This window comes from Oncorhynchus gorbuscha, linkage group LG09 (assembly GCF_021184085.1).
Source record: "Oncorhynchus gorbuscha isolate QuinsamMale2020 ecotype Even-year linkage group LG09, OgorEven_v1.0, whole genome shotgun sequence".
Lineage (NCBI taxonomy): Eukaryota > Metazoa > Chordata > Actinopteri > Salmoniformes > Salmonidae > Oncorhynchus > Oncorhynchus gorbuscha.
The window spans coordinates 77,217,094-77,289,182 of NC_060181.1; the positions used below are offsets into that span (position 1 = coordinate 77,217,094).

The 72,089-nt window shown below is 43.0% G+C and overlaps 2 protein-coding genes and 1 pseudogene across 3 annotated transcripts; 1 reads left to right on the forward strand and 2 right to left on the reverse strand.

Moving 5' to 3' along the window:
- Positions 1-5,090: 5,090 nt before the first annotated feature.
- Positions 5,091-16,198, reverse strand: LOC124044446 (annotated as a pseudogene).
- Positions 14,713-47,770, forward strand: LOC124044107 (ganglioside-induced differentiation-associated protein 2-like). Its single transcript, XM_046363561.1, has 14 exons — positions 14,713-14,949; positions 17,883-18,101; positions 19,940-20,079; positions 20,527-20,680; positions 21,032-21,120; positions 23,629-23,705; positions 24,125-24,284; positions 30,759-30,909; positions 31,638-31,714; positions 32,800-32,876; positions 33,005-33,144; positions 37,646-37,700; positions 40,111-40,254; positions 46,655-47,770. Exons 2-14 carry the CDS (start codon positions 17,920-17,922, stop codon positions 46,694-46,696), a joined length of 1,488 nt encoding a protein of 495 aa, XP_046219517.1. The 5' UTR covers positions 14,713-14,949; positions 17,883-17,919; the 3' UTR covers positions 46,697-47,770.
- A 7,556-nt stretch (positions 47,771-55,326) lies between these two features.
- On the reverse strand, positions 55,327-61,236 carry LOC124044108 (terminal nucleotidyltransferase 5C). 2 transcript variants are annotated; one of them, XM_046363563.1, is made up of 2 exons: positions 61,122-61,236; positions 55,327-59,861 (listed from the first exon to the last, which is right to left on the reverse strand). In XM_046363563.1, the coding sequence occupies exon 2, from the start codon at positions 59,837-59,839 to the stop codon at positions 58,664-58,666; it is 1,176 nt and encodes a 391-aa protein (XP_046219519.1). In that variant the 5' UTR covers positions 59,840-59,861; positions 61,122-61,236; the 3' UTR covers positions 55,327-58,663. The 2 variants fall into 2 exon arrangements, with proteins under 2 accessions (XP_046219519.1, XP_046219518.1); XM_046363562.1 differs by lacking the exon at positions 61,122-61,236 and adding an exon at positions 60,850-60,984.
- Between the last annotated feature and the right edge of the window lie 10,853 nt (positions 61,237-72,089).

Below are 72,089 nucleotides of genomic sequence, written 5' to 3' on the forward strand. Positions count from 1 at the left end.
CTAGCCGTCTCTTGCCCCATTCTCATAGCAGCCAGGTTACGACTCAGGGTCTTCTCAAACCGATCCGCCATATCTTACTCAGGTAGTTACAGGCTTATTTACTCCGAGTGGTGCAGTGGTCTAAGACACTGCATCTCAGTGCAAAGGCGTCATTGCAGTACCTGGTTTGAATCCAGGCTGCATCCTATCTGGCTGTGATTGGGAGTCCCATAGGAAGGTGCATAATTGGCCCAGCGTTGTCTAGGTTTGGCCGGGGTAGGCCATCATTGTAAATAAGAATTTGTTCTTAACTGATTTGCCTAGTCAAATAAAGGTTACATTTAAACATTTAAAAAAAATAGAGTGCTGAAGGCAGATTTAACCTAACACATGGCCCACTGAAAGAATGACTGGTGGACTGACTCACTGACCAATTGTTAACTTCCTGTTTATTTGTTCACGTTCTCAAGTTTCAATCCATTCGGAAAGTTGAACATAATTTGTTTGGAAAGTCCTCTAGTTCAGCAAGAATGACTTGTGGACCGGTTCACTCACTGACTAACTAACTGACTCACTGACTAATTGTTAATTTACTGTTAACTGTCTACTTTTAGCAGGTGTTGCTCATCCCTCATCTGAACAACTTCTCAGACTTCTTTGCAATTGTTTGTGGTTGCTAGGCAAAAGCCTCCCAAAAGAGCCAAAGAAATACCACAATGACACTGTAATACAAGAAGTAATATTAATCTATGTGAAAGATATAGGTCATGAACTGTTTGAACTTGGAAATTATAGACAATGGATTATTTGCAGTGTCACCTCCATGCTGTGGTATGCCACTAATGTGATGGTGATTCTGTATTGATGGGCAGTTGGGATCAGTGGTCTGTCAGTGTCGGACGGTTTCCATTTGCTTCCACAGCCACAAAGTCAGATTCCACAGCCACAAAGTCAAAAATGGCACAAATAAATCCCCTTTTCATCTTAATTTAATGTTAGGGTTAGGCATAAGGTTAGCAGTGTGGTTAAGGTGAGGGTTAAAAAAGAATGTAAGAAGATAAATTGTAGAAATGGTTGGGTTTATGACTTTGAGGGTATGGAAGCTAGTGACAACCATGTTGGACCCAGTCCTAACCTTAACCATTATGAGCTAAACAACAGAACAGGTGCTAGGGCTGTAATCTACTGACACAGGCTTGGATAGGGGGCTTTGGATTCACATGGTCTCCGCAGGTGGCTACTGCCAAGAGTTTTGGGAAAGGTAAGACTGCAACCCAGTGGTCATGTTCAGTAGTGTACTGTCTAAGCCCCTTCTTTTTCTCTCTCTCTCTTCAATCCTTCAGTGGGTCACAGCTGACTGTTTTGGAAAACACTCATATTCTCTATACAGATTCTTAAGACATGTGTAGATATAGGAGAGGTCCTCTGCATGAATGCAGAAAATTACAATGGATACATATCTGCTTTCTAGCTGACCTGTGTGGTTGACCTACTTATTGATAGTCATTCCATACTCTCGTGCTGCTGATTCAGTTTCTGCTGGTCTGCCTGTGCCTACGGAAACCTGACCTTTTCACCAGACATGTACTTCCTTGTCGTGGTTCTGCTCCAGTTTCAACTGTTCTGCCTGCGGCTATGGAACCCTGACCTGTTCACCAAACGTGCTACCTTGTCCCAGACCTGCCGTTTTCAACCCTCTCTCTCCCTCTCCACCACACCTGCTGTCTTGACCTCTGAATGCTCGGCTTTGAAAAGCCAACTGACATTTACTCCTGAGGTGCTGACAAGTTGCACCCTCTACAACCACTGTGATTATTATTTGACCCTGCTGGTCATCTATTAACGTTTGAACATATCTTTCAGAACAATCTGGCCTTAATGGTCATGTACTCTTATAATCTCCATCCGGCACAGCCAGATGAGGACTGGCCACCCCTCAGAGCCTGGTTCCTCTCTAGGTTTCTCCCTAGGTTCCTGCCTTTTCTAGAGAGGTTTTCCTAGCCACCATGCTTCTGCATCAACATTGCTTGCTGTTTGGGGTTTTAGTCTGGGTTTCTGTATAAGCACTTTGTGACATCTGCTAATGTAAAAATGGATTTATAAATACATTTGATTGATTTGATTATAACACTGTCTGTATAGTCTTGAAACAGGGCACATGAGATTCATGTCAATCCATTGAAATCTATCCAGTTACACCCACATATAACTGCTACGGATAAGCGCTTATTCTTCAGTTCTCTCTGTTTATTCATCTGAAGAGCCAAGAGTCAGTATGAGAAAGTAGTGGGTCATTTTTCTGGATCAGTCACAGCTATGGAACCAACCATTGAGCCCAATTTTTCCTCCCAGGTACACTGGCCTGTTGTATGTGAAAAGCCATAAAGCTGAAATGAATAATAAACTTGGGGTCCTTGTGTAGCTGTAGCCACAATACATATGAGTGAGATGGAGGGAGGAAACCTCAAACATTTTACTCACTCTGTGTGCCATGGCTGTTATGAGTGTTCTGTAACAGTGCAGAATATAACAGGTTGACAAAAGCATCAGGAAAAAAATCTCTCACTTTTAGATATTGCTTGAGGCAGAGAACGAGATTACACATGTAAAACTGGAAAAGTGTGCTATATTGAATAAGACAAGGTTAAAGGGCAACCGCACTTCCTGATTTGGACTTGTTTTAGATTTGGTTCTTTAAGAAATGCTAGCGACCATGGCTGAATTCAAACGCAAGTTGATTTCAGTGCCATGGTTTGATGTGGGTGTCTTGTGTGTGTTCGCAGGTGGGAAGAGTTAGCCAAATTGTTTCACCAATTAGCTTCACTGGCTGGTCTGCAAATGTGGCAAAATGTATTTAACTTTGGATATCCTAGCTCAGGGGCTAGTTAGGGGCCGTCAATAAATTACACCATTTAAATGAGATAGTATTTACATATGGCACACCTTTCAAATTTCTCATTAAATTCCCCAAAATGTATTTCTACAATTTATAGTTGGCTTGCCATTTTTAAGTCATTGAAATTTTGAGTTATAGGAATTTGAACATATTGTCCCATTTACATTGTGTAATTTACCAATGGTCCCTAACTAACCCCATAGGGATAACCAAAGTTAACAAAAATGTACCACAGGCATTACGATTGGGTCCCATGAAGTTGTGTTCCACACTGATGATTACTTGTGTGTTGCCAGCTGTGGGCAGGATTGAAACAAACTCAACGTTCATTTATGTTGTGATACAGTCACGAACCCAAGCCTCACAGTTTTCTAAATGAGAAGTTTGTTTTTAGGGGCAGCTGCTTTTTAAATTGAGTTCATAGTTTTAGTGAAAGGTAACTTAAATGTTGGGGGTAATATTCAGGTCAAACTTTGTTTGCTACATAGGCTATCTGAAAATGTTTCATACTGTTTGGAAAATAAATGATGCATTCGAATACCATTTTGAGTTGAGATTAGTCTGTAATCCATTGCTGGTGTGTTGTAACATTGTGTGTGTGTTTCAGTTTTTTTCTGAAGAATTTTTAATTTAGGTAGATGTGACATTTATAGCTTAAAGAGCCAAATTCAGCCTCATAAAGAGTTTCTGGCCCTTTTCACAGCCTTCTAAATACAGAGTTAATTTGATTTTTATCTGCTACAAGATTAAAAAGCGAACAGGGGGAAAAGGTCATTTAAGGTGTCCGTTTCATTAATTCACAGTGCCCTGCGGTCAGGATATAAACACACTTGTGAAACATTACGTGTTTGATGTGGGTGAAACATTGCCAATGTTAAGTGATTAAAGTTCAAGGTTGTGGAAAAAATGAAAGCAGCCCATATTTCAGCAAAATATGGTACTGAAAACTGCGATGGGTCCTATACTCTACTCTTGGGTGAATTATGTTGTCAACATACACAAGGTATAGTCACCATAAATTCAGCCTGGGTTACAAGAGCAGTAAAGTCAAGCTGAATCTGCCTCCCACTGATGGCAGTATGGAATAACTGTGGTGAGAGGAGAGGGCAACCTGGTCTCAGAGCATTTCATATGATTCTGTACGTAAATCTGAGTCGCTCCATTTAGTATATGTTATGTTTCGTATGGTATGTATTCATTTGTGAATGTCCATCACCCATTCATATGACATGTTAGGAATTTGCAAAACATAAGATATGTTACGAATTCTAGCTTGGTGTCTAACGTTAGATAGCTAGTTGAAGGGTTAGCTAAAAGGGTTAAGGTTTGGGGAAGGCATATAGCTAACATGCTAAGTAGTTTCATAGTAGCTAAAAAGTAGTAAGTAGTTGAAAAGCCGGTAATTAGCAAAAATTCTGAAGTTGTCTGTGGTGGTCCTTCTGTAGCTCAGTTCGTAGAGCATGGCGCTTGTAACGCCAGGGTAGTGGGTTCGATCCCCGGGACCACCCATACGTAGAATGTATGCACACATGACTGTAAGTCGCTTTGGATAAAAGCGTCTGCTAAATGGCATATATTAAACTCACAACCTTTGGGTTACAAGATGTTTGCATTAGACGCCCCCCATCCACTCCAACCAACTACTCTACTTTTGTTTTTGCATTAAGTAATCATCGGTCTTATCTAACTGTACCAAACATATCATTGTAATTTGAGTGTGCTGGATTTATACTATGTTACATATAGTCTATGAGACCAGGCTGGAGAGGTAGGAGGAGCTCCCCTGTAGCTGACTGAATCTGGTTCTGTATTGTGAGCTCTTTGGGAGTGGCAGTCTTGGTGGTCTGAGATACTGGTGGTCTGTGACAAATCGGACACTGCTCTTTATCCCCCTGAAGCCCACTTCGGTTTGGCCCTGATCCAGCCCTGAATCACTCCCCTAAGCTGTGATACAGGAAAACCCAGAGAAACAGGCCTAAATCATACCTGTCAAACCCCCATGTGACGGGAAACTAAGACCGGCCAGGGAGGGAAAAGTCCAACATGAATTGTATCCATTTAAGATGGAGTTTTATGTGTTTTATACGAGACTGTGGTTGCATAGGGATCTGCTGTGTATACATACACTACTTCCTTTTGACTCGAGTTAGGGCACAGTGGATTTATTAATTCACAGGCGTTCTGTAAAACCTGAGGAAGCGAGGCTTGACATGAGTGACTCAGACACAGTTTATTTAGGAAATGAAGCATGTCATTGAACAACAGTGTTATGTCCTATCAGGATCCTATAACAGTTGAAATATAAAACTAACAGTGTAAATCTCTGCTAAAGGCCTTGCCTGCAGTAGCCTACTAGTCATGATGTGGGGTAGATATCAGAAGAAGCTGGTGTGAGGAGCTATAGAAGGACGGGCTCATTGTCATGGCTGGAATGGAATAAACGGAACAGTATCAACCAAACATATGGAAATGACATGTTTGACTCCGTTCCATTAATTCCATTCCAGCAGTTACAATGAACCCGTCCTCCTATAGGTCATCCTACCAGCCTCTAGAGAGAGAGTGATTCAGGCAATGATGAGTAGAGCTCTCTTCTCTCTCTCGCTTCTCATTAAGGTGGCGTCGGCAAAGAACATGATGTCCTCTTTGCTCTCGACCTCAACCTGGAGAAACTGGAGACCAGCACTGTTGAACCCCAGACCATCCAGGAGCAGAAGGCGAGAAACAGTTTGAAAAGACTTGTGGATCATCGGCCTTTAGAGTAAATGTTTCTATATTCTTTGATTGGACTTACCCTGAACTCTCAGACTTTAAAGAGGGTGTTGCTTCTTAGCTCATCTATGACGGTTGGCAGCATCTGGTTACTGGAGATTTGGCCAAAGTGGACCCTGGAGAGATAAGGACCAACCAGTACAGTGAGGACAGACACAGACAGACATGAGGCTCATCTACTCGCAAGTACCACAGAGACACCAGACACACACACCTGTGTGAGGTTATTTGCATATTGTTGTGTCTGATGTAAACCTCTTATCTCCACAACAAAAACTTTTCAGGAAATTTAACAAATTACCATATTCTCCCCATTAACAAACATACAATTATGAAACTTCATAATTATGAAATTTCAATAGAAGCTATTGTGAATACATTTTCTTGGTCTTAGTCATGAAATGTTCAGAGTACATAGCTTTATATATATAAATATAAAAGAAAAATAGGAAAATGAGCAAAAATCGAGTTACAAGGTTTTCATCAGAAATGATGTGAGAGCAATGCACAAACAACTGACTGACAAACACTTATGATTAGTGTAATGTTGTTTGTTAGCATGTTCACCGTCTCGAGACGCCATCCTTTCAAATATAGTGTCGTTGACTCGACTAGTGGAAGTCTGGAAAACTATAGTATTGGATTGTGCGTTTCAATGGAAGCGCCGGATGTTAACGTTCGCATTTTATTGGCCGTAAGTAGAAATGTAATTTTCCTTCAGGAGAAGCATTTCCTTGTTTTTCTCATTTTGTTTTTCCTTGTTTTGTCCATGCCTCTTTTCCTACTGTGTGTCGGACAATGTTTTAGTAGCTTATGCAGCATTATCCTATGATACCTAACTTGTTTGAAGTCAGAATTCTTTTTCGGAAACACCACCTCTGTTTGGAGCTCCACCCATGCAAATTAGCAACACATAACTAGTTTGAATCTAGACTCTATAATTATATAATCATCCTAAAGGGAGAACTTCCCCAGGTTATCGCACTACTTGAGAAGCCTGTGTTGGAGGCTAGCATACCTGAGCAGAAAGAAGCGGCACACTAGCTCGACCTCCAGGCCATCCTGGACATAACTGTTGAAGAGAGACAGCAGGTTTGGGACGTAGGGGAACGGCAGGACCAGCAGAGACACCTCCGGCTCACTGGAATGGGCCTTCTTCATGACATAGTGAGACGGCTGCAAGGGAGGCAGAAGAGGATGTAGTTACAATGGTTACATGATCGATTAGTGAGGAACGGAGCTAGTACCCTGGGCTATGCACGTATCATAATTTCAGGTGGGATTAAAAACTTACAGAAACGTTTCCAAAGGCCACAAGGATAAGATTGACTTTAGTTGGAGGCAACTGTTTGCCGGCTGACTGGCAGGCTGATGCTCCTACATTTTCCTCATCTCTGATCTGTACAGCTCCAGAGCCTCCATGACAAGCTCAGCCTGAAGAGAGACACATATACTGTATACACACACACACATACACACACAACATTACAGATTACACACATACAACCTGTCCATCTCTGCAGTCTAGTTACTTGACGTGGAGACTTACAGCTATCATGACTGTCCTGTGAGGATCACAATCGGACAGATCAGCTTGGAAATGGCTGACAATAACAGACCTTCTCTCACCTGCAGAGTGGAGGAGGGATCTGGTGTGGGGGTTTTGACACCTCCACACCCTGTCGTAAATTTAAGGAGAAGACTTTCTTTATTCCCCTCCAGTATGAACAAAGGAATCTCTGTTTCACAGACTTTTCCCGACAAAACTCGGTCAAACATGAATACTGGAACAATATTTGTAACATAATGTGGCGTGGGAAGTGGTCAGTGGGGAGCTATGGAAAACTAATGTGATATTGTTTTTCGTTTTGTGATGTCATTAAAAACTGTATGGACAAAATACTGTAACTTGGAAAGTATATCCCCTTTATATGTCAAGTTTTCATCCAATATGTTGTGCATGTAGTATGAAAAATGTTTAAAGTATTGTTGTTAAGATAGGAATGTGATTTTAGGAGGTATAAGAGAATCTATCTCCTATAAACTGTGCATATGTAGGTAGCCATGCCCCGAGTGAGGTCGGAGAGCGTGTCAGACAGACGGAGCTGTCCCCTTCGAGCCTTGTTAACGAAATTAACATTAGACCAGGGAACGTGAGGCGGGTAGCTACACATTTGAAATGGTTGGTACTTTGAACCTCAACACGAGGTGAAGAAATAAACTTACCTTCCTTTGGACCAGAGAAACAGCAAGCTGCAGCTCATGTTCATCGTGGGTCAAATCTTGACTATAAACACGAGGAGGAAGAGGAAAACAAACCCTCTCAGACAATCACTGGTACAGCTGATTAGCTGTCCTGAGTAAAATATCTTGAACTCTTCAAACCATCCTACTACCCTTGACAAAACATTGTAGTACGCTACTCTCATCACCTGACTGGAACCATCGGCACAGCTGGCTTATCTTCAAATAAGCAGCTTCAGGATCGAATGGAACAGAGTGAACTCTGTAGTTCTGTTCAGGACTACAAGCCGGACAAAGACATCCACACGTAAATACATTGACGATTTCTTATTCCAAACGGTGGCGGTTCGTGTGCAAACTATATGATTCATGTGAGAAAAGTCCTGAAATGTATCGACGATAAGTGTCTTTTTCTCTCTTTCTCCATGGTGTTGGATAAAAAGCCATATTGTGAATGTCCGCAAGGGACCTTTGCCTCATGTAGTAAGTGTGTATATTTCTTCTGTGTTATTTTTTAGTTAGCTAGTAAATAAATAATTAAACCAATTTGTGTAGCACTGAATCATTAGCAAGGCTGGGCTTTTTGCAGATGCTTGAGTTTACGACTGTTCAGAATGATGATATGAGGTAATGATTAATAAGAGCTCCAGCTCCAGCTGTTTATTGATGTAATAGATATATACCTTATAGAGTTTAATTCCAGAGATGGTAACTCATAAAACAAACTCTTCCGTGGTGCCCCAAATCCTAATTAGGTCATTGTTACACGACTAAATTAAATTGTAACAATTAAACATAGTTAGATGATTAAATGAATAACAATAATCAGATTCATGAAAGTAAAGTCATGACACAGCTTTGACTGTCTCTATGTTCTTCTTCACCACTTGTGCTGCTTTTGGTCTCTCCAGGAACCTGTGAGACACGCGAGACGTCAGTGAGAGAGAAACGACACAGAGAAAACACACCTTTATACATCCACTGTTTGAAATAAATAATAATAAATGAAGTCACTCCGATGGGAAAGGGCGCATTTAGGTCACATAATTGCTTGCCAATCATCAATATTCAACACATTTTTAATAATGGAACTCGAGGCCTCATCACCATATGGGAAATGTAACAGCATGGGAGTGAATGTCACCTCTAGAGTCTGGATGTGCTCAAACTTGACTGTATCCCATTGTTGTATCTTCTTTTCCTTCCCCCGCTTTGAAGAACATATGGTTTTGGGAACAAACTGAAGGTACATGATGCTGAGAAAAGAAAGGAGAAGGAAAAGGAAAGCAGATGAGAAATGACAAAACGGCGACATGAAAGAGCAGGTGGGGTGATGTCATCGGTCAGAGGTGGTTAACTAGAACAGTGTTTCTGAAACTGGAGATTAAATTAAATATTTTACTGGAAATTACATTTACATTACATTTACATTTAAGTCATTTAGCAGACGCTCTTATCCAGAGCGACTTACAAATTGGTGCATTCACCTTATGACATCCAGTGGGACAGTCACTTAACAATAGTGCATCTAAAACTTAGGGGGGGTGGGGTGAGAGGGATTACTTATCCTATCCTAGGTATTCCTTAAAGAGGTGGGGTTTCAGGTGTCTCCGGAAGGTGGTGATTGACTCCGCTGTCCTGGCGTCGTGAGGGAGTGACGTGAGAGAACTTGGGAAGGTTGAACACCAGACGGGCTGCGGCGTTCTGGATGAGTTGAAGGGGTTTAATGGCACAGGCAGGGAAGCCCAGCCAACAGCGAGTTGCAGTAATCCAGACGGGAGATGACAAGTGCCTGGATTAGGACCTGCGCCGCTTCCTGTGTGAGGCAGGGTCGTACTCTGCGGATGTTGTAGAGCATGAACCTACAGGAACGGGCCACCGCCTTGATGTTGGTTGAGAACGACAGGGTGTTGTCCAGGATCACGCCAAGGTTCTTGGCGCTCTGGGAGGAGGACACAATGGAGTTGTCAACCGTGATGGCGAGATCATGGAAAGTCCTTCCCTGGGAGGAAGAGCAGCTCCATCTTGCCGAGGTTCAGCTTGAGGTGGTGATCCGTCATCCACACTGATATGTCGGCCAGAGCACCTGGTCATCAGAAGGGGGAAAGGAGAAGATTAGTTGTGTGTCGTCTCATCAATGATAAGGATGACAGTCATGTGAGGTTATGACAGAGCCAGAGTGGTAGCGAGAATAGGAGAGGGCCAGTGGAGAGGAGGATCTGATGGTTCACAGTATCGAAGGCAGCCGATAGATCTAGAAGGATGAGAGCAGAGGAGAGAGAGTTAGCTTTAGCAGTGCGGAGCGCCTCCGTGATACAGAGGAGAGCAGTCTCAGTTGAATGACTAGTCTTGAAACCTGACTGATTTGGATCAAGAAGGTCATTCAGAGAGATAGCGGGAGAGCTGGCCAAGGACGGCACGTTCAAGAGTTTTGGAGAGAAAAGAAAGAAGGGATACTGGTCTGTAATTGTTGACATGACGTAGCCAGCGGTCAGGGATGAGTTGATGAGCGAGGTGAGGTAAGGGAGAAGGTCTCCGGAAATGGTCTGGAGAAGAGAGGAGGGGATAGGGTCGAGCGGGCAGGTTGTTGGGCGGCCGGCCGTCACAAGACGCGAGATTTCATCTGGAGAGAGATACAGTACTGCTGAAGTAGGCCAGCTGGCAGTGGGTGCGTTTGGCTAGCTAGCAGTGTTGTTTACGTTACGTTGCGTTAAAAGAACGACAATAGCTGGCTAGCGAACCTAGAAAATCGCTCTAGACTACACAATTATCTTTGATACAAAGACGGCTATGTAGCTAGCTAAATAGCTACGATCAAACAAATCAAACCGTTGTACTGAAAATGTGATACTACCTGTGAATGCGACCGGGTAGTTGAAATGGCTAGCAGAGACCTACGTTGAAGCTGGCTAATGTAAATTAAGATAATATCAAGATACACACTCTTAAACAACAATGAGAGTCAATGTATATTAAATTATATCATTTATATCAAGATCACATAAAGCCATTTACACTGACCATATGTCTGACGGCTTAGGACGATGTGTTCTGGCAGTATATTATATATTCATATTAACATTAGGTTATACATTTTCTGTACCTGTCATCGTGGGCAAACATAGATCGGTGACAGTCCCCAAAATGAAGACCCCAGATCTTGACGTTTCTGTCTGCAGAACCGGTTGCTATCATGGCACTGTCCTGACAGGCGGAGAAGAAGTAACATTCAGAGTCAAGACAGATTAGACACACATAACACACAGCAACTTTAACCATGCACATTCTATATTCATCTACCGTCACACATTACATTAGTTTTTAGTTTAGATTGGTTTGCCAGATTGAGTACTGGTACTCACATGAGAGATGTCTAGGCAGAACACAGGGAGCTTGTGTCCATACAGAGAGAAGAAGATCTTGAGTGTGTCAGAGTAGAAGACCTTGATGGTACAGTGCAGCAGGGAGACAGCCAACAATCTCTGGTCAGGAGAATATTTCACACATGCAACACATCCTCATCCAGCTGCAGTGTACACATGCGTTTCATCGTCAGCCTCCTGCAACACACACACACAAACTCCAGTCAAGGGCTCACTCCATAGAAGCTCACCTGAGTAACACCATGCAGCCTGGGATCACTAGTACCTGCCTGGACAACAGAACTTCTTTGCCTCTAGTATAAAACAGCATTATTGTGTTATGGACAGTATGTGAAACAGAAGGAATACATATTGGCTTACTTCTGTGCAGCCTCTCCATCCTTAATCAGCTGAAACTCTGACGTCACTATCCCCCTCTGAGGATATAACATAATCACAGTCAAATGAACAGTCAGAGGAAATGAGAATGATTGTATTGTATGGGGGCAATCCCACGATAAAGGAGTGAGGCTGAGACTTTAAAATGTATGTCAAACAAAGTGCAGATGCAAAGTTTGGTAATGTCATTTTGTTACCAAACGTTGCATCTGCATACTGTTCTTCAAGTAAATGTGCTTTTGTAAAAAAAATATGTGGAAATTGTTCAAAGTAATCATTGTGCATAGAGTTGTATGGTTTGCTTAACTTTTAAAAAATTGGTTTTTGTTTGACATACTGTAGATTTTAAAGTGAGTCTCAGCATCACTCTGTAAATGTGGACTTGTCCATGGGCTTTTATCAACAGATAAGGGAAACTTTGGAGTTGTAATGGAGATTGGCACTTTAGAAGATAAGATCCATGAACGCTCTACATGTATTGTGGATGATGTTGAACATGGACAGGTAGATCCTGACAGACAGACAGTACCTGATCAGGAGACGGACAGATGGACCACAGAGCTCCGTTATGGGCATCGACAGTCTCCAGGAGGGTTCCTGATGCCAAGTCAAAGATCTGAATCTTACCACTCTGACAGGAGAGGAGAGAGACAGACTTGGTTAGCCCATAGACATTACATCATTGTATCTGTCCCACTATGGCGTCTGTGAGAGCATGGGCAGCGCCAACATGGCAAAAGTCCTCAATGGCACTGCTCATAATAAAACAGGCGCGGGGACTAGAGTCCTCTCTCGGTAAGCCTGAGTTCCACACAATAGTCCAATACTGGATAATACACATATGCAGAAGTTTGGTGTATGTTAGTGTGTGCATGCATGTGTGTTACCTTGGTTCCTAGGATGATCTGCATTTCTCCAGGGACGAACAGGGAGCAGAGGGCATACTCACACGCCATGGTGCGAATCACCTGCAGGGTAGACCTGTGACAGAGAGGAACTTCCTGTTACGACACCCATTCAGAATGAAGAAAACTTATTATAATATGTGTCTAGCTGTCATAATATATGTAAACTTTTAAAGATGCTGGAAAGCCTAAAGCTTTAATTAACTAGATTTAACTTATACAGTGAAACCCCATGGTCAGGTCAAACCTAGCGCTGTGTGACCTAATGTTTCCACCTGTTCCAGACTTTGACAGTGTCCCCAGAGAGGCGGAAGGGACAGCAATGTTGTCTGAGCTGAAGGCCAATGTGCGGGCACCCTGGTCCCCCAGGGCGAGCCTGGAGGTCTTAGTGCCCGTAGGGTTCTTATCAGACGTCTTGAGGCTGTAAGTCTCCACTGTGTTGTTCTGGAGCAGCATGGCTACCTTCAACTCCCCACCCGCAAACAGCAGGCAGTCCACCCATCTAGGATATAAAGTGACACAAAATGTTGGTTGATTGAGTATGTGAGAGTATGCATGTGTGTGTGTGTGTGTGTGTGTGTGTGTGTGTGTGTGTGTGTGTGTGTGTGTGTGTGTGTGTGTGTGTGTGTGTGTGTGTGTGTGTGTGTGTGTGTGTGTGTGTGTGTGTGTGTGTGTGTGTGTGTGTGTGTGTACCTAATCTTGGCAGAGGCCTTGATGTTGGTCAGTCTCATAATCTCATAAGCCAGTTTCCTCTCCACCACAGGCTCTGGGGCGTCCTCCTCCTCTGCACCCTGCACATCCCTACACGAGGGGGCAGCAGCACCTCATCTTTATATTTCACAAATGTAATCATCATAACTGTATATATAAACATTTGAACATTTGAAGTATTTAGTTTGACTGGAATTAGATTCCACACATGTTTGACGAATGTCCGAACTTGAACTACATCTGCAGACTGGTTTTTGCCATGGCTGGAGTGACAGCGTGATCTCTACTCTGTCTGCGACTTACCTGGCCTTCTTCTTGGCTCTCTTCAGCTTCTTGGCCATCACCCTCCAGCACCTCCAGCACCATGTCAGAGCCCTAAAGATCAGAGAAGGGAAAAATAAACCAAACACCGACCTCTATTGGACACTGTACTTACAAAGATTTTGTAAATATCATTTCACCTAATTGGTAGTTTAGCAGGTAGAATAGGGAACAATGAAACATTCAGGGACGTGAGGGTAATGAGGTCGAATACTGTTGAAGGCACTATTTAAAATAAATGTATGTGAAACCACACTTTCTGCACTGTTGTTCAAATAAATCGTTTATGTAGTATAATATCGCTTATGTCTTAAGCATCCGAAATAATGCCATAGATTCGGTTTTAGAAAAATAGTAATCCTGAAAGCAAAACATGGAAGCATTATGTAAACCTGCTGGTGTTCCAACTGGCCCTACTAAAGTCAACGATTTACCCCTGAGCCACTGAGTTTTGATGAAAACAGTAAAGAGAAAGCATGTATATTTGATAATCATACGCTGCTGTTTATTGTTGACCAGCATATGTCCCTAATGTGCACTGTGAACCGATAATGAAGCTCCAAGGAATTCACCGTTTTTTAGCAGAATTTTGTGAAAGCTCTGAAGCCAACAGGAAATTTAACCCTAACCTATATAACCATATATATTTTTGGGGGGGCTATGGTAACTAGTGGAAACAAACCCGTTTTCTGTCTACTGGGCACACGAGGAAGACCCTACTAATCAAACACATATGTAGTCGAACACAAACTATAATAGTTTTTTTTTTTTATACAGAAACACAGAGAGGCAGAAAATACGTATATTTTAAATATGTTGTTATGATTATTGTACTTATAATCTTGTTCAATTGCAATTGAATTATCGATCAGTCACAGTAACTAGTTTTCGTATTTATTACATTAGTCTGTTTTATGGGGTTGCTTCTTGTGTTGTTGTTTATTTTATTACAAAATATCTCTGCTCTATGCCATATATTTGACCGTATATCTAAATGCATACATTTACCTGCAATATAGAAAATGCTCTCGATGATTTACTTACCGGTAGCTGCAATTCTAATAGGTCCTCTGAATGCTGTACTATGCGTTTTACACAAATGTTGGGATTTATTGTACATCCCTGGGCATTATTCCGGAAGGGATTGTTATGCGTGTTTGGGTTCTTTGTAGTGAATCAGCTGATCAGGTACTCACCTAACTATAGTAAACGTGACTGTGCGATGGGAATTGGCTTGATCAAATCAAGTTTTGCCATGTTTGTGATCATAACAAAATCATGAAGACTCCCTGCATTCGATGCTTTTTGTAATTCAGTTCTGCTCGGAGTAGACAACATATTCGTGGACGAAGGAAAACTGGTAGGTGTAAATGTTTCTTCTGGTAACCTAACGTTAGCTAGATAAATACATATTTGATTTCCTTCCCCTTTTCGACATGTTACTATTTGCTGCCGTGCTAGCAGGTTATTTGCGAATTGAAGTAAAACGAAAGCAAACGCTGCACTGGTAATGTATGTGATGGTCAGCTGAGCTCGAACTCCATGGTTGGTGATGACGACACATTGTAGGTTCTCATTTGATGTTTTCCCCATAAATAGGGCCTATTTAACCGATCAAATGGTAATAACATAATATGAGTAATGGCACAAGCTAAAACACTTTTTTTTTCAAGTTATGAAAATTAGCTAGTATATATTTTATCTTCATTCTGCATTTCATCGAGTCCTTATGGTCCATTCAAATTCCCTGTCTGTTTAGGTGCACTAATGTAACAATAATGAGTCGGACCTAGTCAGACCTTGCTTGCCATATTCACCCAATTTGATCTAACTGCCACCTAATAAAATGTCTACTGGCAAATTTGGCTTCTGCTATCTAGGTGATAGGCTTTATTTGTCAGGTTGTAGACTAGAAGTTACAGATGTCCTGAAACCGGTTAATTTATTACTGTCTAGAACTACACTAAACAAAAATGTAAATGAGCTGAAATAAGATCCAGCAACTTAGCACAGCCATTAAAGAGGAGTGGGACAACATTCCACATGCCACAAACAACAGCCTGATAAAGCACCGCATGAGGCAAATGGTGATCACATCAGGTACTGACTGGTTTCCTGATACACGCCTAGGGTTGCAAAGGGTCAGAATCTTTCCAGTAAATTAAGTTACGCCCTGGAATTTGGGGAATTTAGCTTAAATTCATTAAAAAAAGTTAGCTTATAACAGTTAACCTTATTTTTTGTGGGATACATGTAAGGCAATTCTAGGGCTTGTGGCATATTTTGGTTAACTATCCCCAATTCAATAGAATTGCAACCCTCTGCATGCACAGTGCATTCTTCCATCACATGTGCAGTGCACTCTTTCATCACATGTACAGCTGATTCTGAAGATCTTGCACTCTAATGAGATGCTATTGAGCCCACACTACAAGAGCACAGTCACAAGGGACAACAGACACACCGGTCTCTACATTTTCAGAAGAGCTGAAGGCAGTCATCAATGACCTTGGACCACAGAAGGTATTTGCACTGGTGACAGACAATGCTGTGAACGTGAAGTCTGCTTAGTCTAAAGTGGAGGGGTCCTACACTCACATCACACCCATTTGCTGTGCTGCTCATGCATTGAATCTGCTCCTCAAGGCCATCATGGCACTGAACAATTGGTTGGATACACTCTACAAAAGAGCCAAGGAAATTGTTAGGTATGTGAAGGGTCATCAAGTTATAGCAGCAATCTAGATCACCAAGCAAAGTGAGAAGAATAAGAGCACCACATTGAAGCTGCCCAGCAACACCTGTTGGAGTGGTGATGTCATAATGTTTGACAGTCTCCTGGAGGGGAAGGAGTCTCTCCAAGAAATGGCCATATCACAGTCTGTCGATATGGACAGCCCCATCAAGAGGATCTTCCTGGATGATGTATTTTGGGAGAGAGTGGTAAGCAGCCTGAAACCTATAGCAGTAGCCATTGCAGGGATTGAGGGAGACAATACCATCCTGTCTGATGTTCAGACTCTGCTTGCACATGTAAGAGAAGAAATTCGTACTGCCCTGCCCACTTCACTGTTGCTCCAAGCAGTTCTGAAATGCATCAAAAAGCGTGAAGACTTCTGCCTGAAGCCCATACACGCCGCAGCGTACATGTTGGACCCCAAGTATGCTGGCAAGAGCATCCTGTCTGGTGCAGAGATCAACAAGGCCTATGGTGTCATAACTACCGTGTCTCGCCACCTTGGCCTGGATGAGAGCGAGGTTCTTGGCAGTCTGGCGAAGTACACTTCCAAGCAAGGACTTTGGGATGGAGATACAATATGACAGTCGTGCCAACATATCTCATCAGCCACCTGGTGGAAGGGACTTTGTGGATCTGAGAATCTTTCCCCTGTTTCCTACATCATCCTCGAAATCCCACCAACATCAGCTGCCTCAGAGCGCAACTGGTCCTTGTTTGGGAACACACACACCAAAGCACACAACAGGCTGACCAATACAAGGGTTGACAACTTGGTGGCCATCCGGGCAAATTTGAGGCTTTTAGAGCCTGACAACAAGCCATCCTTAACAAGGTTGGAAAGTGACAGTGAAGATGAGGCCTCAGTCTGATGTTCAAGAGGTGGACATTGAAGAGGTCCAGGGAGAAGACATGGAAGCCTGAGAGGAAGACAACCAATTTAAATTTGAAACTAAATCGGTTTATTTATTTGTTTTGGAAGGCTTTAATCATTTGCAATTATGTCTACTTATAAGGTAAACGGTTTCTGTTTCTGTCTCCATATGATATGGTAAATATATCCAATGCAAAAAAACATTTACATTTAAATGGTATTAATATTAATTCCGATATATTCCTATGGAAAGTTTCCACCTCTGAATGTTCCCCAAAATGTGCAACCCTATCCACTCCCCTACTTCTGTGACCAACAGACACATAACTGTATTCCAAGTCAGGTGAAATCCATAGATTAGAGCCTGATGAATTTATTTAACTGTAACTCAGTAAAATCTTTTAAAATGTTGCATTTTATTTTTGTTCAGTGTAATTTTAATCTGTCAGAACAAAGCCTTTCTTTGATTGTGTTAAAATGCTTTTGCTCTACAAAATGGGTTGTTATTTCTACTTTTAACCTACTGAATGATGAACACTGAAACCACCAGACCATTTGTAAACACAAATGTATTCACCACTTGTGACTGTCTGCTGGTCCTTGTCATAACTGCTCCTATTTGGCTCCTGGACAGTGGACACTGATATATGCACTTTATGTCTTTCTCTGGCTTTGTTCACAGTGGGGAGCATTGAGGTGTAGGCCAGCGAAGTGCAGGAATGGATCCTCTGGGAGCACGCTCTCAGTTTGTGGAGGTACAGACTCTGTCCACCTGGGAGCGGCAGCCAGACCCTGAGGGAGAAGAGACGGAGAAGGAGTATACCGACAGCCTGGTCAGCCAGGAGGCCTTCCCCTCCCCTTTTCCCTACAGAGAGGACATCAACAGGAAGATAGTGCTCTAGTGAGTATGCACACTGACTGGACCTCTATCTCTAATACCACTTCCCTATCATTTGGTCTCTCTTTTGCTCTCTCGCATTCTCTTTTTCTTTATCTCGGGGGTCACTCATTTTCTCATACGTTCATAATCGTCAAACTCTTATCAAATGCCTTTGTTGACAGCAATAAGGTCTCTCAAGTTGAATCCCTGGCTTCTTGTGCCTTGTGATTCTGTTATTGCTCCATGCATCTCTCTCTCTCTCTCTCTCTCTCTCTCTCTCTCTCTCTCTCTCTCTCTCTCTCTCTCTCTCTCTCTCTCTCTCTCTCTCTCTCTCTCTCTCTCTCTCTCTCTCTCTCTCTCTCTCTCTCTCTCTCTCTCTCTCTCTCTCTCTCTCTCTCTCTCTCTCTCTCTCTCTCTCTCTCTCTCTCTCTCTCTCTCTCTCTCTCTCTCTCTCTCTTTCCCCCCACATGGGCATTCTAGACCCTACCTCATAGATCCTCTTTGTGGAGCGAGGCTGAGCACATGATGTGTCCAGAGGTTCCACTAGTAGGAGTCTCTCAGTAAGACCTTTGTACCCAGGTGGCCTCAAGCCCTCTTCACATTCCTGCTGTTGTTAAAGGAACAGACTGGACTGAACTAAGGCCTTTTTACACAAGTCTTAGGAAAATCACTTTTCTGTTCCTGATTTGTCAGGACTCTTCACATTGACACATGTGTGTATTGTGTGTAACATGTGTGTATTGTGTGTAACAGTGATAACACCAAGTAAAACTGAAATGATAACTTAAAAACACTATATAAATATTCATTAATAAACTTATAGCTTATTGACACAGTGTCTTGATTGACTTGCACTCCCTTTGCACAAGGATCAACAACGATCACCCCAAGTGCAGGGGTTAAAGTGTTCCGTCACTGCGATGGATTTTCATCATATGGATTTTTTGTGAAGATTTATTTTCTTAGGATCTATGTATTTTTTTCAAATGAAAAGGACTGGGATTGGTCAAACATTTAATACATGTGCGAAATTATCCTTTTTCCCTAAAGGTATGATGGTCATTACTTCTTTTTTTACATGAAAGGGGTGCTTAACTTGGCCCCGCAGACAATCGATCTGAGCTCGACTTAAGTTTAATTCATGGGGTTTATTTTTGCTTTAACCCCTGCAGGTGTGTACAACAAGGCTTGATCACAGCCAACCGTTTTGAAGTCGTACTGCTGTGATTATGCCGATGTAGTGAGGAATAAATCATTATGACCTGTCCATTGGCTGTTTGCAAGCTCCAGCATTTAAGTGAAGTGAAACATCACTGTAAACCTGATCGTGCGTCTTTCTTTTTCAGTAGCTCGGCTGTCTACTGATCTGCACTCCAGTGTCAAGGTTGTCATAGGCTTATTTCTCAATGACTGAAGATTAAGGATGTCATGACTCAGTACCAACTTAACTGCTTGAGTAGTTCCCCTTTTAGAGTTTGACAAAGCAGGGCTATTTTACAAGGAGCACGTGTGCGCCTAAGTTGAAAAATGTAAATGCACACAAAGCAATTTAGGAGCAAAGTGACAAATATTTGAGGTGTTATAGCTAGAATCCTTCATTTTTCTAGGCACACTGGTGCTCCTAAATACAAATTCCAGGTCGCACAGTAAAATATTTAGGCGCATAAGTGAGTTAAATGGTCGCACTGTAGAGCCCTGTGGGCAGGATCTTAACTCAGTAAACACACCTGTAGTCAAACTTAAACTGTTGTGTAAATCATCCATGAATGTCAAAGAGAGATACGCAAGCTCCAACCTCATACTGTACGACAAATACAGAGTTAAAATATCTAACCCTCTTTCTGCTGTCTCCTCTCAAGTAATGGCGACGTGGCCCTGCTGAACTGCACAGCGATTGTCAACACGAGTAACGAGACTCTGACGGACAAAAACCCCATCTCTGAGAGCATCCTCTTACACGCTGGGCCTGAGCTTCGAGATGAGCTGCTCAAACTGAACGGTAGGGGGCACCACTGAGTTATCAGGTCAAGGACAACATGCACAAAACAAGAGAAAATATTTTGACATGGATTAGGTACTATATCAACTTGATCAATCAGAATGCTTATTTTCGTTGTCCAACTTCTCCTATTGGTTTGTGTCTACTGAAAATGACCTTGTGTTATGCTGTCAAAATTAATGTAATGTGTTAACATCATGTGCGCACTGGAGACAAACACATTACTGCCAGCTTTTTATACCACTTGCTAATATTCAAACGGGGGGAGGGAGGGGGTGTTAGATTGGGTCTTGTTGCTGTGTGTGTTGCTATGCAAATCCCTTTCAAGGCTGTGTTCATGGTGAAGAATGTTATATTTGTGAAGAATGTTATATTTGTGTGTTCTGTGTGGGATATACTCTTGTATTACCTGTATGTGTGTATTCATGTGTATGTGTTTATCCACAGGATGTCGGACAGGTGAGGCGAAAATGACCAAAGGCTTTAACCTGGCGGCACGCTTTATTATCCACACGGTGGGCCCCAAGTACAAAGCCAAGTACAGGACAGCTGCTGAGAGCTCACTGTACAGCTGCTATAGGAATGTAATGCAGCTCGCCAAGTAAGACATTAACTCATCATTAGTCTACATGAAGTTGACTGTATTGCATAAGTACAACACATTGTTCTATGTGTTCCACCTCGTGTTCATTTGGCATTCCGTTAGGTGTGACTGGGACAGCAGGCCTGCTGATTACATCACAGCTTGTTCACACACACACAGTGTTTACTCCCCACATAACACGTCTGTGTGGAGCGCGAGGTGCTCCCTTACTGCCCATTAACCTCATGTTTTTTGTAAAAACAATTTACTGTGTTTGTGGTGTGTACTGTACTATCAATTGAATGGGGTTTGTGGTGTGTACTGTTAGTATGTGGGGTTGTGTGAGAGCTGATGTTTGTGTCTTTGCAGAGAGCAGGCCATGGCATCTGTGGCCTTCTGTGTGGTAAACACAACTAAGAGAGGATACGCACTAGAGGACGCCACACACATCGCCTTCAGTAAGACACGCACACATTCACTAATAATGATCTCTCATACAGTAGCATACCCTACACCATGTCACATCATTTTAAGTAGCTCATATGTGGCTTTGAACTATTATTTATTTGTTAGACATTTTGCAGGATGAAATCTCTTGAGATGCAACATCTCGTTTTCAAGAATATCCTATTGGAATAAACTAAAACAAACAAACAATACTTATAAAAAATAATATGGCAACTACTAACAATAACAATTAACTAATAATATTTTATTAAACTTACATTAACAGCAACTTAAAAGTTGTAGATCTACAAAAACAACTAATAAAAACTACTGCTACAAATATCAATTCAACTGCTACAACTACCAATACAACTACCAATACACCCCCCCTCCAAGGGGTGTAGAGAACATTTAGCATTTTTATACATTTCATGCAATTCTACTCATTTTTCCATTGGGTGGAGAGAAAAATATACTGGGTACATATATTTATTTTTGTCTTTTGGAAATTGGCTGCCAGTTTCCCATCTCTGACATGTGTATATATACATGCATGCATACAAATACAGACCAAAAATACATTTAAAAAACACAACATGTAAAGTGTTGGTCCCATATTTCATGAGCTGAAGTAAAAGATCCCATAAATGTTCTATATGCACAAAAAGTTTCTCTCAAATGTTGTGCACAAATGTGTTTAAATACCTGTTAGTGAGTATTTCTCCTTTGCCAAGATACTCTGTCCACCTGACAGGTGTGGCATATCAAGAATCTGATTAAACAGCATGATCATCACACAGGTGCACCTTGTGCTGGGGACAATAAAAAGGCCACTCTAAAATGTGCAGTTTTGTCACACAACACAATGCACCAGCTGTCTCACGGTTTGAGGGTGTGTGCAATTGGCATGCTGACTGCAGGAATGTCCACCAGAGCTGTTGCCAGATAATTTAATGTTCATTTCTCTACCATAAGCTGCCTACAGCATCGTTTTTAAGAGAATTTGGCATTATGTCCAACCGGCTCACATCCGCAGACCACATGTAACCACGCCAGCCCAGGGCTCCTCCACATCCGGTTTCTTTACCTGTGGGATCATCTGATACCAGCCTCCAGGACAGATAATGAAACTGAGGAATATTTCTGTTTATTTAAATGGACTGGTTTCCTTATATGAACTTGTTGAAAAGATTGTTGCATGTTGCGTTTTGAATTTTTGGTGTGTGTGTGTATGTGTATGTATATATATGTGTATGTATATATATGTGTATGTATATATATGTATGTATATATATATATGTGTATGTATATATATGTATACATATATATACATGTATGTATGTATGTATGTATATGTATATGTATCTATATATACATATATATCTATATATACATATATATATATATATATATATATATATATATATATATATATATATATATATATATATATAATACATACACACATATATATATATATATTTATATAGATATCTATAGATATATATATGTATGTATATATATATATATAGATATATATATGTATGTATATGTATATACATATATATATGATATATGTATATATCTATATATATAGATATATACGTGTATATATAGAGATATATGTATATATAGAGATATATGTATATATATATCTATACATTTACATATCTATACATATTTATACATGTATATGTGTATATATATGTGTGTATATATATATATGTATGTATGTATGTATGTATGTGTGTGTATATAGATACACACACACAAATCTCCACATGGTGATGTTTTTGTTAGTTAAAAACAGTTTGTTCTTCTCATTTAAAAAAAGGGCTTTCTTATATTAATTCAGTAATTATTAATGTACTGATTTCTATATGTAAATGATTCTAGTCCGTTTGTATCTGAAAGGTCTTCTGCCAATCTCATGACGTACCCTTAGCATTTGTAAATGCTGCTGTTGTCGAAAGCAGTACTGTGATTCTTGTATCATTAGGTGTTCCTTAATATATAAACAGGGGCATTTTTTTAAGTTGATAGATTTCAAAATAAATTGGTACCAATGCAGTTGTCTTCTGTTTGAATAAGTGATTCATACATTGTTTAATGATGTGTCTTATAATTGCATCCAATAATGAATCGGCAAAGATATGTTATAAATTAAATCTAATTCTCAAAGTAAGGTCTTGGTTGTGTTTCGGTAGATGATGTCACCATAGTCTATGATAGGATGCAGCATTCTGGTTACTAAGGTCTTTTAAATGGATATAGGAATACAATTAATAGGTCTGTATAGTAAACAAAGCTTATAGTTAACTGTTTTTCTAATATAATCAATATGCTTTCCAAAAGATTCAGAATCAATACTTAATCCCAGATATTTCAAACAATCAACACTTTCCAGCCTTGCAACTATTCATACTGGCATGATGTTTCATAACTCATCCATGACCCCTGACCTATGTGAAACATATGACTGCGTCTCTGGAGTGTGTAACTGTTTTCTTTTTTTGCAGGAACGGTCCGCAGGTTTCTCGAGAACCATGGAAAGAGCATAGAGATGGTGGTGTTCGCTGTGACTGATATGGAAGAGGTGTGTTCTTATATTCTTCTCTGCACATACCTTCGATGTTTTACACATTCCAAGGTTTATGTGCACAAATGTACTGGCTTATTCTTAGGGCAACCAACATTTTCTGTAGTGTAACAGAACTCAAGGTAATGTTTGGAGCTGTGTTTCGAAGGCCATTTTTCCATGGTTTATTGTGATTATTCACTAATTTGTTATTCGTAGAGAACGTAAAATATTTCAAAGATGACATGAGTGTTCCAGTGTGAGGTAATTATGTCAAAGGAAGGCAGACACAACAGACCAACTATTTTATTGATAAGGAGTATGTTTATTATTTTTATATCAGTCTGGGGATTTGTGTTATACTGCATGTGCTGTCTATTTTATGGCATTATTTTTTAAATGTTTGTATAACATTTATTTTTGTATATGTGTCTTAGCCTACATACAGGAAGCTGCTTCCTCTCTACTACCCTCGTTCTGAGGAAGAGGAGCGCGCCAGCCTGCCCCTAATCCCTGCTGACATTGGCAACTCGGAGGGTGAGCCTGTCGTCCCAGAGAGACAGATCCGCATTGCTGAGAAACCAGGCAGTCTGGAAGGTAAGACTACATTTCCCACAACCCACTAGGTGCGACTCATCTCCTAGCTGCAAAACTGAACATGGTTTCAATGTTTATCATAGTACATAGTAACAACTTCCGTTCCATGTACAATACCAGTCAAAAGTTTGGACACACCTACTTATTCAAGGGTTTTTCTTTATTTGACTATTTTCTACATTGTAGAATAATAGTGAAGACATCAAAACTATGAAATAACACATATGGAATCATGTAGTTACCAAAAAAGTGTTGTTGCTGAGCACTTGCTTTTCCTTCACTCTGCGGTTCACCTCATCCCAAATGATCTCAATTGGGTTGAGATGGGGTGATTGTGGAGTCCAGGTCATCTGATGCAGCACTCCATCAATCTCCTTCTTGGTCACATAGCCCTCACACAGCCTGGATGTGTGTTGGGTCATTGTCCTGTTGAAAAACAAATGATAGTCCCACTAAGCGCAAACCATATGGGAGGCGTATCGCTGCAGAATTCTGTGGTCGACATGCTGGTAAAGTGTACCTTGAATTCTAAATGTATCACCGACAGTGTCACCAGCAAAGCACTCCCACACAATCACAACTCCTCCATGCTTCACGGTGGGAACCACACAAGTGGAGATCATCTGTTCACCTACTCTGCGTCTTACAAAGACATGGCAATTGGAACATAAAATCTCAAATTTGGACTCATCAGACCAAAGGACAGATTTCCACCGGTGTAATGTCTATTGCTCGTGTTTCTTGGCCCAAGCAAGTCTCTAATTCTTAATGGTGTCCTTTAGTATTGGTTTCTTTGCAGGAATTTGACCATGAAGGCCTGATTCACGCAGCCTCTGAACAGTTGATGTTGAGATGTGTCTGTTACTTGAACTCAAACATTTTATTTGGGGCTGGAACTTATCCTCTGCAGCAGAGGATAACTCTGTGTCGTCCTTTCCTATGGCGGTCCTGATGAGACCCAGTTCCATCATAGTGCTTGATGATTTTTGCGACAGCACTTGAACAAACATTCGAAGTGCTTGACATTTTCTGGATTGACTGACCTTCATGTCTTAACATAATGATGGGCTGTCGTTTCTCTTTGCTTGTTGGAGCTGTTCTTGACATAATATGGACTTGGTCTTTTACCAAATAGGGCTTCTTCTGTATACTACCCACTAACTTGTCACAAAACAACTGATTGGCTCAAATGCATTAAGAAGGAAAGAAATTCCACAAATGAACTTTTAACAAGGCACCCCTGTTAATTGAAATGCATTCTATGAAGCTGGTTGAGAGAATGCAAAGCTGCTATCAAGGCAAAGGGTGGCTACTTTGAAGAATCTTAAATATAAAATGTTGATAATAGACCTGCTGCCACCAGCATTCCTGTGCAGCAGCTGTAGTTCCAGGAGTCTGAACAGAACTAGCTAGTGCTGCCTAGTTTAGGTTCTGTGTCCATGGAGAAACACTCAGTGGACATAGGATAAGAATGCAGGAGGATCTGTCATAGTCGAGTCAGTGGAACATCTCAGTCATATCCTCAACGGTGCGAGCACACACACCACATACCGAGTGAGGGATCTTACGTCAGATTGGAAGGCATTAGGAGCCATCTAATTGTTAAATTAAGCATGTCTTCCTGTTGATTAATATTTTCCAATGAGCAGGTGCAGTAACTGCAGAAAGGAGGGCATACGGTGCCTTCGGAATGTATTCAGACCCGTTGACTTTTTCCATATTGTTACAGCCTTATTCTAAAATGCATTAAATACAATGAAAAGGTGAAAACAGGTTGTTAGAAATGTTATCAAATGTATAAAAACAATATCAAAACTGAAATAACTTATGTAAATAAGTATTCAGACCCTTTGCTATGAGACTCAAAGTTGAGCTCAGGTGCATCCTGTTTTCATTGATCATCCTTGAGATGTTTCTATAACTTGATTGGAATCCACCTGTGGTAAATTTAATTGATTTGACATGATTTGGAAAGGCACACACCTGTCTATATAAGGTTCCACAGTTGACAGTGCATGTCAGATCAAAAACTAAGCCATGAGGTCGAAGCAATTGTCCATAGAGCTCCGAGACAGGATCGTGTCAAGGCACAGATCTGGGGAAGGGTATGAAATCATTTCTGCAGCATTTGAAGTTCCATAAGAACATAGTGGCCTCCATCATTCTTAAATGGAAGAAATTTGAAACCACCAAGACTCTTCCTAGAGCTGGCCGTCCGGCCAAACTCAGCAATCAGGGGAGATGGTTCTTGGTCAGGGAGGTGACCAAGATTCCGATGGTCACTCTGACAGAGCTCCAGAGTTGCTGTGGAGATGGGAGAACCTTCCAGAAGGACAATCATCTCTGCAGAACTCCACCAATCAGGCCTTTATGGTAGAGTGGCTAGACGGAAGCCAAAAGGCACCTAAAGACTCTCAGACCATGAGAAACAAGATTCTCTGGTCTGATGAAACCAAGATTGAACTCTTTGGCCTGAATGCCAAGCATCACGTCTGGAGGAAACCTGACACCATCCCTACGGTGAAGTATGGTGGTGGCAGCATCATGCTGTGGGGATGTTTTCCAGCGGCAGGGACTGGGAGACCCGTCAGGATCAAGGGAAAGATGAACGCAGCAAAGTACAGAGAGATCCTTGATGAAAACCTGCTCCAGAGGGCTCAGGACCTCAGACTGGGAGCAAAGGTTTACCCTCCAACAAGACAACGACCATAAGCACGCAACCAAGACAACACAGGAGTGGCTTCGGAACAAGTCTCTGAATGTCCTTGAGCGGCCCAGCCAGAGCCTGGACTTGAACTCGAACAAACATATCGAAGGAGTAGAGGTCGACCGATTATGATTTTTCAACGCCGATACCAATTATTGTAGGACCAAAAAAGCCGATACCGATTTTAATCGTACAATTTTAATTAAAAGTATTATTTATTTTTTTATTTTTTTTGTAATAATGATAATTACAACAATACTGAAAAAGTGTTAATTATCTTAATATAATACATCAATCATCTATTTAGCCACAAGTAAATAATGAAACCTGTTCAATTTGGTTTAAATAATGCAAAAACAAAGTGTTGGAGAAGAAAGTAAAAGTGCAGTATGTGCCATGTAAAAATGCTAACGTTTAAGTTCCTTGCTCAGAACATGAGAACATATGAAAGCTGGTTGTTCCTTTTAACATGAGTCTTCAATATTCCCAGGTACGAAGTTTTATTATAGGAATTATAGGACTATTTTCTCCTATACCATTTGTATTTCATATACCTTTGACTATTGGATGTTCTTATAGGAACTTTAGTATTGCCAGTGTAACAGTATAGCTTCCGTCCCTCTCCTCGCTCGAACCATGAACACATCGACAACATCTTCCATTTATTATAGGAATTATAGGACAATTTCTCTCCTATACCATTTGTATTTCATATACCTTTGACTATTGGATGTTCTTATAGGCACTTTAGTATTGCCTGTATAACAGTATAGCTTCCGTCCCTCTCCTCGCCCCTACCTGGGCTCGAACCAGGAACACATTGACAACATCCACCCTTGAAGCATTGTTACCCATCGCTCCACAAAAGCTGCGGCCCTTGCAGAGCAAGGGGAACAACTACTCCGTCTCAGAGCGAGTGACGTTTGAAACGCTATTAGCGCACACCCCACTAACTAGCTAGCACCCCGCTAACTAGCTAGCCATTTCACATCGGTTACACCAGCCTAATCTCGGGAGTTGATATGCTTGACGTCATAAACAGCTCAATGCTTGAAGCACAGCGAAGAGCTGCTGGCAAATGCACGAAAGTGCTGTTTGAATGAATGCTTACGAGCCTGCTGCTGCCTACCACCGCTCAGTCAGACTGCTATATCAAATCAATGACTTAATTATAACATAACACACAGAAATATGAGCTTTTGGTCATTAATTTGGTCGAATCCGGAAACTATAATTTCGAAAACAAAACGTTTATTCTTTCAGTGAAATACGGAACCGTTCTGTATTTCATCTAACTGATGGCATCCCTAAGTCTAAATATTGCTGTTTCATTTTACAACCTTCAATGTTATGTCATAATTATGTACAATTCTGGCAAATTAATTACGGTCTTTGTTAGGAATAAATAGAATTTACACAGTTCGCAACGAGCCAGACGGCCCAAACTGCTGCATATAACCCGACTGCTTGCACGGAACACAAGAGAAGTTACACAATTTCCCTAGTTATAAGAAATTCATGTTAGCAGGCAATATGAACTAAATATGCAGGTTTAAAAATATATACTTGTGTATTGATTTTAAAGAAAGGTATTGATGGTTATGGTTAGGTACACATTGATGTAACGACAGTGCTTTTACCGCGAATGCGCTTGTTAAATCGTCACCCATTTGGCGTAGGCTGTGATTCGATGAGAAATTAATTAACAGGCACCGCATCAATTATATGCAACGGAGGACATGCTAGATAACTACACATGGTTGATGATATTACTAGTTTAACTAGTGATTATGTTAAGATTGATTGTTTTTAAGAAGATAAGTTTAATGCTAGCTAGCAACTTACCTTGGCTTCTTGCTGCCCTCACATAACAGGTAGTGCAAAATTATTCAGCCCCCTTAAGTTAATACTTTGTAGCGCCACCTTTTGCTGCGATTACAGCTGTAAGTCGCTTGGGGTGTCTCTATCAGTTTTGCACATCTCATTGCTCCTTGCAAAACAGCTCGAGCTCAGTGAGGTTGGATGGAGAGCATTTGTGAACAGCAGTTTTCAGTTCTTTCCACAGATTCTCGATTAGATTCAGGTCTGGACTTTGACTTGGCCATTCTAACACCTGGATATGTTTATTTTTGAACCATTCCATTGTGGATTTTGCTTTATGTTTTGGATCATTGTCTTGTTGGAAGTCTCCGTCCCAGTCTCAGGTCTTTTGCAGACTCCATCAGGTTTTCTTCCAGAATGGAAGATGGCTCCATCCATCTTCCCATCAATTCTAACCATCTTCCCTGTCCCTGCTGAAGAAAAGCAGGCCCAAACCATGATGCTGCCACCACCATGTTTGACAGTGGGGATGGTGTGTACAGGGTGATGAGCTGTGTTGCTTTTATGCCAAACATAACGTTTTGCATTGTTGCCAAAAAGTTCAATTTTGGTTTCATCTGACCAGAGCACCTTCTTCCACATGTTTGGTGTGTCTCCCAGGTGGCTTGTGGCAAACTTTAAACGACACTTTTTATGGATATCTTTAAGAAATGGCTTTCTTCTTGCCACTCTTCCATAAAGGCCAGATTTGTGCAATATACGACTGATTGTTGTCCTATGGACAGAGTCTCCCACCTCAGCTGTAGATCTCTGCAGTTCATCCAGAGTGATCATGGGCCTCTTGGCTGCATCTCCGATCAGTCTTCTCCTTTTATGAGCTGAAAGTTTAGAGGGACGGCCAGGTCTTGGTAGATTTGCAGTGGTCTGATACTCCTTCCATTTCAATATTATCGCTTGCACAGAGCTCCTTGGGATGTTTAAAGCTTGAGAAATCTTTTTGTATCCAAATCCAGCTTTAAACTTCTTCACAACAGTATATCTGACCTGCCTGGTGTGTTCCTTGTTCTTCATGATGCTCTCTGCGCTTTTAACGGACCTCAGACTATCACAGTGCAGGTGCATTTATACGGAGACTTGATTACACACAAGTGGATTGTATTTATCATCATTAGTTATTTAGGTCAACATTGGATCATTCAGAGATCCTCACTGAACTTCTGGAGAGAGTTTGCTGCACTGAAAGTAAAGGGGCTGAATAATTTTGCACGCCCTATTTTTCAGTTTTTGTTTTGTTAAAAAAGTTTGAAATATCCAATAAATGTCGTTCCACTTCATGATTGTGTCCCACTTGTTGTTGATTCTTCACAAAAAAAATACAGTTTTATATCTTTGTTTGAAGCCTGAAATGTGGCAAAAGGTCGCAAAGTTCAAGGGGGCCGAATACTTTCGCAAGGCACTGTATGTGTTTGTGTACTGAACTATAGTGCTGAACTGAACGTTTGTTAGTATCAAGATTGTGTGTGTACCTCTTTTTTTGATGACTGTTGTCCATATGGGGCTCCAGACCCAGAGGTGTTGATCCAAGACAAACAGTCTGTGTGTGGGTCAGGCCCAATGACAAACACTGGAATCAACACGCACATATTCTGCCTAATCCAGCGGGGCCATGGATGAGCTGCTTCTCTTGCCTTGGGCTGGATGGGGAGGAAAGCCCAAGGTTTAGACACTAGACAATTTAAATAAACACACAGAAGAGACCGGCCCGGTTTCACAAGCAGTAAACATGTGAAGTGTGATGTTTCATGCTTATTTTGTGTGTTTGTGTGGCTTTTCACAGCAGTGCTTTGAAAGATTATATTTGTTGAGATAACATTGAGGGAGAGTATTTATGTATTTTAGAGTTGGAAGTAGTTTCATAGAATGATGTGTCTGTGTGTACTGGGTAGATGACTGTGAGGAGGAGACTCTGGACTCAGACCTGGGTCAGGTGGGGAATCATGCGTTTGCCCGGATGGAGGGAGATGTGGACAAACAGCGCAAACTCATCCTGCAGGGCCAGCTGTCTGACGCAACCATCCACAAACAGCACCAGAGAAAGTGAGTCTAACACAACTTGTAAACAGATGGGCAGTATTTCTGTTACATGTATTTGAAATCCATATTTGAATTACTTCTGAGTGTTTTGTATGTTGTATTTCACTGAGCTGAACTACACTCCAATGTATTATGTAACAAGATACTTTCGAAAGCTGTAATTTCTATTTTCAAGATACAATTCTATACCATTTATTTTATAGTGGTTCACAATTGTATGGCCCCCTTTCTCCCTGCATTGGTAACAAAGGTCTGATGGCACTGGTGTAATATAAGTGTCTGCTAAATTAACTAAATGTATATGTAAAAATGAACAATTGCCAAGTATGCTGAGTAGAATTCTAATGAGCTACCCCCGGAACAAGGCCAATGGCAATACCCAGTGTGCTTTGCAGTTGTTCATTTTCACATTTACATTTTGGTCATTTAGCAGACACTCTTCTCCAGTGCATTCAACGAAGGTAGACGAACGACAACATTTCAGTCATAGCACGTAAGACGTTTCTGTAACCGTTACTGAGAATGTTGTTTCTTTTCAGCCGGCTACTTGCAAATGTATTTTAAAATACAAAACACATATATTTTAATTAAATACAATACTTTTATTTTGATACATTGGTCTTTAGGGTATGCATCCTATACCCTAGTTTTACCAACATTTACAGTACACCCTTAGCCAGTACAATACTGAGTGTTGACATAATGTGTTATAACCTCCCCTGTTGTTGCAGTTATAACCGTTGGTTATGTCGAGCCAGGGCAGAGGACTTGTCTGACATAGCAGCACTGAAAGCCTTATATCAAACTGGTGAGTTGGGAGAGTGTGAGTTTGTGCATGGTTTTCTCTGTGTTTGATCTCTAGTTTGTTGGATGGAAATCTTTTTTCCAGCTCATCAAGGGGAAGATGATCCGTATTCTAATCTTTCCTTATCAGGATTACAAATGGCCTCCGTGGTCATGGCAGGATGTCTTACTCTCTCTCCCTCTCCTTTTTATATATCTTTTATTTAACCTTTATTTAACTAGGCAAGTCAGTTAAGAACAAATTCTTATTTACAATGACGGCCTACCCCGGCCAAACCCAGATGACACTGGGCCAATTGTGCGTCGCTGTATGGCACTCCCAATCCTGGCCGGTTGTGATACAGCCTGGGATGGAACCAGGGTCTGTAGTGACGCCTCTAGCACTGAGATTATAATTTTTTTACCATTATTTTACCAGGTAAGTTGACTGAGAACACGTTCTCATTTACAGCAAAGACCTGGGGAATAGTTACAGGGGAGAGGAGGGGGATGAATGAGCCAATTGTAAGCTGGAGATGATTACGTGACCGTGATGGTATGAGGGACAACTTGGGAATTTAGCCAGGACACCGGGGTTAACACCCCTACTCTTACAATAAGTGCTATGGGATCTTTAATGACCTCCGAGTCAGGACACCCGTTTAAAGTCTCATCCGAAAGACGGCACCCTACACAGGGAAGTGTCCCCAATCACTGCCCTGGGGCATTGGGATATTTTTTAGACCAGAGGAAAGAGTGCCTCCTACTGGCCCTCAAACACCACTTCCAGCAGCTTCTGGTCTCCCATCCAGGGACTGACTAGGACCAACCCTATGCATTTCCTTAGACCACTGCGCCACTCAGGATCTCCTGCTCTCCCTCTTTATCTTACTGTCTCATGCCTCATTCTCTCTGTTCCCACGCTTTCATTTGGTTTCATTTAGTTATTTGGTTCATTCGTTTGTATTTATTTTTCAGCGATGGCGATTTATAGAGGGGCTCATAACACCCTCCTGTTTCAGTGTGTGTAATTGTTCCATGTATCCTCTAGGAGGCAGTGTAGTAACACTGGCAGGCCACTGGTCCGTGTAGTAACACTGGTTCCCACAGGTGTTGACATGTGTGGCAGGACGGTGATGGTTCTTGTTGGCAGAAATATTCCTGTGACCCTCATCGACATGGAAAAGGTACCAGGCCTCATTCGCAGGCACGATCATGAACGTTACAGTTTTTTTGTGGTGCAATAGAATACAGATGAATGTTGTTGCTCTGTGTGAAAGCCTTGACCGCTCCACCACGTGTGTCTCTACTGCAGGCCCTGCTGTACTTCATCCATGTCATGGACCACATCACAGTGAAGGAGTATGCAGTGGTTTACTTCCACACTCTGACCGGAGAACACAACCATTTGGACTCTGAATTCCTTAAGAAGCTCTATGAGATTGTAGATGCCAAGTAAGACACGTACACCATGCGTTTTATTGATTTAGTGAGGCGAGAGAGAGCTAGAATAACTGAAGGCTATAGAGACAATTAGACTGTTTGTTACCAGATACGATGTGCGAATCAAATCTGAACGCGTGAGATGGAACTGGTCTTCAGCAAGTCCTTTGCATGAATGAGGTTTTACCATGAAATTGTTATGGGCTCTATGAACTGTCAGTTGTAGGTTGTTCCTTAGAGAGTACAGTTGGCTCATCCTCCAATAAGACCGGAGTTTCGTTTCATTGACCAGTGCTGGTTTATCACTTTTTTGTATAGCATCCAAGTTTATTGTTCACACGACCAAGGAGCTCGGAGAAGGTTCCCAGAAAGCGTTGGCAGTAATGGCAGTGAGGCGCCCAAAATCTGAGACGCTAACATTACAAAAGCATTAGCATTTCCTGCCAGCGCTACAACCTTCACTGAACAAACAGCCTGTTGCAGACAACAATCAGCCATGAGTGAACTTTATGTGCAATTGAAGAAAACGGCATCAGGTTCTGTGTGACTTAAAAGAAATGTCTCTTCCTCTGTGTCAAGACTAAGAAAAGCACCATACACTGAGCAGTACCGATGTCAACACTATACAACCCTGACCTTTTGTGTGCCTCCTATTTGAGTCAACCATGAAACAATTTTTCTTTGTCACCATTGCACTGGACTGGCGCTGAAAACCACATACTGCCAATGAATAATAGATGGCTTCTCACCCTCAACACTATAGCCATAGATAAGGCAGCACCACTCACACCCACAGTATCTCCTCAGCAGTGGGCAGTTTCACCCAGTCATTCTGAGAAATCTAGAGGGAGATATAGACTGTCAGCCTCTGGACATACCACATAACTTATTTTGTGACAACGGAGATTCCAGTCTTTGAAGCTAGTTTTTGTCGTCATTGAAAAATATTTTGGGGGTTTTATCTAGTGTTCCTGATCTAACGGAAAGTCATCTCACTTATTAGTAGATCAACCGAGTTCATCAAATCAAAAGTATTTATATAGCCCTTCGTACATCAGCTTATATCTCAAAGTGCTGTACAGAAACCCAGCCTAAAACCCCAAACAGCAAGCAATGGAGGTGTAGAAGCACAGTGGATAGGAAAAACTCCCTAGGAAGAAACCTAGAGAGGAACCAGGCTATGTGGGGCCCCCACACCACTAGAGGGATATCTTCAACCACCAACTTACCATCCTGAGACAAGGCCGAGTATAGCCCACAAAGATCTCCGCCACGGCACGACCCAATTGCGGGTGCCAACCCAGACAAGAAGATCACATCAGTGACTCAACCCACTCAAGTGACTCACCCCTCCTAGGGATGTTTACACCAATAATAACATGTTTGTTAGCTCTTGGCACCACTGACTTCTTTTCCCAAGCATTGTGATGAGCAAGCTGTGATCCCCATGAGAGAAACCTTGTGATCCCCATGAGAGAAACCTTGTGATCCCCATGAGAGAAACCTTGTGATCCCCATGAGAGAAACCTTGTGATCTCCATGAGAGAATCCCTGCGGCCCCATGAGAGAATCCCTGCGGCCCCTGTAAGAGAATGCTCTAGACCAGGGTTTCCCAAACTTTGTCCTGGGGCCCCCCCTGGGTGCAGGTTTTGGTTTTGTCCTATCACTACACATAAGGTATAGTGAGCAGGACTAGAGGCTCTACAGTGAAATAAGCCAATAAACACTAACCAGAACAGCAATGGACAAGGCATATTGACATTCAGGAGAGGCATGCTTAGTCGAGTGATCAAAAGGGTCCAGTGAGTAGTGAGGTTGGTTGGGGTCACGGCGATTTAGACAGCTAGCCGGGCCATCGGTAGAAAGCTAGCATAGGATGGAGGTCTGTTATTAGCCACCTCGTGCGTTTCCGTCGGTAGGATTAGTGGGGTTCCGTGTGGTAGAGGGGATGAATCCAATTCGCAAAAAAAAACAATAGGTATAGTTATAGAGGAGGCCCAATAAAAAAAATGTAACGGTTAGCGGACCGCAGATGGGCGTTCAGGTAACGTCGCGACAGAGGAGCCAGACGGATAACTCCCTCGGGTAGATTAACATCGGTAGTCCAGTTGTGAAGGCCTGGTGGGGCTCCGCGTTGGCAGTAAAATGGGTCCGGATAGGTGATTGTAGCCCAGGAGTGACTGATGGAACTCTTCAGCTGGCTAGCTCCGGAATAATTGATGTTTGCTCCGGAATCGACGAAAGCCAATAGTCACACGGATAGCAGCGAGCTAGCTGCAAGATCCAGTATAAATGTCCAGAGTTAGCGTTTGAATTCCGGGGACAGGGAGAGAAAAATAGGTCAGGTATGTTCCGAGCCGCGCCTTTCAAAACTGCCGATAGATTTTCGAGCTAAAGGATAGCTGATGACCACAAACCGTGGTTAGCTGAATACTAACGATTAGCCAGTAAAGAAGCTAACGAGCTTCTGATTAGCTTCTGATTAGCTTCAGGCTAGCTTCTGGGTTAGCTTCTATGGACGATTACGGATTTGAGGTAAATAATACTTTAAAAATATATATATAAATTGGTGAGGCGGGTTGCAGGATAGTGTTTTGAAGATGAGTTTATGGAAAATAAAAATATATATATATAAAAAGGTATGCGAAGAAAGTTGTATACATACATGCATACATGCATACATGCATACATACATAGGACAAGACGAGGACAAAAGACGTCTGAACTGCTATGCCATCTTGGAGCGATGGCATAGCAGTGAAGGACTACAAAAAGAAACCCAGCCACGTTACACACACCGACGTCTTGCTTCCAGTCAAACTAAACACCTTCTTTGCCCGCTTTGAGGATAATACAGTGCCACCAACGCGGCCTGCTAGCAAGGACTGCGGGCCACCCCTCTCCTTTTCCGTGGCCGACGTAAGTAAGACGTGTTAACCCTCGCAAGGCTGCCGGCCCAGACGGCATTCCTAGCTGCGTCCTCAGAGCATGCGCAGACCAGCTGGCTGGTGTGTTTACGGACAAATTCAATCTCTCCCTATCCCAGTCTGCTGTCCCCACATGCTTCAAGATGGCCACCATTGTTCCTGTACCCAAGAAGGCATAGCTAACTGAACTAAATGACTATCGCCCCGTAGCACTCACTTCTGTCACCATGAAGTGCTTTGAGAGACTAATCAAGGATCATATCACCTCCACCTTACCTGCCACCCGATGTTCATCGACTTCAGGTCAGCATTCAACACCATAGTACCCTCCAAGCTCATTAAGCTTGAGGCCCTGGGTCTCAACCCCGCCCTGTGCAATTGGGTCCTGAACTTTCTGACTGGTGGCCCCCAGGTGGTGAAGGTCAGAAACATCACCTCCACTTCGCTGATCCTCAACACTGGAGCCCCACAAGGGTGCATGTTCAGCCCCCTCCTGTACCCCTGTTCACCCATGACTGCATGGTCATGCACACCTCCAACTCAATCATCAAGTGTGTAGGTGACACCACAGTAGCGGGCTTGATTACCAACAACGACGAAGAGACGGCCTATGGGTAGGAGGGAGGGCACTCGGAGTGTGGTGTCAGGAAAACAACCTCTCGCTCCTCAATCTCAACAAAACAAAGGAGATGATTGTGTACTTCAGGAAACAGCAGGGGGAGCCCCCCCCCTGTCCACATCGACGGGACAGTAGTGGAGAAGGTGGAAAGTTTTTTTTTTTTTTTTTTTTAAGTTCCTCGGCGTACACATCACTGACAAACTGAAATTGTCCACCCACACAGACAGTGTGGTGAAGAAGGCGCAACAGCGCCTCTTCAATCTCAGGAGGCTATAGAAATTTGGCTTGTCACCGAAAACACTCACAACTTTTACAGAACCACAATCGAGAGCATCCTGTCGGGCTGTATCACCGCCTGGTACGGCAACTACCCCGTCCACAACCGTAAGGCTCTTCAGAGGGTAGTGAAGTCTGTACAAAGCATCACCGGGGGCAAACTACCTGCCCTCCAGGACACCTACAGCAGTCAATGTCACAGGAAAGCCAAAAGGATCGAGGACAACAACCACCCGAGCCACTGCCTGTTCACCACGCTACCATCCAGAATTAGAGGTCAGTACATGTGCATCAAAGCTGGGACCGAGAGACTGGAAAAACAGCTTCTGTCTCAAGACCATCAGACTGTTAAACAGCCATCACCAACACAGAGGGGCTGCTGCCTATATACAGACTTGAAATCATTGGCCACTATTGAATGGATCACGAGTCACTTTAATAATGCCACTTGAGTAATGCAAGATATGTAAATATTATTAATCTCATATGTATATACTGTATTCTATTGCATCTTGCCTATGCCCATCGGTTGTTGCTCATCCATATATTTATATGTTCATATTCTTACTCCATCCCTTTACTTGGATATTATTTCACTGTCGGAACTAAACGCACAAGCATTTTGCTACACTCGCATTAACATCTGCTAACCAGATGTAGTTGATGTTTTTTGCTTTGTTTTATATTCTAGGTTTAAGAATAACTTGAGGGCTTTCTACTTTGTACACCCCTCGTTTCGCTCCAAGGTAAAGTACAGTGCCTCTCTTTTTCTGCTTCCCCAAACTCTGTTGTATGTATTTATACTACTGTGTGTAAAAGGCATTGCTGTAAAATTATTTACAGTGCATTCAGAAAGTATTCAGACCCCTTGACTTTTTCCACATTTTGTTACGTTACAGCCTTATTCTAAAATATATTAAATCATTTTTTCCCTCATCAATCTACACACAATGCCCCATAATGACAAAGCAAAATAGGTTTTTAGACATTTTTGCTAATGTATAACATGTCTAACTGAAATATCACATTTGCTTAAGTATTCAGACCCTATATTCAGTGATTTGTTGAAGCACCGTTGGCAGTGATTACAGCCTCAAGTCCTTTTGGGTGTGACGCTACAAGCTTGGCACACCTGTATTTGGGGAGTTTCTCCCATTCTTCTCTGCTGATCCTCTCAAGCTCTGCCAGGTTAGATGGGGTGAGTCACCGCACAGTTATTTTCAGGTCTCCAGAGATGTTCGATCTGGTTCAAGTCCGGGCTTTGGCTGGGCCTCTCAAGGACATTCAGAGACTTGTCCCGAAGTAACTTCTGCGTTGTCTTGGCTGTGTGCTTAGGGTTGTTGTCCTGTTGGGAGGTGAACCTTTGCCCCAGTCTGAGGTCCTGAGCACTCTGGAGCAGGTTTTCATCATGGATCTCTCTGTACTTTGCTGAAAACATCCCCACAGCATGATGCTGCCACCTCTGTGCTTCATCATAGGGATGGTCCCAGGTTTCTTCCAGATGTGACGCTTGGCATTGAGGCCAAAGAGTTCAATCTATGTTTCATCAGACCAGAGAATCTTGCTTCTCATTGTCTGAGAGTCCTTTAGGTGCCTTTTGGCAAAGTCCAAGTGGGCTGTCATGTGCCTTACTGAGGAGTGGCTTCCGTCTGGCCACTCTACCATAAAGGCCTGATTGGTGGAGTTCTGTGGAGATGGTTGTCCTTCTGGAAGGTTCTCCCATCTTCACAGAAGAACTCTGGATCTCTGTCAGAGTGACTACCGGGTTCGTGGTCACCTCCCTGACCAAGGCCCTTCTCCAATTTCTCAGTTTGGCCAGGCGCCCAGCTCTTGGAAGAGTCTTGGTGGTTCCAAACTTCTTCCATTTAAGAATGAGGGAAGCCACGGTGTTCTTGGGGACCTTCAATGCTGCAGAAATGTTTTGGTACTCTTCCCCAAATCTGTGCCTCGACACGATCCTGTCTCGGAGCTCTACAGACAATTCCTCCGACATCATGGCTTAGTTTTTGCTCTGAAATGCACTGTCAACTGTGGAACCTTTTATATAGACAGGTGGGTGCATTTTCAAATCATGTCCAATTGAAGTTCCAGGTAGATTCCAGTCAACTTGTAGAAACATCTCAAAGATGATCAATGGAAACAGGACGCACCTGAGCTCAGTTTCGAGTCTCATAGCAAAGGGTGTGAATACTTATGTAAATAAGGTATTTATGTTTTTCATTTTTAATACATTTGTTAAGATTTCTAAACCAGTTTTCGCTTTTGTCATTATGGGTTATTGTGTGTTGATGTATTTATTTTTTAAATCCATTTTGGAATAAGGCTGTAATGTAGCAAAATGTGGAAAAAGTCAAGGGGTTTGAATACTTTCTGAATGCACTGTATACTACAGTGTCTACAAGGCATTGTTGGGATATGTACATATACTAGGGTTGGGGTCAATTTCAATTCGGGAAAGACACTGAAATTCCAATTCTCTTCAATCACTTTAAATAATTTGTTTTACTTTCTGAATTGACTGGAAATTAAATGAAATTGACCCCAACCCCAGTATATACTGTACAAATACCTTGTGCATCCAGTATATGTATTCAGTGCATATACAATGCAACAATCTCCTTGGCTGCTTTGACACCACTGTGTTTTTAAAGCTCTGTCTAGTTCACAACCTATTCTGACCTAGAACTGCAGGACTCCACACACACGGGTGCCCAAGGCCCTTTAGGTGGGACAAGGCTCACAGTGTAGCAATATTTATAACTGGTGCATTTTAAGGATCCATGATCTTTGAGGAGTTGTGTGTATGACTGATGGTGCTAGGTTTTGTGGTAAATGGGTTTAAATGGTTTGGAATGGGAAGCAGAGCTACCAAAGAGCGGAGTGGAAGTTTATTGGCGATATTCAATCAAACCTAATAAGTGGATTTTAGGGAGATGTAAATTAGTTTAAATAAACTACCACAGGAATGTTTCAGCCAAAACACATCCATGCTTGGTAAACAAACCAGTATTACAATTGAGCCATTAGGGCAGGTTTCCCAATCCGGACACAGGACTAACAAAGACCACACACACACACACACACACATTGTTGTTGCTATTTCCAGTATTACCAGTGTTTCCTGAATCTTGTCATGTTAATTTCTCTGTGTGTCAGGTGTCCACCTGGTTCTTCACAAGATTCACTGTGTCAGGGATGAAAGAGAAAGTCCATCATGTAGAGACCCTCCAGCAGCTCTTCACCTGTATTCTGCCTGAACAGATAGACATCCCCCCCTTCATCCTGGAGTACGACGCACGGGTGAGGGCCTACAAACACCACTCTGTCTCCGTCTACTTTACTAGCCTTATTGACTTACATCTGCAGGGCTACACACACACACACACACACACACACACACACACACACACACACACACACACACACACACACACACACACACACACACACACACACACACACACACACACACACACACACACACACACACACACGGAAGCATTCAGAATTGTGGGTATGATGCATTCGGGAAAGTAATTCAGACCCCTTCACTTTTTCCACATTTTGTTACGTTACAGCCTTATTCTAAAATTAATTAATAACATTTTGGGCCTCATCAATCTACACACAATACCCCATAATGACAAAGCGAAAATAGGTTTTTAGAAATCTTTGCAAATGTATTTTTTTTTTTAAATTAACACAACTTATTGATATTAGTATTCAGACACTCCGTTATGAGACTCAACTTGTTTCTACAACTTGATTGGAGTCCACCTGAGGTAAATTTAACTGATTGGACATGATTTGGAAAGGCACACACCTGTCTATATAAGGTCTCACAGTTGATAGTGCATGTCAGAGCAAAAACCAAGCCATGAGGTCGAAGGAATTGTCCATTGGCACAGATCCGGGGAAGGGTACCAAAACATTTCTGCAGCTTTGAAGGTCCCCAAGAACACAGTGGCTGCCATCATTCTTAAATGGAAAAAGTTTGGAACCACTAAGACTGTAAGGTAACAAATTGTTTAAAAAGTGAATGGGTCTGAATACCTTCCGAATGCACTGCATATTCCCACGTTGTATCAGATCCTAAGTGCTGCACTTGTGTGTTACGATTTAAAATGTAACTTATCTTCAGACTATTTTTGTCAGGTTCAAAAGACCCAATTGTCTGCAAAAAGAAACTGCAAACCGTTCTGCAAATATTTTTGAGTAAACCCAAGACCTGTAAAGAACTTAATGGTGATGGCAGTTTGGTCAATTTGTTGTAATGGGTGTGATCATCACTGGAAATTAAACGGGAATTGTTATTTAGTTGAATGTTAATTTAATTATTTATCCTGGGTTATTCCAAGGTTACTGGTCACAGAATCACAAAAATGTAATTAAATGGTTTCTAAATGTAGGTTTTTGTTTCTTAAAAAAGCAATGAGGGTGGTTGATAAGCGATAGGAAGTTACTTTGGGCCTGCTCACTAAAAATAGTCCCTGAAAAAACAAGAGGTGGGAAACACGGCTCTTTGGGAATGACCATGGGGAACACTAGGGTTGGTTAATTCTACTGCAGGAGTGAAAGGTAGAGCAACCAACAGTGAGACAATGAAGTACAGCACTATGACCTAAAGGTCATGACTCTATGAGGAGGACCTCTCTCATACCTTATCTAATGCCAAAGTTTTAATGCATAAAGTGGGTTCCCCTAAACAGCACATTGTCAGGACTGTGATGTTGTAGTAGTTTATGTTGCTTAGGGGCATTCCACTGTGTTCTATGGTTATATCCTTGACCGGGGTAATATGTATGCTATCATCTGGGCTGTTTTTACAATAGCCTGTAAACTGCATGCCCTTCGATAATATATTGTACTGTGTTTAAAATGAAGCCCTTACAACGACACTAAGTAGCTTGTTTATTTTGTCTTTCTCGCTACGTGGATATTGTTGTACCCATTGTTTTCCAGATGTTTTATTGAGACACAACACCCACTCTGACCTGTATCCATATAAGATGGATGTAAACACTTGACATTCCTGTTAGTATATTTACACAGGTCTGTGTGTTCTACTCAATTTGTCATCCAGAGTTATCAACCTTAATCGGATGGAAAGCAGAACTGAAAAGGAATGAGAGTAACACAATGGCTCTTATTTGATCTTGTGTTGACATAAGCCAGAGAGAGGGGAAATGATGCAATCATTCCTTTTTTTGTTGTATTTTTTGGTTGTTGTTTAATTTGTAAGCTAGAGTGCTTGATTATGCTGATCTTTCTCTTGTCCTTGTTTTGCCTGGGTCGGTTGGGTTCGATTGTCCTTGTTTTGCCTGGGTCGGTTGGGTTCGATTGTCCTTGTTTTGCCTGGGTCGGTTGGGTTCGATTGTCCTTGTTTTGCCTGGGTCTGTGTTGGCTTATACACTGCTCAAAAAAATAAAGGGAACACTTAAACAACACAATGTAACTCTTAAGTCAATCACACTTCTGTGAAATCAAACTGTCCACTTTTAGGAAGCAACACTGATTTACAATAAATGTCACATGCTGTTGTGCAAATGGAATAGACAACAGGTGGAAATTCTAGGCAATTAGCAAGACGCCCCCAATAAAGGAGTGGTTCTGCAGGTGGTGACCACAGACCACTTCTCAGTCCCTATGCTTCCTGGCTGATGTTTGTGGGTCAGTCATGGTGTGGGATCCTAAAACCCCTTGTGAGACCATATGCTGGTGCGGTTGGCCCTGGGTTCCTCCTAATGCAAGACAATGCTAGACCTCATGTGGCTGGAGTGTGTCAGCAGTTCCTGCAAGAGGAAGGCATTGATGCTATGGACTGGCCCGCCCGTTCCCCAGACCTGAATCCAATTGAGCACATCTGGGACATCATGTCTCGCTCCATCCACCAACGCCACGTTGCACCACAGACTGTCCAGGAGTTGGCGGATGCTTTAGTCCAGGTCTGGGAGGAGATCCCTCAGGAGACCATTCGCCACCTCATCAAGAGCATGCCCAGGCATTGTAGGGAGGTCATACAGGCACGTGGAGGCCAAACACACTACTGAGCCTCATTTTGACTTGTTTTAAGGACATTACATCAAAGTTGGATCAGCCTGTAGTGTGGTTTTCCACTTTAATTTTGTGTGACTCCAAATCCAGACCTCCATGGGTTGATACATTTGATTTCCATTGATACTTTGTGTGATTTTGTTGTCAGCACATTCAACTATGTGAAGAAAAAAGTATTTAATAAGAATATTTCATTCATTCAGATCTAGGATGTGTTATTTTAGTGTTCCCTTTATTTTTTTGAGCAGTGTATTTAGTAGGGATTGTGTTTGGAGTGGAGGCTCCATTATGGATCTATCTGACTGTATTAGTTGAGTTGATGTTGCACTTCTTCTGGCTCTTAATGCTAACTATGGTAACTACCTCAGTCTCAACACCCTGACCTTGACTACCTGAAATTTTGTCCCCTCACTAACCTGGCCTATGAGTGCATCAGTATCTGCGTTCAACTGCAGAGCAGCTGGCATTATCCCTTCAAGTGATTCAAGCGTTGGTCCCATTTGGATTTAGCCACAAGGGTATGGACAGAGTATTATTATTATTATTATTATTATTGTGCCTGCCTGTTTACCACTTTCTAAGGGAGAAAAACAGGAACAGTGAGATGCCTACCGTTACAATAATGTACCAGAAAAACACTGCCATTAAATGACTTTATATCAGTGCAGGCTCCTTAGAGGAAGGGGAGGACCTAAAAATAGTGAATGAATGACGTGGAAGGTGTGTTCCAAGACACGCTAGAGTTGCATTATTTTCCAGAGAATGCATAGAGCCCCGAGTTGATTATCCCTTTTATACCATGGCTATAAATTAACACATTTGCCACTAGAAATGTGTTCAGAATCCACTGGAGTATCTAGCAAGTTTAGTAGATGGCTACGGTAGTGGTAAACAAACAGACCAACTAGTTTAGCTAACCAAACCATCAGTCCTTGCTTGCCATTATGAAAATGGAATTCAACAATGCCAAAAATATTTTCAATTAGACTTTTGCTTTCAAAAGCAGCTACAACGTGGAACATGTAAGAATGAACTATAGCAATTGGATTCTACCACGCAAATATATTGTGCGTTATAGGGAATTATACAATGGGTGGATCTAATCCTGAATGCTGATTTGGTTAAAACTGCATTCCAGCCAGTGTCTATTCCACAAGTTGCCACCGGTTAAATCTTTGGTATTAAAATGGCTATTTACTCTTTCCCATCTGACTGCATTGTCTCATCAAACCAGCCAGCAAATTTATAAAAAGCATCTAGATGTTATCTAACAATTATTTTAGACTAACCTTTAGTTTTCAATAGCGGAGATTTGTATTAACTTTGTCTCTGACATTTGCAACATTGAAATTCGATCTCCAGCTGTCCCATACCAATGAATGTGTCGGGACTAGACAGGTGTCCCATACCAATGAATGTGTCGGGACTAGACAGCTGTCCCATACCAATGAATGTGTCGGGACTAGACAGCTGTCCCATACCAATGAATGTGTCGGGACTAGACAGCTGTCCCATACCAATGAATGTGTCGGGACTAGACAGCTGTCCCATACCAATGAATGTGTCGGGACTAGACGGGGGTCAGAATTGTAGGTGCCAGAATTGCAACGCTGCTGGGTTTTTCACGCTCAACAGTTTCCTGTGTGTATCAAGAATGGTCCACTATCCAAAGGACACCCAGCCAACTTGACACAACTGTGGGAAGTACTGGAGTCAACATGGGCCAGCATCCCTGTGGAATGCTTTCGACACCTAGTAGAGTCCATGCCCTGACAAACTGTGGGTGTTCTGAGGGCAAGGGACTGGTTGGGGGGAGGGGGGTTTATACTCAGTGTATATTCACATCACCAAATAACTGATTAAAACACACGGTTTTGAAAAGGTTTACAGTAGCCTAAACAGCACCCTCTAAGGTAGCACCATGGTGTAGCCGGAGGATTGCTATTTTCCTTCCAACATATCAGAGCTCTTGCAGTATGAACTAACGTCATGTCCATCCAATCAAAAGATCAGAGAATGAATCTAGTACTAAAATCCAAATTTACAGCTAGCTAGCACTGCAGTGCATAAAGTGTGGTGAGTAGTTGACCGAGGGAGAAAGACAATAGTTGAACAGTTTAACAATTCAGGCGAAGCAACAGAGGGAGAGCTAGCAATATTTTGTTGTATATTTTTGTCTTCTTAGTTTACATTTCACATACTTAGCTAATGCAGCTAATTTAGCCTACTCAACAACCTGACTCAGAGAGGAATGTTTTTTATGGTAGCTAGCTCGCTAAGGCTATCCAACACAGCAACTCTTCCAAGTCAAGGTTCGCTTTCAGTTTTATTTATTTATTGCCACCGGGGCCCGACTGTGTAACTGCTTGCTGTACACTGTACTGTGTGATTGTACAAATGGATTGGATAGTGGGTTTACTAATGTGTTAATTCCAGTTTGTTGACTTTAATGATAATATGGTGACAACGATGTTGGCTGTGTAGCGATTAACGTTTATGGTATGAAGGTTTTGCTTGGAGAGGTTTTTGTGCCTGGTTACAGACAGCTGTTCTGTTGTGTACTGAAGTCCACAAGCTATGAGAGGAGGAGAGTGTATAGATGCGAGAAGGAATTCTACAATGAGCAGAGTGAATGCTGTATGTGGCTGCTATGAAAGTGAACAGTGGGTGATCAGGGGTTTATTCATTCCACTGAGTCTGTTGGAAAATGTTTCTTAAATGGAAGCAAATGAAACGAGGAGGGACCTACCTGAATATGTCCCCAAAAACTATTGTTTTGTTTGGACTAATGATTACACACCAGATCATATAGATGCAGGCAAGAGTGTGCAAGGCGGTAAGGTAGCCTAGTGGTTAGAGCGTTGGACTAGTAACCGGAAGGTTGCAAGTTCAAACTCCCGAGCTGACAAGGTACAAATCTGTCGTTCTGCCCCTGAACAGGCAGTAAACCCACTGTTCCTAGGCCATCATTGAAAATAAGAATTTGTTCTTAACTGACTTGCCTAGTTAAATAAAGGTAAAATAAATTGAATGTTTGTCACCTTGATTACTCCAATTTGTCTCGATCTGTGCACCTACATTATAAACTTTCATTTGTAGACTAGGTTGTAGCAACCTCATGATGGGTATAGGGCAAATTCAAGTATCATGCTGTAGCCTAAACCTATCGACGTTACTTTGAGATGGGTGAACGGAATATGAATGACAGTTATCCAATATGCTGTAATAGAAATAAGGCCATGCTCATAAAAAAACGAATCCTCCCTAATGTTGAACGGCACCAACCGCCACTGGAAGGGTTGTTTACTCCGTAGTCATTCCTATCCAGAGACATTCAGTTGGAATGTGCCAGTTGTATATTTTTTCAGGTTTGTGTTCTACTCAAAACTCCATTTGTCACTGGAGTTATCTAGCTAAATCGGAGGCAAACCAGGCCTACAAATGGTTGAGAGAATTATACTATGGCTCTTTAATATCTTTCCTTATGCTTTCATTGCCTTTTCTGGTAACATCATTGGATTTTGCAGTCAAAATGCTTTCGGCCGACTACTGCACACACACAGTGCTGTGTGTAACCTGATAGAAAAATGTCTAACCTCATAATGACAATACCCTGTTCTGTATGTGTTGTCCCTGTGTATTTTAGGTGAATGGGGCTTACCGCTCCGCCCACTCCTCCAGCCTATGAATGGACCAATCAGAACTGACTGAGATCAAAGGCCAAGGACTATTTTAGACTCACTTTATCTACAGTCACATAACTGGCTCCACTTCCTGGTTCTGACCAGCAGGTTTAGCTCCTTTACCAGATTATAAGCCACCCAGGGCCTCAGTGGGCCTAGGTGGACTTTTGAGTTGATTTTGCTCTGCCTGGGACCTCAGAAGGACAGTATGATGGATGTTGACACTCTCTGGATACTAATGAACCTAGGATTGTGTTTTTTATTAGCAGTGCGACACAATCAGATGAGACAGATTGACGGACAGACAAATGGGTCTCTCTGTGACGGAGCCTGTGTGAACTCGCCAACCTATCCCAGGACACACTGGTGGCCTGTCTTAAAATCCTGCCTGTGTGTGTGAGAATGCGGAGAGACATCACTCATGTTTCAAATGTTTTATTTTTGCACAACTTCACCAAATGGTAGGTGGAAGGTTATGTGTTCACAATCACAAGCTGCTTAATTGTGTTGTTTTTAGGTGTCCCAGAACCTAGTGTCCACACTATCCCTTTCCATCTACTCTGTTTCTTATTTACGCACACAGTTGAAATCATTTATCAAGTTTATGGAAACTAGAATGTGCCTCACATGAAACACAATGATACCGTAAACATAATTATACTACATTCAAACCTACTGCTTTTTTCTGAATACCAAATAAACTTTGTTAGCCATGCAGTCAGATTCTTCATATGTATGTTAACTTGATTTCTCCTTTGTTATCTACTCTGTTTATATTGTGCTATTATTTCAATGTATACCAGCTTTGCTCTTCTGTCATTGAACGCACACGCTTCCCTGAGACATGTTAGTGAATAAAAGACTGTATGGAGAGCCACACATTGTATAGGCTATACAGTAGTTCATGGTTGAGTATCAGCTGAAGTTAGTCTTGTTTTAGTGGTCCATAGAGAAAGGATGTATTCATCTGAGATTTGAGCTGCATCTTGATACACTCTGTCTCAATACATTCTTTGCCAAGATGTAGAGTTTTTAATTTTCAGGTAAAGATGTGAAAATAAACAGTCGTACCATTGTGATTTCTGCTGTCCTTGTTGCATGTTTTTCTGTGCGGGGGGGGGGGGTGCGCTTTGGGAAATACACCCATACATTGTTTTTGTGCACTTTGATTGAACTGTTGTTGAGCCAGTTCCTTCTGATATAAAGCCAAGGGTCAGTGATGCCCCCCATGTCTCACCCTAACCTGTCAGCACAATAACTTCTCATTAATCACAACAAGGAACATTAAAAATACTTTGTCAATATTTGTGTTCAGTGTAGGATTGTTGGGTCTAGTAATTCAGTTTAAGAACATGTATGAACATACTATACTTCAACATATGACTAACAGTTATTCAAGTCCATGCTATCAAACTGTGTTATGGAAATCTTCTTTGCTGGGGCCCCACAATCCTGTAAGAATGGGATAAATGGAGAGAAGGAGATCTATAAGCAGTGGCGGGATAAACAGCAGGTGTTTCACACAGAATCACTTTTTCTACCTCTGTCTTCCACAGAAGAGAGTGGTCTCTTCCAGGAAGCTGTGACGTGGTCTCACTCTGATTTAAAACCTGTCCTCTCACCCTGTCCTTCTACCTGCCCTCTCCATAACCCTCGATCCATCCTTCACCACATCCCTCCTTTATCATGCATCTTTTTTTAGCCATTTATTAATCAAAGCCAAAATATAGCTTTGGATGGAGTCGAAGATGGAGAGAGGAAGGGAGGGATGGGATGATGAGAGGAGGTAAATCCATCATCCACAGACCTCCCTCTGTGATCGAGGGATTAGTTGGCTACAATGGTGTGGTGGACACAGCGACACACACACCTGGCCATCTTTCGCTCTGCTCTCCACAGTGGAGTGGGTTAGCGAGAGGTCAGACAGCAGGATCTACAGTGTTACACTAACAGGGATTAAGAGACAGACACGCTCTTTTAGTTTCTGATCACAGAAAGTGTGTTCTGTTTATGGCTTTCAGTTGAACTGATTTTTGCCATACTGGAGGATGAAGAAGGCTAAGGTCCGAAGCACGTCCTTTAGAGTGCTGCCCACTCCGTTCTCTATGTAGCTGTTGATGACCACTGAGTAAAGGTCTTCAGACCCAATGGACGCTCTGTTATGTGGATGCAATCAGGATTGTCAATGATCACCATGTGCCTGAGTCCATTACATCTTACGATCTTTGATGTTGGATTTATACAGACTCCACTGAATAGACCAAACATGACTTCACAATGACCCCATATACACAATGTCCATATCAGTAATTACTTAGTTATACATGCGCAGGAGAATAGCCTTTGAACAGATCATCAAACCACAATTCTGTAGTACACAGAGTGGATGGGACCTACAAGTGACCTTGGCCTTGATTGTAAAGCATGTAGTCAAACACTCGCCATTGCACATTTCTGTCCATGATCTCAGCCAAGAATTACTCCTCTGAAGTATTTGCACTGTTTCATGTTGGAGACACACACAAACACTGACTAATGTTACTTTAATGACCCATTCATCAAATATTGTCTGCTATAGAAAGAAAGAGAGCCAGAGAGAGAGAGAAGAAATACCCAGTACAGAATCAACCCATTTTGAATGGAATCTCATGGAATTGGTCTCTGGGAGCAACACAGCAAATGCCTACATAATTAATTAAATCTCCTAAAATAATTAGGCAACCGTACTGGTCAAGTCAACCAGTATTTAAAAAAAATGATGTATGGCTGTGAGCTTATCTTTTAAAGCAGTACCAGGTTACTTTCAGAAGAACTTTGTCGTAGAGTAAAACAGAGAACACCTTAGCTAGTTGGCTACTGACGTTTTAGAAGACTTGTCTCCTTGTCTGACAAACAGTGCTGTAGCTCTGACACTTTCCACCGCAGGTGCAAAAGGCTGACAAAGGCAGATGCAGTGGACATGCAAAAAAAACCTGGAAAAACAGCAGATATGTCTAGCTTAAACTGATTCATTTGGATGGGTATTTTATTATTATGTTACGGGTGCAAATATGCTCTTAAGGATTTAACACACACAGTCAGTACAGGGTAAAGGACAGAAGAATGAGGGTTGTCACAGTACCAAGAATTAAGCATGCGTTATCTCACATCCATCCATTAGGCCTGTTCTTTATTCTAGCATCACTCCGTGGCTCTGGTTGATGCTGGAGAAATATGTTTGTCTGAGGCAGAGAAATAACACATTTCTTATTTGCCTGGAAGAGCATCAAACGTGTTGATAGGAGCCTGTTTCAAACTCCTATCCAAGAGGTAATGGGAACAGGATGTTGGAGAATGAACAGTATGGTGGGCCACGCTCATATCCAACATCACATGCCCTCGCAGAGGGATATCGATAGACACACATGCACAGTCAAAAGTTTGGACACACCTCTTTCAAGGGTTTTTCTTTATTTTTACTATTTTCTACATTGTAGAATAATAGTGAAGACATTAAAACTATCGTAATGGCTCCTCTTTCACCCCAGCTGCCAAACTAACCCTGATTCAGATGACCATCCTACCCATGCTAGATTACGGAGACATAATTTATAGATCGGCAGGTAAGGGTGCTCTCGAGCGGCTAGATGTTCTTTACCGTTTGGCCATCAGATTTGCCACCAATGCTCCTTATAGGACACATCACTGCACTCTATACTCTTCTGTAAACTGGTCATCTCTGTATACCCGTCACAAGACCCACTGGTTGATGCTTATTTATAAAAACCCTCTTAGGCCTCACTCCCCCTATCTGAGATATCTACTGCAGCCCTCATCCTCCACTTACAACACCCGTTCTGCCAGTCACATTCTGTTAAAGGTCCCCAAAGCGCACACATCACTGGGTAACTCGTCTCTTCAGTTCGCTGCAGCTAGCAACTGGAACGAGCTACAACAAACACTCAAACCTGACAGTTTTATCTCAATCTCTTCATTCAAAGACTCAGTCATGGACACTCTTACTGACAGTTGTGGCTGCTTTGCTTGATGTATTGTTGTCTCTACCTTTCCCTTTGTGCTGTTGTCTGTGCCCAATAATGTTTGTACCATGTTTTGTTCTGCTACCATGTGTTGCTACCATGTTGTTGTCATGTTGTGTTGCTACCATGCTGTGTTGTCATGTGTTGTTGATTTAGCTCTGTCTTTATGTAGTGTTGTGTTGTCTCTCTTGTCGTTATGTGTGTTTTGTCCTATATTTTTGTACGTTTTTAAAAATCCCAGCCCCCCGCAGGAGGTCTTTTGCCTTTTGGGAGACCGTCATTGTAAATAAGAATTTGTTCTTAACTGACTTGCCGAGATAAATAAAAATAAATAAATAAGATATTTTAGATTCATCGAAGTAGCCACTCTTTGCCTTGATGACAGCTTTGCACACTCTTGGCATTCTCTCAACCAGCTTCACCTGAAATGCTTTTCCAACAGTTACCACATATGCTGAGCACTTGTTACTGCTGCTTTTCCTTCACTCTATTGTCCAATTCATCCCAAACCATCTCAATAGGGTTGAGGTCGGGTGATTGTGGAAGCCAGGTCATCTGATGCAGCACTCCATCACTCTCCTTGGGTCATTGTCCTGTTGAAAAACAAACGATAGCCCCACGCAAACCAGATGGGAGAGCAGAATTCTGTGGTAGCCATGCTGGTTAAGCGTGCCTTAAATTCTAAATAAATCACCAGCAAAGCACCCCCATACCTCCTCCAGGCTTCACGGTGGGAACCACACATGCGGAGATCATCCGCTCACCTACTCTGCGTCCCACAAAGATGCGGCGGTTGGAACCAAAAATCTCAAATTTGGACTCATCAGACCAAATTACAGATTTCCACCGGTCTAATTTCCATTGATCGTGTTTCTTGCAACAAGCCAGTCTTCTTCTTATTGGTGTCCTTTTAGTAGTGGGTTATTTGCAGCAATTCGACCATGAAGGTCTGATTCTGAACAGTTGATGTTGAGATGTTTCTGTTACTTGGAACTCTGTGAAGCATTTATTTGGGCTGCGATTTGAGGTGCAGTTAATTTGCCAATTTGTAAGGCTGGTAACTTTAATGAACATATCCTCTGCAGCAGAGGTAACTCTGGGTCTTCCTTTCCTGTGGCGGTCCTCATGAGAGTCAGTTTCATCATAGTGCTTCATGGTTTTTGCGACTGCACTTGATGAAACTTGACATTTTCCGTATTGACTGACCTTAATGTCTTAACATAATGATGGACTGATGTTTCTCGTTGCTTATTTGAGCTGTTATTGCCATTATATGGACTTAGCCGTATTTTGGAAAAATACCATCTTCTGTATATCCCCACAACTGATTGGCTCAAACTAATTAAGAAGGAAAGAAATTCCACAAATTAACTTTTAGGTGACTACCTCATGAAGCTGGTTGAGAGAATGCCAAGAGTGTGCAAAGCTGTCATCAAGGCAAAGTGTGGCTACTTTGAAGAATCTCAAATATATTTGGATTTGTTTAACACTTTTTTGGTTACTACATGATTCTATATGTTATTTAATAATTTATTCTACAATATAGGAAAAATAAAGAAAAACCCTTGAGTGAGTAGGTGTGTCCAAACTTTGGACTGGTACTGTATGTAAAAGTAATTGTTAGGAATACACAGATCATATGCATTTTCTATACTCACATACACTGAGTACACAAACTAATAGGAACACTTGCTCTTTCCATGACATAGACTTAACAGTTAAATCCAAGTGAAAGCTATGATTCCTTATTGATGTCACTTGTTAAATCCACTTCAATCAGTGTAGATGAAAGGGAGGAGACAGGTTAAAGATGGATTTTTAAGACATTTGATACATGCATGTGTGCCAAAATGTAAGTGCCTATGAACAGTTTACGGTACTGTAGTAGGTGTCAGGCGCACCTGTTTGAGTGTGTCAAGAACTGCAACTCTGCTGGGTTTTTCACTCTCAACAGTTTCCCGTGTGTATCAAGAATGGTCCACCACCCAAAGGACATCCAGCCAACTTGACACAACTGTGAGAATCATTGGAGTCAACATGGGCTAGCATCCCTGTGCATCCCTGTGGAGCATCCCTGTGGAATGCCCCAATGAATTGAGGCTGTTCTGAGTGCAAAAGGGGGTAAAACTCACTATTAAGGTGTTACTAATGTTTTGTACACTCTGTGTATATATGGAAGAGTGGGTGGGACTAAGTGAGGAGGTCATATGGTGAAATAAGAATAGGAGTGCTTCTGAGAAATTACTCCACCGGAAACATGCAGAGGTCATGCAATCCGCTCTCTTTTTTCTCTCTCTTTCTCACTTGCTCTCTCTGTTTCGACCACAGTGGCATCTGTCTTCTGTGACCTCCCTTCACCCATCACCTGTTTCTCAGGACCTTGAGTAGGTCTCCTCTTATAAATGGCACTCTTTGCTTCAGGGCTGTTGTTGCTGTGGGGAAATGGGTGATGTTTGTGCAGCTTGTCCATTTCCTGAACGGGAGGGACAGTTTGCTCAAGCTGCTAGAGTTCTCAGAACACGACAGACCTGCGGAGTCAGGAGGATGCTTTAGGGTGTTGCACAGTCACTCTGACTCAGGACTCATTAAGATAACAAAAGCGGTAACACTTTTATTCTTCCCCCTTTCACACACTAGATCAGTGTTTTACGCTGCTCCATGCAGAGCAGAATTACATTGCCCCAAGGACTGCTTTTGTAGCAGAGGCTGTGTTAACCTGAATCTATTCCCCTTTTTCTGAACTTGTCCTGACTTTGAGCCTACTATGTAGACAGGCCAGGAGTGGTTTTTGCATCAAGCACAAAAAACACACAATCCGTCATGTCATCGCCCCCTATAAAACAGATGTGATCGGTGCTAACTGGATTTGTATCTGAGGTCTCTGGGCCATATGTAACTAATTAGCTCTGTGGCTGATTAAAGTTGATGTTACTCACATACTGTATACACCCAATTAATACTCAGACAATTTGATCAAAGATAAGTAAAGCAGAGAAGGGAGAGATACTGTAGCTTTTAGGATAAATTACATTGTGTGTGTACATGCTTGTGTGTGAGAGAATGTCTATAGCAGAGGACACTCAGGTTCATTGTGGCCCTGTCCCGATGGGATCTCTATCACCCCCTTCCTCACTCTCTAAGCATTCTGCTGCTGCTGCCTTTTCATTGTCTCTCCCTGCATATTTCTATCTGCAGTATTCCAGAAATCATGCATTGTTTGGCCTGGCCATACACTGGCCTGTTTATTTTTTTGTGTGTTTCTGATGGCGATTGTCCATTGGGCTGCCCAGGGACCTGGGAGGGACGCATTGTGTGCCTGAATGTCCACCCTCCCCCTCCAATCCCCTGGCAACCTCTCACCTCTCTCGCTCTACGTGGCCCCTGACGCACACAGGAAACGAGAGATTTAACACCTAGTCGAGGAAGCCTTTAGAGCACGACAGGCATGCTTTTATACTGACACCGCCACAGAGTAAAGCGTGCTTTAGAATTCAGAGATAATATAGACGCTATTTAAAGATATTACAAATTGAGCCAGTCCACCACAGGGCTTTCAAGACTGTTTGTTCATGTTTAGATAGCACAGCAGGGATGTCACAATGCCGTCAGCATGTTGATAGGTATTCATCATATGCAAGTGGAGTCTGATTTACACTTGAACGACTACTTATGGGAGATGGTTATTTGATCAATTCACTAGTCAGAGAGGAAGAGTTTGATTTATACAGCATGACACAGTGCATCGGTTTACGGCAATGAGATGGAAAAAGTGGTTCAGATGTTGTGTAGGGGACACACAGCTGCGTCACTTGGGTTACAGCATGAGTAATTCCCAGCAGATAAATCATCTTTTTCTGAATGGCAGCGCAATGTGATTCAGTGTCTACGCTTGAAGTTTCCAGCGAGTGGAAAATGAGTGGTCTGTGTGAACAGCATTACAGATGGATAGTTTGAACAAACACTTTAGCCCGTTCAACTCCAACCTCACAAAAAGGTAGTGATTGATCAGGTTCACACTTCAGGGTATGAAAGCACTAGAATACCATTGCAGCTGAAACAAGAGATTTTCTGCTGACCTGCTTTCTCTGTTGAGTGAATACTGAGGTCCAGTTAGCCCCTAAGTAGGCCCAGATGCTTTGAAGTAATCAAATACAGCATGTTGGGAAAACAAAATGTTCCACCCATTTGAAAATATTGACCCCATCAACTTTTCTAAACAAAGTTGGGAATAAGGTCTAAGCCTGTATGTAGTTCATAACCATTTCCTTATTGTGGTCAAGACAGATTTTTTTATTCATAATGGCAGGGAGCATACAGGAGTAGTGCAGCAAGTGTAAACAAAGCTAAGGTGACTGTCAGTGAAAGTAGTGGGAGGCAATCATAATTACACTACTTGGTCCCTCAAGCTTTAGTACTATAATGATAATATAAAGGATGCATTCAAATTGATTTAGTACATGTTGAGAACAACTAATCTTGGCTATTGTCTTTGTGCACACAAAGGCACACACTGTCCCCATTGATATTAACTCAGTGCAAATGTTAAAACCTTTGCATTGTGTGCTTTTAAAATGGTAATGAACAGAATAGTAATACCATTACAAGGACAACAGATGTGGGGTTCAAACTTTATTTTTATTTTTCCCCTCTTCAAACATTTGATCCAAAAAGGAAAACTAGTGAGGTAAAAGTGCTGAGAAATGAATGATAAATCAACGTCCTCACCATTGCAGTCAGTCAAAGCCGACAGAGAATGCAAGACTTCACACACAGCAAGAATTTCATCTTTCACTTAAACCACATCCACGTATAAACGCACCTGCAGCAAATTCCAAAACTCAATGCAAAAAATAGTAAAGTGGGTCAAAGGCCTCAGTCATGTTCCAAAAACGTTATGACTTGCTCTTTGGAAAAGGACACAAACCAACAGTCAGGCAGGGTAAGGGACAGGTAGGGAAAGATCGGCTTTACACCCAGTCAATATCAGTAGGTCTTCAGCCCTGGTTGTGTAGCGCTAATGGGCTGCTGGTTCTGGCTCAAAGCTTAATTGATTCATCACTTTGCATGGCGGTAAACATATCTGGGAAGAGATGGCGTCTCACCTGAATAAAGCGAGACAAGGGGACTTTCCACCTGAATGATGAAGTTAATCAATTAAGCAATGCAGTGAAAAAAAACAGAACCAAGGTTGAAGACCACCTGCTCCAAATGCCACAAGCTTTTAAAAATGGTCTCAGCACAGAGAGAGACACAGATTCTCTAATATACATTAGAGGGAGTCATACCAAATATAGGAATCTGGTGGCCAAGATGGGGGCACAATACAAAACAGGTTCAGAAAGTTCACTCCCCACCCCCCAAAAAGTATAGAAACAGCCCTTCAACACATTTTACCTCCCTGAGAACAAGCTCACCTCCCACATTCAGATTCCTTCAGAGCGTAAGTTCAGGTACACGCTCCACTAGCTGGGTTGAGTAAGTCAAGGCCTCTAAAGTGCTTCCATAGAGTGGGGTGTGCAAGTCATTTGACCTCAGTTATCATGCATTACCTGTCAGTATTGCTTTGGATAAATGAAGGGGGAAAAATGCATACAGCATGACAAAGAAATACTGGAATGACTAGACAGCTAAGTTACAGCTGTTTTGGGGTTGGGTTTAGGAAGAAAAATAAACTTCACATAAAAAATAAAGGCTATATCCGTAATTCAATGCCAGTGTCTAAACCCATAAATGACAATTTATACCCAATGCAAATGAAAACTTTGCCCCCCCCACCCACCCAAAAAAAGCACAAAATAAAACTGAGCCAATTCCCTCTTCCAACCTCCCAAAAACAAATCCTGCCAAAATTTGAAGGCACTTCAGTTGCTGGTTCAGACTTTGGCCCACACTGAATGTGCCCCCACACTGAATGTGCCCCCACACTGAATGTGCCCCCACAATGAATGTGCCCCCATGGTGGCTAAATCTAAGCTAAGGCTAACCCAGGTTAAAAGCAGTCTACATTTTGGGCTGCTGAGCCAGCTCAACGTGCCCTGAGCCAGGGGTATGATCAGCTCTAGAGAAGACCATGATGGCTGACCCCCCCCAACAAAAAAAAAATCACCCCCCATGCCTGTGAACAGGACAGAACCACATCCTACCCCTTTTCTGAATGCACACATTAGGTTTGCAGAGGTTATTCCCTGGGTTTGGTTGGACAGAAACACTTAGAGAACAGTTGGCTTACTGGACTGGAAATTAAAATGGAGAGGTCAGTCGAAAGGGAGATGGTAGGAGTGGGGGGCAATTTCTAAATGGGGTTTAAAGTTTGAAGGGGGACTGGGATGCCCGTCATAGATCTGACTACAACTTCTGCCATATAAAAATCAAAAAGCGTGAGGTCTAAATTGAGAACGGAATTCCAGACATTTACATTTTGTTGAATGTGCTAGGCAAGCAGCCATGTTCCCCTGTCCTCCCATGACCAGAACTGTTCACACCTGCCCCCAGCAAACCCTTAAAGGGTGGTGGAGAGTGGAGTGGAAAGTGAGTAAGCCCTCACACATGTAAAGGGGCAGTGACACACACAACCCTCTTCCTTACCCTCCCACAATAATTATGAACTGCTGTTAAAGCTATTACGTAGCCTGCACCAGACTGGGATCCCATTTCAGCCATTGCGAAGCCCGCAAGGGGCTCCAGACCCTGCCAAGTGGGGCTCCTTTTAAGGAATGGGACAGTAGTTCCCTGCCTCTCAGATTAGATTCCAGGAAGAGAGGAAGGCCCTGTCCTGCCCTCTGAATGAGCCTACAGTATAGAACCCACCAGGTGGACCATGAACACTGACAATTTGGAAGAAGTTTAAAAGAAAATAGTAACGCCACACAACATACATTAGCCCAGATCAGTGGTCAAATAAAGGCCCAACAGTCACTGTATGGGGGTGCTTGTCAATACTCATTCATGGCATCCTCCCCTAGTCTCCTTTCAAGCATTAACACAAACAGGCAAAAGGTTTGGATAGGCTTTCTACAGTTCCATTTGACCTGTTGCATGGAGGAGAGGACACAAGGAGAGGAAGCCACTTTACACCCTACATAGTACACTCAAATCCAGTCTTGACTGAATAAAGTTCTTAAAAAAAGAAAAGAAAAAGAAAGGGCTGAAAAGATTTAGGAGGCTGTCACCAACATTCACAGTGGAAAATACAATTACAAAGTCTACACGGCACAGGCACTCTGGCCGCTTGAGAACACTGCTGTGCTAGTAATATGACTTTCCCAATTTACACCTTTGATTTAAAACTAAATGAGCAGTTCCTTGGCCTCCCTTTTACCTTGGATGCCTTCTAAAGGAAATGAACATTAAGTCATCTCACTAATAGAAAATCCCCAAACCCTGATGAGCAAACCACCACTGCGCATCAGGAAGCTAAACATCCATGTCAGCTCAGGAATCATTTCACTTTTTTTTTATGCTCGTTTTTAGTCACTACATTATTAACATTCTGCACCCCCAGTCTTTTCACATTTCTTAAATACACAACCCAAACACACAACCCCCCCCCCCCTTTCTATTAAGATGGACCAAATATACTTATCAGGGGAAGACAGACAGTAAGGCACCAAGGACAATTCATTGAATCAGGACGTTAATTCGAAACTCAGATTAGGGAGAAAAAAAGGGGGGAACAAAAACATTGCAATATGAAAACAAGGCTAAATAACATGAATCCAAACACTTAAATCACTTTGGATCAATTTATCTTGACACCTCTGCAGATAAGTAATGAGAAAGGAGAAGGGAGTCCAAAAAAAACCAAACAAAACCACTTGTCCATTTAAATAGATCCTTTATGACCAGAGGGAAATCCCAGTTATGGCCCAATTTGTGTTTATGGGGAGCCTATTTCTCTTTTTTTCCCTTTTTTTCCCCGCAAAGCAGCAGTCTTCTCTTGTGTGCGTGTGTCTTTCAGTTACATGGCAGCCATGTTGGAATGTTCTGGTTACAAGAGGCCACGTAGTAGTTGCTAAAGTTGTGGTCTCGGACGTAGGGCGCCGGCTGGTAGTAGCAAGTGACGCTAGAGGCGTCGGGAATGGCGTTCTGCTCAGCCAGCACCCTGAAAGCTGTCAGTGAGATGAGGTTGAGGGTCTGCCGCCTCTCGTGGCCCATGAGACACACCGTGCTCTCGTTGACCACACGCCGCAGGATCATGAGGTAGTCATACTTGCTCTTCTCCTCACCCACAAAGTGACTCTGCAGGTAGGCCTCCAGCTTTCGCTGCTGCTCGCCAATGTCGGGGAAGTCTATGAAGAAGCGGGAGCACATGTAGCGCTCCAAGCCCTTGAACTCCTCCTCCGAGGTGGGCCGGAAGTCCCTTACCAGCAGGTTGCAGTACTTGAGCAGGCCCCCACCACGGATCTCCTCTGGCCGCTTGGTGGCAATCAGCTTGTTCATGAGGTGATCCAGAGACGCGCCAAAGTCCCCGTACACGCTCTCGCCCACCACGGTGGGGTGGAAGTGGCGAGACATGGGGTTCCCCGGCGAAAAGTTATAGTAGGTGAGCAGTGAGTCCAGCACAATCTGGAATGAGTCCACACTGAACTCAAACTGCCGACGGATAGAGTCCACAAATTTGAGCTCCACATTGCGTCCGTTGTTGTTGGAGAGGGAGATGAGGCTCCAGCGGTCCTGCTCAGTATACACCTTGACTAGCTTCTGAACATAGGCCTCCTTCAGAGTCATGGGGGTAATCTTCTCCTTGTTCACCCCCTCAGGGAGGAAGTCCAGCAGGGTGCCTAGCACCACGTCTTTGACCAGCTGGAACCCTGACTCCTGGGGCAGGTCCACCCTGAAAATGACATCCAGGTCCTTGTAGCTCCAGCCAATGTCCTGCACCAGCACGTGGCTGGCTGTAGAGCCGTTCAGACGGACGTCTTTCACTTTAATCCCCCTTAGCTGCAGCCTGGTGCGCACCATCTGCACAATGTCCTTCAGCCGCACCTCCAGAGTGGGAAAGTTCCCTCGGCCATGGACAGGCACCACCTCAGTCAGGACCTCATTAAGACGGCTCACCTGGTCCCAACTCAGCACGCTGTGGGACACACTCTCACTAGTGCTCATAGTGGACTCTGCCTTGTTAGCCATCTTCTAAGTGTATTTAAATTAACTAGGACAGAAAAGGTGAAAAGGCACAATTAGTTTGGAATACAAAAAAAATTGCAGTAGTTTCTGAACCCACAACCCATCCCATTTGTCTGGGATGAGATGCCAAAACAGAATGCACTGGAATTCCTGCCTTTGTGAGATGACTTGGGCATGATATATAACTGATGTAGACCAGCTATAATAATAAGACATAATTACGGTTAAGTCAAAGCATGATAGCCATTCATGACACACTTGATTACAAATAGCAGTATTGAAATGCAGAATGACCACGAGACATGTTAAATAATAATTGGGCAACTCACGTTATTCTAAAATATATATTACCTCCCTGAACTTCTAGAACAGTCAGACAACATGCTTTCATTCTAGAACTAGCTAGCTAAGTAGCAGAGGAAAATGAAAAAGTTGCTCCTGAGAGCAATATTTTGGATGTCGCGAACATCGTGCTAAAATTAAATACTTGGTTAAATGTTCAAACTAAACGTAACAATGTACATTTAATTTCGGGGGTGGTGAGATTATTTCTAATACATCTGCGAAGTATTTACATTTGGGGAAATAATTAATCCATTAATAACAGCAACAATTGTGCATTACAAATTGACTGCCTAGTTAATTTTACAACACGCGCCAGTGTAGTTGAATCTGAAAACCGACAGAACTGGCTCGTGCTACATACGAGCCAGCCAGATACTATACCTGGCAGACATGTAACTAACAGTAAAAGTATCTAGTAAAATCACTTCAAGCAACAGCAAACTATTAAAAAAGAAGAGTTACAGACACAAGATAGGCAACTACAGCATGTGAAATGTATAAACTAAACATGTAATAAGTTAACTGCTCGCGAGCCTAAAATGTATATCTCACAAACAGGCACGTCAAACAGTTTGGTTTGCAAGGATATAACGTTAGATGACCAAGGATTTAGCTAGCAAAAGGGAGCACACAAACACTGAATTAGCTAATATGAAAAATATACATACGGTTATAAATATCTTCTCATGGCATTCAAATTGCACAAGAATAAGATGTTAACTGAGCATTCGTGCGGTCGCTTCAATTAATCCCCTCGTGTGTCAAACTAAAATTTCAGCTCTTGTAGCTACGCATTAACTAAAGAAACGCCTTCTTATAAACGGAAGATCAATTGGCTGAACAGCCCTCGACAATGTCGTACTACAATGTACCTTATCTAGTCACAGAAACCTAGCTAGCTTCAGATGAATCAATACAAATTAGAATACAAAATATTTACCAATAATCGTGCTTCAAATACCACAGCATTAGCAGCCTTGGATTTTTAAAACAACTAACTAGCTAGGCTTCCTATTTGATGATATTAATACGCTGAGCGAAGCCCTTGATTGGTCAGGGAGGTTTTTGTGTTGCCAGGTTACCAGTAGCGTCTTTTACGTTCATTCGATGTCTTGGTTGAACAACTTTACACTTTGATTTACCAAATCTAACAGACATTTTATAGCTACATTTGCTGCACTCCACTCTCCTGAACAAAACTAAGTTCTTCCTTTTTGAACTGTTATGTTATTTAAGGAAATGGTTAGTAGGGCATTGATTTGCAATTTTTGAAAACCATCAAACGTGGTTGCTTTGGTAGTCTAGCTATTTGAAAAGTAGTCTGTTTTTTTTTAAAGTGGAAAATCTCCATGGAAAGGAAAATAAATTAAGCATTGATTTAGCATTGAATTAAGCATCCAGCCATTCATATCATGCAGACACTTCCTTTATCCATGTATAGATGATCAAATGCACTTTAGATATTCAGCTACAATACATGTCGTGCATGAAACATCAAGTTAATTTTAGTCATTTTAAGAACATTTTCTACAACAACAAAAAACAATGGATGTGCTGGCATCTGTATACTTAGCCTAGCTTTATGCATGTGTATACACTTTATGTCTTCAGCTACTTAATTTCGATTCTTGTTACACATGATGAGTTATGTAGATTAATGCCCTTTGCAAAATTGACATGTCCCATGACTATTAAGTGACTATTAGAACGTAGTGGTAAAGGTGTGACATTAATGGGCTTTCAGAGATTGCTTGTAGCCTACTGTATAATCTACCCCTGAATGCTATAGGTCACCTATTTTTTTAATTTTATTTAACCTTTTATTTAACTTTTATTTAACTAGGCAAGTCTGTTAAGAACAAATTCTTATTACAATGACGGACTTCTCCGGCCAAACCCTAACCCGGACGACGCTGGGCCAATTGTGTGCTGACCGATAGGACTCCCAATCACAGCTGGTTGTAAATACAGCCTGGAATCAAACCAGGGTTTGTAGTGATGCCTCTAGCCCTGAGATGCAGTGCCTTAGACTGCTGCGCCACTTCGGGAGCATTGAAACACATGCAGATACTGTATCTTTCACAAATCAAACAGACGTCTTCATAACTGAAACAAACTACAAAAATCTGGACAATATATGTATTTTGAACACAGCATATATCATTTTTTTCATGGAAGAGTTGGATTTGTGAATAAAGGGCAGACTCAACTTTAAGCCACAAAGAATAGCCTGTTGTGTTTTGCAGTAACGTGACCTCAAGCTGCCGCTAGATAAACTTGACCACGAAATCTGGGTCAGATGGTTTAGACCCTTTCTTCTTTAAGGTTGCTGCCCCTATCATCGCCAAGCCTATCTTTGATTTTTTTAAACCTGTCTCTCCTCTCTGGGGAGGTTCCCATTGCTTGGAAGGCAGCCACAGTTCGTCCTTTATTTAATTGGGGAGATCAAGCTGATCCTAACTGTTATAGGCCTATTTCTATTTTGCTCTGTATATCAAAGTATTGGAAAAACTTGTCAAAAAACAACTGGCTGGCTTTCTTGATGTCTGTAGTATTCTCTCTGGGATGCAATCTAGTTTCCGCACAGGTTATGGATGTGTCACTACAATCTTAAAGGTCCTAAATGATATCACCATTGCCCTTGTATAACAGTATAACTTTAGATCGTCCCCTCGCCCATACCCAGGCGCGAAACAGGGACCCTCTGCACACATCAACAACAGTCACCCACGAAGCATTGTTACCCGTCACTCCACAAAAGCAGAGCAAGGGGAACTACTACTTCAAGGTCTCAGAGCAAGTGACGTCACCGATTGAAACGCTATTTAGCGCGCACCGCTAACTAAGCTAGCCGTTTCACATCCGTTACACTTGGTTCTAAGCAATGTTGTGCTGTAATTTTTATTGACTTGGCCAAGCTTTTGATACGGTAGACCATTCCTTTCTTGTGGGCCGGCTAAGGAGTATTGGTGTCTTTGAGGGGTCTTTGGCCTGGTTTGCTAACTCAAATATAATCAAACTTTATTTGTCAAATGCTTACTTACAAGCCCTTAACCAACAGTGCAGATCAAGAAGAGTTAAGACAATATTAACCAAATTAACTAAAGTAAAAAATAATAAAAAGTAACACAATAACATAACAATAATGAGGCTACAGGGGGTACCGGTACCGAGTCAGTGTGTGGGGGTACCGTTTAGAGGTCATTTGTACATGTAGGTAGGGGTGAAGTGACTATGCATAGATAATATACAGCGAGTAGCAGCAGTGTACAAAACAAATGGGGGGGAGGGGGGGTCAATGTAATAGTCCGGTGGCAATCTGATTAATTGTTCAGCAGTCTTATGGCTTGGTGGTAGAAGCTGTTAATGAGCCTTTTGGTCCTAGATTTGGCACTCTGGTACCGGTTGCTGTGCGGTAGCAGAGAAAACAGTCTATGACTTGGGTGACTGGAGTCTCTGACAATTTTATGGGATTTCCTCTGACACCACCTATTATATAGGTCCTGGATGGCAGGAAGCTTGGCCCTAGTGATGTACTGGGCCATACGCACTACCCTCTGTAGCATCATACAGTCAGATGCCAAGCAGTTGCCATAACAGGCGGTGCAGCTACAGAGCATTTTGAGGATCTGGGAACCCATGCCAAATCTTTTCAGTATCCTGAGGGGGAAAAGGTGTTGTCGTGCCCTCTTCACGACTGCCTTGATGTGTTTGGACCATGAAAGATTGTTGATGATGTGGACACCAAGGAACTTGGAACGCCCAGTTGGTGTTAATGGGGGCCTGTTCTGCCAGCCTTTTCCTGTAGTCCACGATCAGATCCTTTGTCTTGCTCACGTCGAGGGAAAGGTTATTGTCCTGGCACCACACTGCCAGTTCTCTGACCTCCGCGCTATAGGCTGTCTCATTGTTGTCGGTGATCAGGCCTACCACTGTTGTGTCGTCAGCAAACTTAATGATGGTGTTGGAGTTGTGTTTGGCCACACAGTCGTGTGTGAACAGGGAGTACAGCAGGGGACAAAGTACACACCCCTGATGGGCCCTAGTGTTGAGGATCAGCGTGGCAGATGTGTTGTTGCCTACCCTTACCACCTGGGGGTGGCCTGTCAGAAAGTTCAAGATCCGGTTGAAAAGGGAGGTGTTTAGTCCCAGGGTCCTCAGCTTAGTGATGAGCTTCGTGGGCACTACGGTGTTGAATGCTGAGCTGTAGTTAATGAACAGCTTTCTCACATAGGTCTTCCTTTTGTCCAGGTGGGAAAGGGCAGTGTGGAGTGTGATTGAGATTGCGTCATCTGTGGATCTGTTGGGGTGATTTGAAAATTGGAGTGGGTCTAGGGTATCCGGGAGGATGCTGTTGATGTGAGCCTTTCAAAGCACTTCATGGCTACCCACCTGAGTGCTACGGGGCGGTAATCATTTAGGCAGGTTACCATCGCTTCCTTGGGCACAGGGACTATGGTGGTCTGCTTGAAACATGTAGGTATTACAGACCCTGACCGGGAGAGGTTGAAGACACTGAGGTGAAGACACTTACCAGTTGGTCCCGCATGCTTTGTGTACACGTCCTGGTAATACATCTGGCCCTGCCGCTTTGTGAATGTTGACCTGTTTAAAGGTCTTGCTCACATCGGCTACTGAGAGCGTTATCACACAGTCATCCAGAACAGCTTGTGCTCTCGTGCATGCTTCAGTGTTGCTTGCCTCGATGAGAGCATAAAAGGCATTTAGCTCGTCTGGTAGGCTTGTGTCATTGGGCAGCTCGCGTCTGGGTTTCCCTTTGTAGTCCGTAATAGTTTTCAAGCCCTGCCATATCCGACGAGCGTCAGAGCCGGTGTAGTAGGATTCTATCTTAATCCTGTATTGACGCTTTGCTTGTTTGTTGGTCCGTCTGAGGGAATAGCAGGATTTGTTATAGGCATCCGGATTATTGTCCTGCTCCTTGAAAGCGGGAGCTCTAGCCTTTAACTCAATGCGGATGTTGCCTGTAATCCATGGCTTCTGGTTGGGAGATGTACGTACGGTCACTGTGGGGACAACGTCATCGATGCACTTATTGATGATGCACTTATTGATGAAGCCGATGACTGAGGTGATATACTCCTCAATGCCATTGGATGAATCCCAGAACATATTCCAGTCTGTGCTAGCAAAACAGTCCTGTAGCGTAGTTGTCATGTTTTGTCATTTATTATCATGCCTTGTCCCTGTTCTTCTCCTTCTATTCGTTTCCCTCTGCTGGTCTTATTAGGTTCTTTCCCTCTTTCTATCCCTCTCTCTCCCCCTCCCTCTCTCACTCTCCCGCTCTCTCTTCTCTCTATCGTTCCGTTCCTGCTCCCAGCTGTTCCTATTCCCCTAATCAATCATTTAGTCTTCCCACACCTGTTCCCGATCCTTTTCCCTGATTAGAGTCCCTATTTCTCTCCTTGTTATTCGTTTCTGCCCTGTCGGTTCCTTGTCTAGAATTCACCGTGCTGTGTTTGTGTATCGCCCTGTCGTGTCGTGTTTTCCTCAGATGCTGCGTGGTGAGCAGGTGTCTGAGTCTGTTTGGTTCAAGTGCCTTCCCAAGGCAACCTGCTGTTCACCTGCTGTTCAAGATCGAGTCTCCAGTTTGTCCTCGTCATTTCGAGTGAAAGTTGTGTTTTTTTGATTGTATTTACTTTCCTGGATTAAAGACTCTGTTTTCGCCAAGTCGCTTTTGGGTCCTCTTTCACCTGCATGACAGAAGGAACCGACCAAGGAATGGACCCAGCGACTTCAGACGCTCGTTACACTGCCGTCGAGATCCAAGGAGCCATGCTCGGCAGACACGAGCAGGAATTGTCTGCTGCTCGCCATGCCGTGGAGAACCTGGCCGCTCAGGTTTCCGACCTCTCTGGACAGTTCCAGAGTCTTCGTCTCGTGCCACCTGTTACTTCCTGGCCTGCCGAGCCTCCAGAACCTAGGGTTAATAACCCACCTTGCTACTCCGGGCAGCCCACTGAGTGCCGCTCCTTTCTCACGCAGTGTGAGATTGTGTTCTCTCTCCAACCCAACACATACTCTAGAGAGAGAGCTCGGGTTGCTTACGTCATTTCACTCCTTACTGGCCGGGCTCGAGAATGGGGCACAGCTATCTGGGAGGCAAGGGCTGATTGCTCTAACAAGTACCAGAACTTTAAAGAGGAGATGATTCGGGTTTTTGACCGTTCAGTTTTTGGTAGGGAGGCTTCTAGGGCCCTGGCTTCCCTATGCCAAGGTGAACGGTCCATAACGGATTATTCTATTGAGTTTCGCACTCTTGCTGCCTCTAGTGAATGGAACGAGCCGGCGCTGCTCGCTCGTTTTCTGGAGGGACTCCACGCAGTGGTTAAGGATGAGATTCTCTCCCGGGAGGTTCCTTCAGATGTGGACTCTTTGATTGCTCTCGCCATCCGCATAGAACGACGGGTAGATCTTCGTCACCGGGCTCGTGGAAGAGAGCTCGCATCAACGGTGTTTCCCTGCTCCGCATCGCAACCATCTCCCTCCTCTGGCTCAGAGACTGAGCCCATGCAGCTGGGAGGGATTCGCATCTCGACTAAGGAGAGGGAACGGAGGATCACCAACCGCCTGTGCCTCTATTGCGGAGTTGCTGGACATTTTGTTAATTCATGTCCAGTAAAAGCCAGAGCTCATCTGTAAGCGGAGGGCTACAGGTGAGCGCAACTACTCAAGTCTCTCCATCAAAATCCTGTACTACTTTGTCGGTCCATCTACGCTGGACCGGTTCGGGTGCTACATGTAGTGCCTTGATAGACTCTGGGGCTGAGGGTTGTTTCATGGACGAAGCATGGGTTCGGAAACATGACATTCCTTTCAGAGAGTTAGAGAAGCCTACGCCCATGTTCGCCTTAGATGGTAGTCATCTTCCCAGTATCAGATTTGAGACACTACCTTTAACCCTCACAGTATCTGGTAACCACAGTGAGACTATTTCTTTTTTGATTTTTCGTTCACCGTTTACACCTGTTGTTTTGGGTCATCCCTGGCTAGTATGTCATAATCCTTCTATTAATTGGTCTAGTAATTCTATCCTATCCTGGAACGTTTCTTGTCATGTGAAGTGTTTAATGTCTGCCATCCCTCCCGTTTCTTCTGTCCCTACTTCTCAGGAGGAACCTGGCGATTTGACAGGAGTGCCGGAGGAATATCATGATCTGCGCACGGTCTTCAGTCGGTCCCGAGCCAACTCCCTTCCTCCTCACCGGTCGTATGATTGTAGTATTGATCTCCTTCCGGGGACCACTCCTCCTCGGGGTAGACTATACTCTCTGTCGGCTCCCGAACGTAAGGCTCTCGAGGATTATTTGTCTGTGTCTCTTGACGCCGGTACCATAGTGCCTTCTTCCTCTCCGGCCAGGGCGGGGTTCTTTTTGTTAAGAAGAAGGACGGTACTCTGCGCCCCTGCGTGGATTATCGAGGGCTGAATGACATAACGGTTAAGAATCGTTATCCGCTTCCCCTTATGTCATCAGCCTTCGAGATTCTGCAGGGAGCCAGGTGCTTTACTAAGTTGGACCTTCGTAACGCTTACCATCTCGTGCGCATCAGAGAGGGGGACGAGTGGAAAACGGCGTTTAACACTCCGTTAGGGCATTTTGAGTACCGGGTTCTGCCGTTTGGTCTCGCCAATGCGCCAGCTGTTTTTCAGGCATTAGTTAATGATGTTCTGAGAGACATGCTGAACATCTTTGTTTTTGTCTATCTTGACGATATCCTGATTTTTTCTCCGTCACTCGAGATTCATGTTCAGCACGTTCGACGTGTTCTACAGCGCCTTTTAGAGAATTGTCTCTACGTAAAGGCTGAGAAGTGCTCTTTTCATGTCTCCTCCGTTACTTTTCTCGGTTCCGTTATTTCCGCTGAAGGCATTCAGATGGATTCCGCTAAGGTCCAAGCTGTCAGTGATTGGCCCGTTCCAAGGTCACGTGTCGAGTTGCAGCGCTTTTAGGTTTCGCTAATTTCTATCGGCGTTTCATTCGTAATTTCGGTCAAGTTGCTGCCCCTCTCACAGCTCTTACTTCTGTCAAGACGTGTTTTAAGTGGTCCGGTTCCGCCCAGGGAGCTTTTGATCTTCTAAAAGAACGTTTTACGTCCGCTCCTATCCTCGTTACTCCTGACGTCACTAGACAATTCATTGTCGAGGTTGACGCTTCAGAGGTAGGCGTGGGAGCCATTCTATCCCAGCGCTTCCAGTCTGACGATAAGGTTCATCCTTGCGCTTATTTTTCTCATCGCCTGTCGCCATCTGAGCGCAACTATGATGTGGGTAACCGTGAACTGCTCGCCATCCGCTTAGCCCTAGGCGAATGGCGACAGTGGTTGGAGGGGCGACCGTTCCTTTTGTCGTTTGGACAGACCATAAGAACCTTGAGTACATCCGTTCTGCCAAACGACTTAATGCCCGTCAAGCTCGTTGGGCGTTGTTTTTCGCTCGTTTCGAGTTTGTGATTTCTTACCGTCCGGGTAGCAAGAACACCAAGCCTGATGCCTTATCCCGTCTGTTTAGTTCTTCTGTGGCTTCTACTGATCCCGAGGGGATTCTTCCTTATGGGCGTGTTGTCGGGTTAACAGTCTGGGAATTGAAAGACAGGTTAAGCAAGCACTCACGCACACTGCGTCGCCGCGCGCTTGTCCTAGTAACCTCCTTTTCGTTCCTGTTTCCACTCGTCTGGCTGTTCTTCAGTGGGCTCACTCTGCCAAGTTAGCTGGTCATCCCGGTGTTCGAGGCACTCTTGCGTCTATTCGCCAGCGCTTTTGGTGGCCGACTCAGGAGCGTGACACGCGCCGTTTCGTGGCTGCTTGTTCGGACTGCGCGCAGACTAAGTCGGGTAACTCTCCTCCTGCCGGTCGTCTCAGACCGCTCCCCATTCCTTCTCGACCATGGTCTCACATCGCCCTAGACTTCATTACCGGTCTGCCTTTGTCTGCGGGGAAGACTGTGATTCTTACGGTTGTCGATAGGTTCTCTAAGGCGGCACATTTCATTCCCCTCGCTAAACTTCCTTCCGCTAAGGAGACGGCACAAATCATTATCGAGAATGTATTCAGAATTCATGGCCTCCCGTTAGACGCCGTTTCAGACAGAGGCCCGCAATTCACGTCACAGTTTTGGAGGGAGTTCTGTCGTTTGATTGGTGCGTCCGTCAGTCTCTCTTCCGGGTTTCATCCCCAGTCTAACGGTCAAGCAGAGAGGGCCAATCAGACGATTGGTCGCATACTACGCAGCCTTTCTTTCAGAAACCCTGCGTCTTGGGCAGAACAGCTCCCCTGGGCAGAATACGCTCACAATTCGCTTCCTTCGTCTGCTACCGGGTTATCTCCGTTTCAGAGTAGTCTGGGTTACCAGCCTCCTCTGTTCTCATCCCAGCTTGCCGAGTCCAGCGTTCCCTCCGCTCAAGCGTTTGTCCAACGTTGTGAGCGCACCTGGAGGAGGGTGAGGTCTGCACTTTGCCGTTACAGGGCACAGACTGTGAGAGCCGCCAATAAACGCAGGATTAAGAGTCCAAGGTATTGTTGCGGCCAGAGAGTGTGGCTTTCCACTCGCAACCTTCCTCTTACGACAGCTTCTCGTAAGTTGACTCCGCGGTTCATTGGTCCGTTCCGTGTCTCCCAGGTCGTCAATCCTGTCGCTGTGCGACTGCTTCTTCCGCGACATCTTCGTCGCGTCCATCCTGTCTTCCATGTCTCCTGTGTCAAGCCCTTTCTTCGCACTCCCGTTCGTCTTCCCTCCCCCCTCCCGTCCTTGTCGAGAGCGCACCTATTTACAAGGTACATAAGATCATGGACATGCGTTCTCGGGGACGGGGTCACCAATACTTAGTGGATTGGGAGGGTTACGGTCCTGAGGAGAGGAGTTGGGTTCCGTCTCGGGACGTGCTGGACCGTTCACTCATTGATGATTTCCTCCGTTGCCGCCAGGATTCCTCCTCGAGTGCGCCAGGAGGCGCTCGGTGAGTGGGGGGGGTACTGTCATGTTTTGTCATTTATTATCATGCCTTGTCCCTGTTCTTCTCCTTCTATTCGTTTCCCTCTGCTGGTCTTATTAGGTTCTTTCCCTCTTTCTATCCCTCTCTCTCCCCCTCCCTCTCTCACTCTCCCGCTCTCTCTTCTCTCTATCGTTCCGTTCCTGCTCCCAGCTGTTCCTATTCCCCCTAATCAATCATTTAGTCTTCCCACACCTGTTCCCGATCCTTTTCCCTGATTAGAGTCCCTATTTCTCTCCTTGTTATTCGTTTCTGCCCTGTCGGTTCCTTGTCTAGAATTCACCGTGCTGTGTTTGTGTATCGCCCTGTCGTGTCGTGTTTTCCTCAGATGCTGCGTGGTGAGCAGGTGTCTGAGTCTGTTTGGTTCAAGTGCCTTCCCGAGGCAACCTGCTGTTCACCTGCTGTTCAAGATCGAGTCTCCAGTTTGTCCTCGTCATTTCGAGTGAAAGTTGTGTTTTTTTGATTGTATTTACTTTCCTGGATTAAAGACTCTGTTTTCGCCAAGTCGCTTTTGGGTCCTCTTTCACCTGCATGACAGTAGTATCCGCTTCATCTGACCACTTCCGTATTGAGCGAATCACTGGTACTTCCTGCTTTAGTTTTTGCTTGTAAGCAAGAATCAGAAGGATATAATTATTGTCAGATTTGCCAACTGGAGGGTGAGGGAGGGCTTTGTATGTGTCTCTGTGTGTGGAGTAAAGGTGGTCTAGAGATTTCTTTCCTCTGGTTGCACATGTGACATGCTGGTAAAAAATGTGCTAAAACTGATTTAAGTTAGCCTGCATTAAAGTCCCCGGCCTCTAGGAGCGCCTCTTCCAGGTGAGCATTTTCTTGTTTGCTTATGGCCTTATAGAGTTGAGCAAGGGCATTGAAGATGAAACGTGGCTGGGTCTTTCAGCATGACAATGATCCCAAACACACCGCCCGGGCAACGAAGGAGTGGCTTCGTAAGAAGCATTTCAAGGTCCTGGAGTGGCCTAGCCAGTCCCACTGTATATTATTCATAGCCGTCTATTTACCACCACAGACTGATGCTGGCACTAAGACCGCACTCAACCAACTCTATAAGGCCAGACCATAGAAAATCTTTGGAGGGAGTTGAAAGTCCGTGTTGCCCAGCAACAGCCCCAAAACATCACTGCTCTAGAGGAGATCTGCATGGAGGAATGGGCCAAAATACCAGCAACAGTGTGTGAAAACCTTGTGAAGACTTACAGAAAACGTTTGACCTCTGTCATTGCCAACAAAGGGTATATAACAAAGTATTGAGATAAACTTTGACCAAATACTTATTTTCCACCATAATTTGCAAATAAATTCATTAAAAATTCAACAATGTGATTTTCTGGATTTTTTTCTAATTTTGACTGTCATAGTTGAAGTGTACCTATGATGAGAATTACAGGTCTCTCTCATCTTTTTAAGTGGGAGAACTTGCACAATTGGTGGCTGACTAAATACTTTCTTGCCCCACTGTAGATGTGAACTCTCTTGGTAGATGGTGTGGTCTACAGCTTATCATATGGTACTCTACCTCAGGTGAGCAATACCTCAAGACTTCTTTAATGTTATACATCGCGCACCAGCTGATATTGACAAAAAAACACACACCCCCACCCCTCGTCTTACCAGACGTACATTCTCTGTTCTGCTGGTGCATTGAAAATCCATACAGCTCTACATTATCCGTGTCATCGTTCAGCCAAGACTCGTGAAACATAAGATATTACAGTTCTTAATGTCCAGTTGGCAGGATAATCATAATCATAGGTCATCAATTTTATTTTCCACTGATTGCATGTTGCAAGTAGAATTGATGGCAGTGGGAGTTTAATTGCTTGCCTAACGATTCTCAAAAGGCAACCTGATCTGCGTCCTCTTTTCCTCCGTATTTTCTTCACGCA

What these genes read in the sequence shown, in the direction of transcription:
- LOC124044107 (XM_046363561.1), top strand. Translation starts at nt 17,920, where the DNA reads ATGGATCCTCTGGGAGCACGCTCTCAGTTTGTGGAGGTACAGACTCTG. An exon ending in GAAAGCCTTATATCAAACTG is followed by an intron (nt 31,715 to 32,799) that starts GTGAGTTGGGAG and finishes TGGTTCCCACAG; the next exon opens with GTGTTGACATGTGTGGCAGG. An exon ending in TATGAGATTGTAGATGCCAA is followed by an intron (nt 33,145 to 37,645) that starts GTAAGACACGTA and finishes TTTATATTCTAG; the next exon opens with GTTTAAGAATAACTTGAGGG.
- LOC124044108 (XM_046363563.1), bottom strand. Translation starts at nt 59,839, where the DNA reads ATGGCTAACAAGGCAGAGTCCACTATGAGCACTAGTGAGAGTGTGTCC.